This window comes from Protopterus annectens, chromosome 2.part1 (assembly GCF_019279795.1).
Source record: "Protopterus annectens isolate FY-2018-M chromosome 2.part1, PAN1.0, whole genome shotgun sequence".
NCBI lineage: Eukaryota > Metazoa > Chordata > Ceratodontiformes > Protopteridae > Protopterus > Protopterus annectens.
The window spans coordinates 1,265,910,241-1,265,982,329 of NC_056729.1; positions in this window are offsets into that span (position 1 = coordinate 1,265,910,241).

Sequence of the window (72,089 nt, forward strand, 5' to 3'; positions counted from 1 at the left end):
GAGAGGATTAGTGGCTAGAGGGGGAAATTAAGTTGGGGAGTGGGTGTGCATATCCATTTGCAAGTAAGATAAGAGAACAAGAGAGTTTTGAATTTATTGTGGTCTTGGGTATTGCAAAGAGTGGGAGGCAGAGAGTTCCATAGATTAGAAATGGAGTAGGACAGCAGGAGGTGGGCTGGGGGTCATGATGGTTTGTGGATCTGCAGGAGGTTTTGGTTTTCTGATCTGAGTGAGCAGTTAGGGATGTAGGGGGTCAGTGCGGTAGAGAGAGAGGAGGAGTTAGCAGGTTTATGGATGAGCTTGTGGGAATCAGTGAGTTTAAGCAAGTTCAGGTAATTGGGAAGTTCAAGTCACGGAAGGGTGTGGAGAGAGTGGGAGGAGTTTTTGAGCTGGTAGCAAATCTGCTTATTTCACTGCAGCATGATTCAAGCTTGGATTGTAGACCAAGTTGGAGATTATTTAATAGTGGGGTACCATACATAAGAGAGGAGAGAAGTAGGAAGATGCTAGGGTCTTTCTGGTGGAGTGGGAGAGGTAACTGTTGTGCCTGTAAAGAAGTCCTATTTTTTGGTGTTTTTTAATAGTGGATTAGATATGGATGTCAAATTTCAGATGCTCATCAATGATGATACCAAGGAGTTTGACATTGGATACAATTTCGATTAGGATGTTATCGCTACTGAGTACTGAGAAAGAATTTTTGTCTAGTAGGGAGTTTTTAGTGGGGGAAAAGGTCATCAGTTTTGTTTTGTTAGTATTTAGGGCAGTAAGGTTATTTTTCATCCAGGATTCTATTTTAGTGAAAGCTAACTGAGTTTTTAGGAGTTGGTCTGAGGGGGTGTAAGCAGTGCAGATGATAGTTGAGTAATCTGTGAATTGGATTATTGAGGAGTCAGGGATAGCAAGGTGAAGGTTGTTAATAAATATATTGAAGAGTAGTGGTCCTAGAACAGAACCTTGTGAGACCCTGGTGGGGTGTGTTGAAAGGTGGAGGTTGATGATTTCCACTGAACGCCTTGTTGATATTCAGAGATATAGCTTGAGAAACAGGCTAAGGTGGAGGAGGAGAGGTTGAGAGATGAGAGCTGAGTTAAGAGTAGAGAGTGGCAGACGGAGTCAAAAGCCTTGAATAGCTCTAGGAATAGGGAAGATACAAGTTTACCAGAGTCGTGAGCTTGATTTATGGTTTCAAGAAAGGATAGGAGGGCAGTCATGGTAATGTGGCCAGGGCAGAAGCCGTGTTGAGTGTGGGTAAGAAGATTGTTTTTGGTAAGATATGACATGAGCTGGGTTTGGACACATTTCTCCAGCAGTTTTGAAAAGATAGCTATAGGTCTAAAGTTGGAGGTGTCAATGTTTTTGCCTTCTTCATGTAGTGGGATGATATATGCTTGGCGCCAGATGGATGGGACATATGCTTCTTGGATGGATCTGTTGATTAATATGGAAATGGGAAGGGTTATAATGTCAGCAGATAGTTTAGGAAGATTGCTGTGGGATTGCCAGGTGCATTTTGGCTAGGTTTTAGTTGGAGTAGTAGTTTTTTTATAGTACCTGTGGGGATGGGTTTAAGGTTAAAGGGGGGGGGGTGAGTGGTTGGTGGGAACAGTGGAGTTGGAGGGGGTAAATGAGTTGATGTTTTGGGGTGAGGAAAAGAGGAGTATAGTTTGGCTATGCAATCTATGAATAAGGAGTTAAACTGAGTGGCAATTTCCAGGTCAGTAAGATTTGGGTTTGGGCAGGGGCTCTCTTTGTTACCAGGGTGAAGGAGGGAGGAGATAGAGGCCCATAACTTTCTAGGGTTGGTAGAGTTGTTGGTTTGTAGTTTGAAGTAGTATAATTTATGATATCTGGTTATAAGTTTTTTTACAGAGTTACAAAGTTGTTTGAATTCGAGAAAGTAGCTTGGTAATTTGTTTTTTTTTTTGCTATACTTTCCAAGTTTTATCTTTTTGAAGCATGCAAAGTTTAGTTTCTTTGTATAGCCAGGGGGAAGCATTTGGTTTTATTGGAGCATGATTGTTGATAGTGTTTGTGAATATATCATTGAAGTAGGTGGTGGCACTGTTGAGGAGCAGGGTTCTTAGGGTGGACCAGTCAGTAAGTCTTAGATATTGGGAGAAAGTTTGAGGGTTGAAGTGGGAGAGATTGCGTGTATGTATTAATGGTGTTGTTGCTGAAGAGGGTAGGGATGATGGTCAGCAAAGGTGGGAAGGTGTTCACTAAGGAGGTCTGGAAGGATTCCTGAGTTAGAGATAAGGTTGGGATGGGATGTAAGGATTCAGTCGATGATGGTGCCAGAGAACTCATCTTTGCTTGGCCTGGTAGGGGAGTTTTCAAGTTGGGAGAAATTGAAGAGAGTGAGTGATTGAGATGGGGCTAGTGTATTTAGTGAAGCCCAATTTATGTTAGTGTCACCTAGGATGTAGGCTTCATTTTTTATGTTGGAAAAAAAACAGGAGAGGATGTGCTCAAGTATTGGGATATTGTTACCAGGGGGTATATATAGGGCAGCTATACATATGGATTTGTGATTGTTCAGTTTTAGCAGAGCAATTTTTATTTCAGCTTGGCTAAAATTAGGGATTGGATTGGTTTACGGAGTTAAGGTATGGGTGGATGAGAAGATTATAGCAACACCTTCTCCTTTTTTGTTTGGTCTATCATTACTTATTATTTGGTAGTCAGGTGGGAGAATTTTGCTGTCTTTCATGGAGGGTTTAAACCAGGTTGATGAGATGGTGGCAATGTCTGGATGGTTATGGTGAAGCCATGCATGGAGATTATGGATTGTATTATTTCGGCATTGGGCATTGAGTGTGGCCAGACGTATTGATTTATGGGTGTGAGTGTATGTGAGGTGGGAGCTGGGGGAGGGAGTTGGTGGTGTGGGCCCAGGGTTGGGGTGAATGTCACTGGAGAGTTATAGGGTGATCTAAAGGTGGATGAGTGTGAGGTGGTTTAATGTGATTGCGGAGTATGAGTAAGAGTGAAGGAATGGGAGAGATTTGGTGGAGTGTGGGTTTTGGGGTGTGTATTGTTTATGAAGGATAGGTAGTATCCTATGGCTGAATAGCAAGGTTGGGTTGAAAGGGTAAAGTTCAGGTGCTATGGAAGTGAAGAGTGGTGTGCAGGCAGGTTGTATGGTGGATATGGAGTGTGTAGGGGTGTATGGTTGGGGTTAGGTAGGTATATGAGGTAAGTAAGATATTTAAGTGAGGTAATAGTTATTAGGAGTAGGACAAGGTGTAAGGCAGTGGTCATAGTGTAGTGTTGGGTGCAGTGCTTGATGAGAAATAGTGTGTCAAGGGGAGTGGTTAAGGCTGATAGGTGGATTGGAGTAATAGGTATGGTGGTGGTTGAGATAAATGTATGTGTAGTGGGGCGGGTGGGAATTGGGGGCAGGGTAGGAGAGCAGAGTGAGCCCACAGGGCAAACGGAACAGGTTAGAGCCCTAGCAGAGGTGAGCGGGAGTCTGTCAGGGAACACTGATTTTGACTGGGAATGGTGATTGGTCAATGGGAAAGAGGGAACAGGTTCTGTGGGAGTAATTGTTATTTCTTACATTAACTAGAGTTAGTGGAGTCTAAAAGTAGGAGAGAGGGTAGATTCTACAAAGTTTAAGAGTATAGGTTAAAAATAGGGTGATTACATGATCTGTAGCAGCTGTGCAAGTGTTGCTAGGCTACTGCAGTTGTATGAGGAGAGGTGCTATCTTGTTCTGCTGGAGCAACTGGGGGCCGGGGTTTAGTAGGGTACACGTGGGTTGAGAAGGGTGACTGGAGCCATGGGGAGGAGTGGATGTTTGCTGCCACCTAGTGATAAAATACAGGTGGTACAGTTCGGGAGCAGTCGTAGATAGGGTCTCTGTGAGTGTGCAAGCTATCGGGACTGCTTTAGCATATGGCAGATTGAAATGCAATTTACACAGGTAAGGAACAGATGAAGGAAAACACTAGCTTACATATGTACTAAGTAACACAGCAGAGGTTTGGTTATTCAATAGATTCTTTCTTTGTCCAGGCTGGAGGGAGATAGATTTAGGGTGTTGTTCCTGGGTGACTGGGCTTGCGAGTTGAATTCTAGAGAGATGTGTAGTAAGTAACATAGCAGAGGTTTGATTATTCAATAGATTCTTCCTTTGAACAGGCTGGAGGGAGATAGTTTTTGGGTGTTGTTTCTGGCTGACTGAGCTTGTGAGCTGGATTCTAGAGAGAGATGTGTCCTAAGTAACACATGCAGAAAACTGTACAGAAACTCATACCGGATGGGTCGAGGCCCGGGTTAACAACGACCACCACCAGTACTGTTGGCCAACAGGGTGCTGGCAAAAATTGGGCTACTGTTGGCCGAAGGAGGAGAAGAGGTGGAAGACATACCCAAAGGCAGGTAAGGGCTAGGACTGTAATAGTGAGGGTCGGAACTTTGAATGTTGGCAGTATGACTGGTGTAGGGAGGGAGCTAGCTGATATGATGAACCAAAGGACGGTTGGTATATTGTGTGTGCAAGAGACCAGATGGAAGGGGAGCAAGGCTAGGTGTATTGGAGGCGGTTTCAAATTGTTTTATCATGGTGTGGATAGGAGGAGAAATGACGTAGGCATTATCCTGAAGGAAGAGTATGCTAAGAGTGTTTTGGAGGTGAAAAGAGTGTCGGATAGAGTGATGTTTATGAAGCTGGAAATTGATGGTGTAATGATGAATGTTGTTAGTGCATATGCCCCACAAGTTGGGTGTGCGATGGATGAGAAAGAAAAATTTTGGAGTGAGTTGGATGAAGTCGTGATGACTGTACCAAGGGTGAGAGACTGGTGATTGGAGCAGATTTCAATGGGCATGTTGGTGAAGGGAACAGAGGGGACGAGGAAGTGATGGGTAGGTATGGTGTTAAGCAAAGGAATGCAGAAGGTCAGATGGTAGTGGATTTTGTGAAAAGGATGGACATGGCTGTGATGAATACGTATTTTAATAAGAGAGAGGAGCATAGGGTGACATACAAGAGTGGAGAAAGATGCACACAGGTGGATTATAACTTATGTATAAGGGCCAATCTGAAGGACATTGGAGACTATAAAGTGGTGGCGGGGAAAGTGTAGTTAGGCAGCATAGGATGGTGGTTTGTAAGATGACATTGGTGATCAAGAAGAGGAGGATGAGTGTGAGGGCAGCACCAAGGATTCAAATGGTGGAAATTGAAAAAGGGTAATTGTGAGGTGATGTTCAGGGAAAAGTTAACACAGTCACTGGGTGGCAGTGAAGAGTTACCAAATAGCTGGGTAACTACAGCAGAGCTAGTAAGAGAGATGGCTAGAAGGGTGCTTGGTGTGAAATCCGGAAAGAGGAAGGAGGACAAGGAGACCTGGTGGTGGAATGAAGAAGTACAGGAGATTATACAGAGAAAAAGGTTGGCAAAGAAGTGGGATTGTCAAAGAGATGAAGAAAGTAGACAAGAGTATAAGAAGATGAGGTGCATGGCAAATAGAGAGGTGGTGAATGCTAAGGAGAAGGCATATGAAGACTTGTATAAAAGGTTGGACACTAAGGAGGGAGAAAAGGACCTGTACCGATTGGTTAGACAGAGGGACCGAGCTAGTAAAGATGTGCAGCAGGTAAGGGTGATAAAGGATAATGATGGAAACGTACTCACAAGTGATGAGAGTGTGTTGAGCAGATGGAAATAGTACTTTGAGGGGTTGATGAATGAAGAAAATGAGAGGGAGAGAAGGTTGGATGATGTGCGGATAGTGAATCATGAAGTGCAGTGGAATAGCAAGGAGGAAGTAAGGATAGCTAAGAAGAAGATGAAGAACGGAAAGGCTGTTGGTCCAGATGACATACCTGTGGAAGCATGGAGGTGTTTAGGTAAAATGGCAGTGTAGTTTTTAACTAGATTGTTTAATGAAATCTTGGAAAATGAGAGGATGCCTGAGGAATGGAGAAAAAGTGTTTTGGTACCGATTTTTAAGAATAAGGGTGATGTGCAGAGCTGTAGTAACTACAGAGGGATTAAACTGATCAGTCACAGCATGAAGTTATGGGAAAGAGTAGTGGAAGCTAGGTTAAGAAGGGAGGTGATGATTAGTGATCAGCAGTATGGTTTCATGCCAGGAAAGAGCACTACAGATGTGATGTTTGCTATGAGAGTGTTGATGGAGAAGTACAGAGAAGGTCAGAAGGAGTTGCATTATGTCTTTGTGGATTTAGAGAAAGCATATGACAGGGTGCCTAGAGAGGAGTTGTGGTATTGTATGAGGAAGTCGGGAGAGTCAGAGAAGTATGTAAGTGTGGTACAAGATATGTCCAAAGGTAGTGTGACAGCGGTGAGGTCTGCGGTGGGAGTGATGGGTGCATTTAAGGTGGAAGTGGGATTACATCAAGGATCAACTCTGAGCCCTTTCTTATTTGCAATGGTGATGGACAGGTTGACAGACGAGATCAGACAGAAGTCCCTGTGGACTATGATGTTTGCAGATGACATCGTGATCTGTCGTGAGAGTAGGGAACAGGTGGAGGAGACCCTGGAGAGGTGGAGATATGCTCTAGAGAGAAGAGGAATGAAGGTCAGCAGGACTAAAACAGAATATATGTGTGTGAATGAGAGGAATGATAGAGGAATGGTGAGGATGCAGGGAGTAGAGGTGGCAAAGTTAAATGAGTTTAAGTACTTGGGATCAACAGTTCAGAGTAATGGTGAGTGTGGAAGAGAGGTGAAGAAGAGAGTACAGGCAGGATGGAGTGGGTGGAGTAGAGTGTCAGGATTAATTTGTGACAGACAAGTACCAGTAAGAGTGAAAGGGAAGGTCTACAAGAGGGTAGTGAGACCAGCTATGTTATACGGGTTGGAGACAGTGGCATTGACAAAAAGGCAGGAGTCAGAGCTTGATGTGGCAGAGTTGAAGATGTTAAGATTTGCAATGGGTGTGATAAGGATGGACAGGATTAGGAATAAGTATATTAGAGGGTCAGCCCAGGTTGGAAGGTTTGGAGACAAAGCCAGAGAGGCAAGATTACGTTGGTTTGGACATGTGCTGAGGAGGGATGCAGAGTATATTGGGAAAAAGATGCTAAGGATGAAACTGCCAGGTAACAGGAAAAGATGAAGGCCTAAGATAAGGTTTATGGATGTGGTGAGAGAGGACATGCAGGTGGTTGGTGTGACAGAGCAATATGCAGAGGACAGGAGGAAATGGAAACAGTTGATCTGCTGTGGTGACCCCTAACGGGAGTAGCTGAAAGAAGAAGAAGTTCCTGGCTGACTGGGCTTGCGAGTTGGATTCTAGAGAGATGTGTAATAAGTAACACAGCACAGGTTTGATTATTCAATAGATTCTGTCTTTGAACAGGCTGGAGGGAGATAGTTTTAGGGTGATGTTCCTGGCTGACTGGGCTTGTGAGCTGGATTCTAGAGAGATGTGCACTAAGTAACACAGCAGAGGTTTGGTAATTCAATATATTCTTTGTCCAGGCTGGAGGAAGATAGTATTAGGGTGTTATTCCTGGCTGACTGGGCTTGTGAGCTGGATTCTAGAGAGATGTGTACTAAGTAACACATCAGAGGTTTGGTAATTCAATAGATTCTTTCTTTGTCCAGGCTGGAGGGAGATAGATTTAGGGTGTTGTTCCTGGCTGACTGGGCTTGCGAGATGGATTCTAGAGAGATGTGTACTAAGTAACACAACAGAGGTTTGAATATTCAATAGATTCATTTCTTTGAACAGGCTGGAGGGAGATAGTTTTAGGGTGTTGTTCCTGGCTGACTGGGCTTGTGATCCAGATTCTAGAGAGATGTGTACTAAGTAACACAGCAGAGGTTTGGTAATTCAACAGATTCTTTCTTTGTCCAGGCTGGAGGGAGATAGATTTAGGGTGTTGTTCCTGACTGACTGGGCTTGCGAGTTGGATTCTAGAGAGATTTGTACCAAGTAACACAGCAGAGACACCTTAATACAGTAGATACCTTTATTTCCATCACATTATTAATGCAGTTGAAACTTTATTCTTTTACCATTAGTAATGCAGTAGAAGCTTTATTACCTTAACATTTCAATGCAGTAGAAACTTTATTTCCTTATCATTATTACTGTACAAGAAACTTTTTATTTTCTTAACATTATCAGGTTTCATCCTTTCATCTTTATTGAACTGTACCTGGCATTACTCACATATTTCAGTTCAGTTCTATGAACACATTAATTGCAGTACAATCAAAACTGAATATACTTAGTGGCAGTTACTAATTTACTCCTTCTTATTTATATGACTATAGATTGCAAGTTACATCTGTACTCACCACACTCATGATGCAACCTGGCCAGGCACCCTGCATGGGCATCTAGGTTGCAAGCTCCCTCCTCATCAGTTGTGGGAAGGGAAACACACCATTATGCATATCTATCACACATTCAGAGTAGGTTTTGGTAAACCAATGATAATACTTACAAACTCATGGGACATTCCTGTCTCAAGCATCTTGGGCTCAGGTGGCCAAGTAATCCCCCTTCTGATGCTTTAGCTTATCATAATGTTGATGCACCTGCTCACCTTTGCAGAGAATACCAGTTACACTGGTGAGATTGTGTGCCAGTCAGTCTCATGTCCCCACCTTATACTCTGATTCCTGGAACTGGCCCTGCAGCAGCCGGATGTCATGGTCTTTAACAAGTTGTCCAACCATGACCCTGAAATCCAGAATGCCCCAATGCTGGGCCTGGAAGTGCACACCCTCTCCTACTCCTGCCATAGTTTCTGCCAAGATCATACACCAACAAATTATTGCTGCATTCCTGCCTGTTGCACTTAAATAAGGCTGTTTTCCCACCCTTTACCGCTATTGGGCCATTTTTAAAAATGCAGCACTTTGCTTAACACCACGCAAATCTGCTGAGCTTAGCTGTGCAGTGATTAAACTGGCAATGTTGAGGAATGCTTTATGCCAATTAGCAATGTGCAAACCAACCAAGCACTGCTAAAACATTCTTGGTTTAAGCAGTGCTTGGCAAGGCTTAACTGTGATTAGCAGAGCTTAGCTGGCTGTAGCAAACCAGGCATTAAATATGATTTTAATATTGTATATTGGCAAAATAAATGCCTAACGTCTGTCCCTACATAGAATAGTCAATCAAGGGTTATATAATACTTGTGTATTCTATAACTCTATGTGTATTTGCAACAAAAATGCTTAATAATCTGTCTGTGTCTTCATACAAAATTCAATTGGGGTGTGACATCCGTGCACTGGCCCAGCAATCAACGAGTCTCGATCCTCACCACTAACACCAGTGAGAGGCATCCACATAGGGGAGGATAACAAATACATGCACAGTAAAGTACAATTTTTCTTAAGAGCACACAGAGATCACAGTCAGTCTGGGGCTGGTTTCTCATTTCTCTCCAGAGCCCCAAAAAGACTCCCCAGTGGCACAGCTGTAAGGTCCAGATCTCAGCCTAGTTAGAAAGCTAAAACCTCCACCAGCCTCTCTGTCCAACCAGTGTTTTGTGTCCCTGCTCAAGTAGTTCACACACACACACACACACACACACACACACACACACACACACACACACACACACACACACACACACACACACACACTTTGAGATATGAGTTATATACAATCACACAGACACTCCTGGGGAAGGGTGACACAGCTTCTCCAGCTGTGCCCCTTTTACCCAGACTCTATGGTAGAAATTACTGCCACCACCCACTAATATTTATCAGGTACCAAAAAGGCCCTTATCAAAGGTTGTCCAATTCTACTGTGCAATATTATTATCTAACTGGCAAGTGCAACTAAGCAGTCAAGGCTTATTTGGAATGGCTTTGTAGAGTATCAATATATATATATATATATATATATATATATATATATATATATATATATATATATATATATATATATACACAATGTACTCTAGAGCTTACAATATCTGTACACAAAACAGCCACAGCTGAAAGGTTTAAAAATATTTAATAAATAATAAAAACACAAGACAATACCTCTTACTACACAGTGCTAGTCAGGTGTTCAGAGATAACAGAGAAATGCTTAAAATAATACAATAGAAAAGTTCTGTCATCAATACAGAAAAACACTTAGTCTAATCTTCCTATTTCCTAGCTATATCTAAGAGAAAACACAGTTCTAAAATAAACTTACATATAGAGCAAAGCAGTGCTGGTGATGTTGGATTTTCTGAAGACAAATATAAAATGCTTTCTGATTCTCTCTCTCTTTAAATTGATAACACAGTGCTGCTTCACAATACATCATTCTTAACAATTTTCTGTTTTTCCAGACTAACAGAAACTCAGAGTTTAATATCCCTTTTGATCTTGCAGCTGGTCAGGAAGCCAAAGGAATATAATAAATTATACATGTAATTTCTAGCCATTAACTCTGGCCTCAAAACAACAGGAAGAATTCCTTCATTTAGACATCTCGGCTCTGAGTTTTGACAACAAACAATTACGCAAACATTACACAATACTTGAATTATCATCTTTCCTCAAGCAGAGTGCAATGTGGTTACATTTTTTTAAGGTCAGCGTTTAACAACATTTTCTTCCATTTAAGAGAACAAGCCTGTGGCTTATATTAATATTTACAAAAGACAGAATTATCTACAAATTCTATGTAGACGAAAAACTAGTAAAAAGTAAAAGCAAGACGCCAACTGGATCCACGGAACAATTCCTTTTATTGGTAAAACACTACTGAGCGCAAAAACGCTTTCACCCACTACCTCCGTGGGTTTCATCAGAGTTAATAAAAAACTGGAGCAGTTACTTTTTATACATTTCTAATAAAGACAAGAACCAATCACATCTTTGTACAACTTCCAAAATATGCATTTGTCAATTTACTCAATTGGAAATGATTGAGTAATCAAATAATCCAACCAACCTTTGTATACAACACCAAACTTTTTATGAAAACCTATGCTTTCCATACCATAAAATTCATATAATATTATTAAGTAAATGGATATGCAAAAAATATATATGTATAACCATATATGTGCACAATGTGCAAATATGCATAAAAATATAATGTGCAAATAAAATTTAATGTGCAAAAACCTGTTATACATATATATATTAAAAAGTTTTTTTAAAAAATTTTTAAAAAATTTTTAAAAAATAATAAATTTATAAAAAATAATAATAATGATGTGCAAAAAGCAATTTATCTGTTTGTTTCAAAATGTCACAGAATATTATACAAAAGAAAACATAAAAATTCATTAAAAACATATATTCTGACAAATAAAAAAATAAATATAAAACATACATAGATGAAAAATCCTTAGCAATTTCATACATATACAGTACAATATATCTACAAATATATTAATATATTAAAAAAATCAATTGATAACAAAACACCTAAAAAAACCTTATATAATGTATGATTTCATTTTTAAATAACTTGCAATGGATATGTATTCATTTAGTCCTGGTTGTGTACAAGCATTTAGCCTCAGCTGCCATAAGCATTCTTTTGTCTCCAGCAATGTATTCAAATCCCCTTCGTTGTTACAATTAATGTCTGGTACTCTATCTATAACAAAAAATAAAAACCTCTTAAAACATTTACATTTTGTACTATGTACATATAGGGAACTGGTAACCTTCTTATTTTTAATATCTCTATTGTGCTCTACAATTCTTTCTCTGAGCTTCCTTTTAGTTTTCCCTATATAAAATGAGGGACATGACAGGCATGTGGCTAAATATACAACTAATTTGGTGTTACAGTTTACATTTCCTGGACATCTTAGTGTCCTATTGTAACCATGCAGTATGACATATGGCCTGTCATTAATAAATCGACAACTTTTACAAAAACCACACTTTCTCATTATGGAATTCTTAAATAGACTTTGACTTTCAAAATAGTTTTTCAAGTTCCTTCCTCTACTGAAAACTATAGTTGGCACATTCCCTATATACTGTAAGATATCTGCTTGGTTCACGAACACCTTTTCATAACATTCTTTAATAGTATTCGTAAAGTGATTAATGTTGTTACTATAGGGGACTAAAAAAGCCCCTACCTTCCCATCTTTGTTATATTTATTATCGTTTTTGTTGAGGGTACCATGTATCAGTAATGGCTTAAACGTATCTTTCCTTTTATTACTAACCTCATACCTAATACTTTCAACTAATTTTTTTGGGTACCCTCTTTCCAAAAACATATTTTCCAGTTTTAGTAACTCGTTGGTAAATTCTAAGTCATCACTTATTATTCTCGATAACCTCACCATTTGCCCTTTTACTAAATTTCTTTTCTAAAAATAGGGGTGACAGCTATCGAAATGTAAATACGAGTTTGAAAAAGTTTTTTTACGATGTATTGTAGAATTTGACTTATCATCACCCTTATAAATTTTCAAATCCAGATATTCACAACTCTCTTCTCCCATTTTGTATGTGAATTTTAGAAATGTAGTACTGCCTTCTAAGTAATCAACAAAGTTGTTGAATTCCTCTCTATTTCCTTTCCAAAATATTAATATATCATCAAGGAACCTTAAATATAAAACTATTTTTGACCAGTACATACTTTCAAATATTTTCTCTTTCTCCCACATGGCTAAAACCAAATTTGCATATATGGGGGCACATCTAGCCCCCATTGCCACTCCTGCACATTGTTGGTAATATTCTCCTTCGTGCTGGAAAAAATTATTTTTTAATACCAATTCCATAAGATCAACAAGAAGTTTTCGTTTTACTGTATGAAAATTACCAAACACCTCCAAACTGTTCTCAAAAAATTCTAAACCTTCAGTCAAAGGGATTACCGAAAATAAATTAACAATGTCTATTGTCACTAAATATACTTCCTTCAAATTTTCATTTCTAAAACCGTGAAGCAATTCTAGGCAATGCCATGAATCCTTTAGAATGTACTTAATACTAGCTGCTACTTCCTTACAATTTATATCCACATAATGAGCTATAGCCTCCATTTTTGACTGCTTTGCAGAAACTATGGGCCTAAAAGGGGGGTTAGAAACATTTTAATGTATTTTAGGTATTCCAAAAATTGATGGCGTCAAAGGGTGTTCAACCGAAAGGTACTCATATTCTGTCTTAGTAATAAATCCTTCCAACAGTAAATCATATAGCTGCCAGTCAACTTTTGTGTATGCCTTTGTTAAATCATACCTAGCTACTCTCTTATAGGTGGTCTCATCACTTAACATAATGCTCATCTTATTGTTGTAATCCAATTTAGTCCTCAGGACCACCCCTCCCCCTTTGTCTGGTTTCATGATTCTCATTTTGTCCGACATACTCAGCTCATTTAGACAAAACCTTTCTGCTTCAGTTAAATTGTCCTTATAAAAATTCCTTTCCTTCCAAGTTTTTCTTAACTGCATTTCACAAAACATTTCAAATAAGTGAATAATAGGGTTGTTAGGTGGAATAAATGTACTTGACCTTCTTAAGGTAAAATTTTTTGTATCCATATCAATCGTGCTATCAAATTTGTTCTTAAAATAAATTCTGAGATTTAAACTTCTAGTATACATCTTTAAGTTAACTAGTAATTTACCAATATCCACCTGATAATTAGGAACAAACTTAAAGCCTTTCATAAAAAGTGAAAAATAACTGTTGTTTAAAGTTTTGTCTGTAAAATTGTACACAGAAAAACTACCTCCTGTGATAATTTCACATTTACCATTTTCAGACACATAACCTGGATTTTGCTCACTATCATCAATATCTTGTCCATTCATCATTGCATATGTGTAATGTCCATTATTAATATCACAATCCTGAACTTGCAGTTCATGTGCACTCGCATTACTTCCATTATTAATATAACTCTCATTATTATCGTTTGTTGTGAATAGGTCATTAAAGGCATTCTCTTTGTTCGCTGCTTCACCATACTCTTGAATTGAAACATCATAGCTACTACTAATAACTGGATCTATAGTTGTTACATCTTGGGACGTACCCAAGCAATAAAGCTTCTGCTGTTCATCTAATAATGGCGTGCTTGGTACTTGTACCTCCCCCCTCCATTGTACTGCTGATTGTAGTACTGGTTCTGTCCTTGATACCGCTCTCTTAAACGTTCTGATCTGCGGAGCACAGGCTCTTCTAAAAAAAAACTTCTCTATTACCATCTAAATTCGTATTCCTATTCGTGCTATCCTGCCCCACTACCTCTTTGTTCTGTACTACTAATGCATTTTCATTGGTAAAAGGGCCATTGGAGCGAACCCTGAAAAAACGCTTAAAATCCCGAAAATGTGTGTATGCAGTGTTACATAAATAATCCTTAGTATCACGCTGGAGCTTTTCATTTTTAATGTCCAGCCCTTTACTCACATATCTTTTCATATCATTAAGTATGCTGTCAAATTTACTTTTGTTAAATTCAAACAACAAATCTTTTTTAATGTTATTATCAAGCACAGTTAAAGATTCTTTTAACTTATTTAATCTATCATTGTTGTTTTTAATAATTAATTTGATTAATTGCATACCAGTGTTATCAAAAATGTCCGTGAGTTCTTGCAATAAACTGTCATTATTTTCAAAGCCAAAAGGTACCTTGAAAACTCTGAGCCCCTTTGGAATTTGCTTAAGCTCCAGCGATCTCTCTAAAAACACATTGTCCATCTGGATAGTCTTGAACTTTTTTAACGCTCTTTCAAAAGCTTCCATCTGTTTATTCAAACTTTGGATACCCTGTTCGTTTCGTTGCAATGGAAAATTTGGCGCCAAAAGCACAGACTTTAAATCTGCAACTCTACAATCCACATTTCTTTCCCCGTGCAGTCCATTCCTAGCGTTTGGTGACGAATCCGGTAGCGGAACAGCGTGGCCATCACTTCCTGGTCCCGTACGCGTTGTCCGACTGCCAGTAGGATCTCCCAAACCATTACTAGCACCTGGATTGCTACACGATGTACCCAGGGTAGAGTGGAGCATGAAAATCTGCTCATCGACATCAGAAAAAACAGCGTTTTCATTTTGTACCTCTTCTAGGTTAATTTGCACATCACTACAGGCCGCTTCATCCCTTTTAAAACATATCTCCCCCACTGGAGAACTCAAGCTAGTTTTTCAAGTGACCCTTGAGAAACATTGCTCGAAAGGGTTAGGTCTAAGTATACCTTACCCCATTCCCTGTCTTGAGAGCCCATCTGCATTGGCATTGCTAATCCGACTGCACTGCTGCACTGACATATCATATGCTTGCAACCCTAGGCTCCATCTTAGAAACTTGGCATTTTGCTGGCTGGCTCTGTGTAACCATGTTAGGGGATTGTGGTCTGTAACTACAGTGAATTTTCTTCCATACAGATAAGGCTGAAGTTTCTGCAGTGCCCATACTATGGCTAGACATTCCTTTTCTACAGCTGCATAGCATTCTTTCTTGAGTTGGAGCCTACAATTGAGATAAACCACTGGGTGTTCTTCTCTCTCTGAAGAAATCTGGCTAAGTACAGCCCCCATCTCATGGTTCGAAGCATCCACCTGCACAACAAATTATTTGCTGTAATTTGGACTGGCTAACACAGGGTGTCCTCCCAAAGCTTCCTTAAGTTCCCAGAATGCCTGCTCACATGCTAGGGTCCACACTACCTTATCTGGCCTGTTCTTCCTTGTCAGGTCTGTGAGGGAAGCAGCTGTGGTACTATAACTGGGGATGAACTTTGGATTGCTGCTATACTTTTATATATAATCCTCCACTACATTTAAGCACCACGGTGCACTGAGCAAATATGCTCAGCTATGCTTAAACTTGAGCTTTCCATTTATAATTAAATATATCTGTTTTCTATTTTTAGATGTCTAGCACGTGTCCACTGCTGCATGCCACATGCCCCATGCAAACACACAAAAAAAAGTTTTAATTATTTAATTTCGCTGCTTTGACAGTGCAGAGTTACTCATCTCAAGACACACTAACACACTTCCTACACTGATTCCATAACTGTGAGACTTGGCTCTCCCTCAGTAATGCCCCCTCATTATTATGCAAGGCGTGCTGCTGAGGAGGTTCCATATACATGGGCATGGTACCTTCTATGTAGGCCTTATACTATGCTTACACAGATATCATTAAATCTCCTAGGTTAGTTTACTATGATTCATAAGGAATTGTTCAGGTTTTCCATGATTCTCTAAAGGAAACTACGTGATCAACCCCATAGATTTGTTTTTAATGTATTTATTTATTTTGCTGGAATTATCCTAAATTTACTTTCATAAAGAAAGCCTCACTTTGTAGCACTCTTGTATATGTCTTTTTTCTTAGTGTGACATTTGCAAAAAAGTTCTCTAAAAGTATGTTTTCTATTTAGATCATTGCTTTTTAATGGCATGTTGCAGTTACAGTTTCCCTTTCAATTTTATGTTTTAATTAAATAAAACTGTATTATTTTTTAGCATTTGCTATCAAATGGAGTTCAAAGTATGACCTGGAAGATTTGATTAAACCATTAGTTTTAGTAATGTTTCAATCTAGACTTTTTATGATTAGAATAATTTTTGAAAACTAATTACTGTTTATTTTTCTGTCATAGGCTTTGTTTTGTAATTCCACCATTTTTTGCTGACTTTGCCTTTATATTTATATCTCTTACCAGTATGTGTTGTTGTTGAATAGAGAAGCTATCACTATAATCACTGGCAGCCTGGGTCAGCTGCTTGAAGTATATCAGTCAGTGTGTCATTGTTTGTAATGCTGAATTATGTATAACTGAGCTTGATTTTACTCTTAGGTTAAAGATGATGGCAACATGAATTGTTTTAATAGATGCTACATTCATGGGTGAGGAGCAGAAAACACCCAAGTTTGTGATTAGAATAGCTAAGATACTGATACGCCAGTTAGATTTTGGGCTACTGTTCCAAAATTATCTGATTTAACATTCTCAACTAGTATTTGGTGACATTTAATTAATGTCAATACTTTGAGTAGTTAATACCCCCATATGGATTGTGTTTTCAGTTACTGCAGTTGGTCATTTGTAAGCATATGACCTACTGTCAGTTCAGAGAATACAGAAAATGAAATGTATAGATTATGACTGCTTAGATTATGCACAAATATTATAGCTATAAAACTTTTAAATTGGTGGCTTATTCTAAAAGGTCCTGTATCTGTAATTTAGAACACAGCTTAAAAAGGGCTTGTTCTGTATCTTGTAACTTTTCCTCCTAGTATGGTTAGTTTCACAGCCCTGTGGAGATGTATGAGAAATAATAAATGTTCTTTTCATTTACATACAGATTCATGTATGTTATTTAGCTTACAATAGATGACTGCCTTACCATGACTCCTGTCTCTTGGATGTTGTGTGCTGAAGGAAGGTTAATGCGTATTTATTCTCATAACAAAATCTAGATTTGAAAACAGACATTCTTAAAAAGTATAATACATATTTAAACAGTATTAGGTGTAAAGCCAAAAGTGCATCTTCCCAGATACCTGCAGCTTCAAATGTGTACTAGTTGTGAGCTTTTCTATAAAATATAAAAAAATGCAAAGCAGCACAAGTGAGGAGCTAACTTGCATCTCATACAGCAAGCAGAACAGATACAGGTAGTCAGTCTTCATTAAGTAAAAGTCATATTTGACAGAAATTTCACTAAACATATCAAATATTCCAAAATTTGACTTTACATGCAGAACATAAAATGCAAGAGTAGAGCGAAAGAGATAGCTGGACAGATTTAACAACTATGTCATTACACTGAGCATAATTTAAGATACAAGCCCTGCTATTACTCATTGCGGGAGACAGATTTACAAGATATACTAGGCCATGCATGATCCCAGTAGCACATTTGTTGATGTACAAGAACTGATGCATAAACATTTTCAAGTTAAGAAAATGTACAGATTGAAATGTTTATGTTGAGGAGAACTGTGCAGGATGAACATAAAGATACACATTATTGTACAAGCTTAAAGGCATTTGCAATGAATAATTGTGATTCTTCTGACACAGGGAAGTAAACAAAGAAAGCCAATTCAAACTTACAGAGATGGGCATTGCCAGAGCTAGATTTAAAATTAGGAGCAGTTTTGGCTTTGCTTGATCACTGGAAATATCAATATTGTTGATAAATAGACTAGACAAGAAAAATGGCGTTATGTAATGGCAAGTAAAAAAATGTCACAGATGCAGAGTACAATGCAAAAATGTGAACCGAATCTTATGTGTGAATGCAAGCAACCAACAACAGATCAAGTAACACTATAAAGATACTACTGGGTATAAAAGCACAAAATGGATGGCGCCAAGCCGAGGGAAAGACAAATTGAATGTTGAAAAATGAATAATTAAATAGAAAGAAACATGATAGAGAGAGCTATATATATATATATATATATATATATATATATATATATATATATATATATATACATATACAGTTTAGAAGGTCACGTGTAAAATGTGAGAGAGTCAGAGCATGACAGAAGACATTAACAGTCTATAAGATGAATACATGCCTGCACCTTATACATAAGAGCAAAAGCAGCACAAAAGTATAAATAGCATTAAAGATGATGAATAATGAAGTAAGAATGTTGACGATCTGGTGCTGCAATAAATTTAGTACAGTGGTAGATCCAGAACAGATGCAGATGTTGAGCTACTGCTAACTAAACATGAATGCCCGTAATCATTCAATACTATGTTGTCCCACTTTTGGTGTAATTACCTCTCATTTTATTTTCATTGTCTGCATATTTAGAATACACATATGAAGCTATGAACTCTGAATTGTAGAAAACAAGTAAATTACATGCAAACATGAAACAACATAAGAAGACTCTATAATACTAGGTATTGCATTTAGCCCAAGAAGCAACTATTCTTGCTTGCCCCCCCCCCCAAATGACGTCACATCCATCCAAAATCCCTTTTACCCATTTTTTGCACATGGGGTCAGGGTGTCACTTGAACAATGACTATCAGCTAGAGCCAAGGTTCACACTGTCAGGTAGATACCACACCACATAACCTGTATAATTTGTTTTTCTTCTGTTAAAATGCATTGCCTTAAGCTGAACAGTAGGACTGATCAATAGTGCACTGAAATAACTGAATTAGGCCAGGGGTTTGGGGTTTGATAAGCCCCTAGAAACCATGTGGCTTTAGATAATCTGATATATTCTAGATAATCTGAAGTATATCTTAGAGCATTTTCCAAGGTTTTGATCCAATGATGGCTTGAAACAGTTCATTAAGGAAAGAAATTCAGTCTTATTTTTTTCAAGGAAGAAATAAATTCTCTCTCTCCAAAGTTTAATGTTAAAAACTTAAAAAAATAGTATTTCCCAATAAAATATGTGCCAATTGATTTTTCTTATTTTAATTGATTTAGTTATGTGTGTGTGTAATTGTATTTTTTGCTTTTCTCACTGTATTTTCACTGCAATCATGGATTTTTTGTCATGTTGTGTAATACCATCATTCTTCAATAGTGTTACATAAATGTAAATGCATTGTCTTCATATTATATTCTTGTTTGTGGAGCTTTCCTCCTTGGGACTCCATTGAAAACGGGCTTGTCATGGCTCAATGGACTATACCAGTAAAGAAACTGTAAAATAAATAAATAAAAATAAAAATAAAATGAGAAGATGAATGCTTACAATGATACAAAGTTTCTGCATTCCTAAACCCAAAACTAACATTGAATTCCTATGTACATCTGGTGTTAGATTGAGATTAAGGTGAAAGAACAAATAGCCACATTTATATATTTCACATTGTATATATATATATATATATATATATATATATAAAGAGAGAGAGAGAGAGTGTGTGTTTGTGTGTGTGTGTGTGTGTGTGTGTGTGTGTGTGTGTGTGTGTGTGTCTTCTCACTTCTAACTCTACCCCCAAAAGAAAGCCATCTTCTGTGCACCTCTTTGATGTCTATCTGGGATGAAAGTAAAGAAACAAATTGCTACAGTAACATACTTCATCTTAGTGCTATCAGATATAAATTCACAACATGCCTCCTCTCCTGTAGCCACAAAACAGACCCACCAATATACATGTTATTTTAAAGTAAAAAAAAAAAAAAACTGATTACATAAATGCAGTCCATTTTTGTTATAGAAAGTACACTGCTTTTAGACAAGTTCTTATGAAGTTCTTGTGAATGTCTGTAGAGACCACTGAGATCTGAGTGTGTTGGAAGTTAAAGAAATAATGACAGCTCTTTACTCGGCTCCCACATAAACTATAGCAACTTTCTACACACAACTCTGAATATGGTCAGCTTTACCCTTGATGAGGTCTAGAGTTCAGGTATAAATATTTTCCCTCATACTAAGCCTGTGCCAAAATGCCCCTGTACAGGTGGGGGTGTGAAAATTGCCAGATCCCCTGAAGATCTGGTATTAGCATTGCTAACATATGCCACACAACATGACATCATGCCAGTGGGACAGCTTGACAACTAAAATCCAAAACAAATGGGCAAGGACATGTTCTTCTGTTGCACATACATGGCATGGCAATACACATATCATAACCATATCACTGTGGTAGTGTTGGACTGTGGCCAACATTTTGTTTGAGAAATTGTTGCATCAGTAGCTGCATGTTAACTGCCACAATGCATGGACAGTTCAATGTGGAAGGAAGTTGTTAATGTTAATGTGGAAAGTGTTAATGTGTGTCATGCACATGTTGAAACATAAATGTCACACAATATCTGCATTGTATGTTTGGCCCTGTAACACATAAGCATGACAGCTAAATGATATGCATGCACAAGAGTGCATATAATGTCCTTTCACTGATATGGCAAACAGCAAAGTGGCAGCATTACACAGACAATACATACGAACCTGAGGGACAGCTGTGATTGGGATAGATATCACAAATGGTCTCTGGGGATATCTCCCAGAATGAGTAATTTATTGCCCATGCCATATCTTGACAAAAATTCCCGATCATGTCCCTCATCTGTGTATGAAGCACATTGGTCACCACCTCCTGGGCCTGTAACAAATAATTGTCTAACTGCTGTTAATGGCATCATCTCCTCCAAGGTGCATCAGGGATGATGTCATGTGAAGGTCCAATTTCCTCATCATCATCATCCTCACCATCGACATGGTCATCATTATTGGGGGACTCCTGGCATTTGCTGGTTACCTATGTAAATCCAAATAAACGTTGCAGGCTTGAAGTTAATCCACCAGGACAACAATTTATTGGAGTTAGAGTCTACAAGTAGCCAAGTACACCACACTCTTAGACAAACAGTTAAACCTTTGGTTAATGGAATATTTATTGCCCCTAATGGTGAAAGTTGGTCCCGTTCTCATGTATTTACAATATGGACAACTCTCACATTTAAACATACCTACCGTCCTAGTAAAACTTGTTTTTACTCTCTCCAACAGGTTCTTGTGATTAGCTTCCCTTCTATACATGATTGGGGGAGTTGGATCCACGATGGAGGCTGAGTCCCAGTCCAACATTAGTAAGTTCCAATTCTTAAAAATAATTCTCCTTATATTGGGGGCATCAAGGCTGTAAGTAGAGATAAAAGTTGTCCTGAAGGAATCTATTTTTTCAGAATGAATGGACCCAACATTGATAGTTTGTGGGTCTGTCAAGTGGGGCTTTGTTACCAACATTAGATGGAAGTAACCATTAATTCTTTTATGTCTGACTTCAGAAACCAAATCATCCAACAATTGTGGGGGATACCCTCGATTCATGAACATGTTATACAACACTTGGCATTCCAAACCAAATTCCAGCTCATCTGACACCATCCCAGCCACCCTCACCAGCTGTCCTTTCACCACTGATTGTTTCTGCTGGTAAGGGTGGCATTTCGAGAAGTGGAGGAATGAGTTGGAATTGGTTGGTTTCCTGTGTGTCCTAGCTTTATAGGATCCCATGTTTTTATCCTTGTAAAGATCCACATCCAGGTAACTAATGCGCTCATCAACCAAGTCATGCGTAAATCACAAAAACTGGGTGGACTCATTTAGATACGACATTAATCCCTGGATTTCATCGACCATACCATTAAACAAGATAAAAATATCATCTAAATATCTTGTAAAGTAAACTATTGCATTTCTGTATGGGTTGCTATAGTTAAATACACGGTGTTGTTCCCAGTGGGCCATAACTAAATTTGCAAAACTTGCTCCACAAGGGGAACCCATCACGACCCCTGATTTCTGCAAATAGTAATTACCATTAAACATGAAATAATTTTGCCTGGTTTATTTGCTGGTTACCTATGTCTGATCGGTGATCATCCACAGGTCTCATGCTCTGTCAAGATGAATAACAACACAGGGCAGAAATTACATATACACACCAGATAATATCACAATATGAGAATGAAGGTGTATTAGCATACATTGAAGGTCTCATTTAAAACACAGTTCAAGGTGAAATGGCACAAGCATTTCCAAGTAGTACAATTATAATCAACAGATTTGCTGCTAGTGGATGGTTCCTCATGTGCACAGCACCTTCCCTATGTCACATTATCTATAGTTATGGACATGTCCAGTACTGGAACATGTCAGGGAGAATGTGTCCACCACCAATTTGAGCAGCTTCGTAAAGGCCATTGAATGGCATGCATAACATAACTTACCAGTGGAAATCATGACATGACCTGAACAGTTGTTTATCAGCCAGCATTAAGCATGGTAAGCATTCGCAAAACAAGTACATATAACATATACTGACATTTGAAGTGAAGCATGCCCTGACACTGCCTCATGTAATAATCACATCACTGTAATTTGACAAAAAAACTTGGAAAATGACAACATTACATTAGTGCTGGGGCCTGCACTTTCTAATAATGATGTGTATCTCAGTCAGCTGTCCAGCTAAGTGTCTGACAGGATATCAGTATTTCCATTATTTTTCTCTTGCATCTGTTCCCTGAGCAGTTATGTCTGTGTGTGAATGTCAAATGTATTTCATTTGTCTGTGTATGTAATGACTCATATGGACAGCGACCAATTGAAAGGGAGGGTGGCCTAATGGTTAAAGTGTTTGCCTTACAAACACAAGGTGCAGGGTTTGAGTCTCACAAGGGATAATTGGCTAGGCTTAAAATGGCTCACAAGGGCAGCTAGCTTAGTACTAATCTATGAACCTATGAACCTATAATGAAGACAAAGTAAGATGCCAATACAGTGGAAAATATAAAAGCCATATGACAAACAGCTGAGCCAGGCAGCCTGGCCATTGGTTACCCCACATCACTTTAAGGAATACAATACTACCAAATAGTAGTAATGTTCAATCATAAACACAGTGATAGCCTGTGATACAAGAGAATCTAGTAAATGTTGTACAAATATTATTGTTTACATGACCTACCCACATTTATTAGCAATCATGACCCTGCAAAATGCAAACATCCTGGTGCTTTTTGCTGATTGTGAAATGGAGTAAAGAAATGCCTATATGTACAAGTATCCCCAAAAACAGTATACAAGTTTGTTTTACCAAAACTATCCAAGGTGTTGTAGGCAGATGCCATACCCATGTTGAACTGAATGGCATGCCACACCATCTGCTAACAACAGTGTGAACATTGACACAGCAGACACTCATTCAGTATGTAAATAGGCAGACTCTGCACAAAAGATCAGTCAATGAGAACAACACCATCACGTACAAGTATGACAACATATACATTATAAACAGAAGACAAAGCATATAGACTCATATGTAAAACCAAACACCTCCAAATCAGTGAGACAGTTACAAACAACTATCATTTAGGCTGTAGCCTGAGTTTCAAGAAATATCTTCAGAAAACATGGGTTGCTGCTAAATGATATTTAAATATATTTGCATTTCAATCAGACTTGCAAGCACAGGAATAGTGTGAGTATTACACTTACCTTAATGATGCATCATAAGCAATACACATGGTAATGTCAAAAATATAGGCTTGTAACAAAGATCAGATACATTTTACTTAAAAAAAGACAAAATAAGCAACATACTTCTGTCCATCTGCTGCTCCTCCAGCCTGTGCATTCAGTCAATGCTCAGGGCATGGTTACAGGTCCTGTCTTTATCAAATGCAATACGTGATATGGTGCATGGTTTAGGCTTTAGACAAAGGACAATGTTCTGGACATTTAGGAAAGTAACTTGCAATAATGGCAGCATGTCAGCACAGTGGTCACAACCCATAGCAGCAAATAAAAGCTTTCATCCCTCAGAGAGTAGACACTGTCATGTATCACATAGCTGTTGTTAACAGCCAGCTACAAGCTGCTGTACATCAGGGACATAGTAATGTTTGTGGTAGGACTACATGTAAAGGTATTCATTGGCAAAGTACACATCACAAATCAAATACAAACATCAGTGTATTTCACTGTTCTGCATTCCAGCTGTATGTCTGACCATCTGACTTCCTCCAAGTATAATGAGAAGGATGTTGATGTGAATTTAATAATGAATGATACGATTACACATGAAAATAATTTTGCAAGTGTTAGTTTATTACAGAAAATGTTTTTGCAGAAATATAACAGTCTGTTCCAAGCTTTATACATAACACTGTAATTAAAGAGGTGTTGTTGACGGAATATTGCAGATTACAGAGATATTTGTAGAAATCCGGCAAAGAACTGAGTTATCCATAAGCATGACAAAACAAATGTTAATATCAATAAGCAGGTATGCAGATCAGCATTTTCGACAATGTGTGAAAGACACAACAATAAGAATATAATGGCATGTTTTCCATCTGCAGAGTTGAACTCACAGCATGCCAACATATATGCATGCTGGCTTGTTTCTTTATAGGCTGAGCTAACAGCCAGCACATGCTTCTTCTAAACAAATAGTTAATGCAGGTGTGTGTATCAATATTTCTGTGGATAATAATGGATGAAAATGGTAATATCAGATGCATAACTACTATAGGCCATCGTGATCTACACAAATAACAGCTATCAACATATATTACAAATAAAAACATATGTGTAGCCAGTTGGACAGGCATTCCTCTTTGGTTAAACAGAAAGGACTATAATAAGAATGTTCACTTTATTAAGAGGAATGGGGCAAAGAAGTTATTTATGACTTATTATTCGCACATACATACATAGGCAGACCAGGTGATGCTGTCAAAGTCTTACTGATAAATACAAAATGCATAATCATCAGTGCCCTTGGTGCTATAGGTGTCAGTGATGCGTGACTGTAACAGATGTGTGAAATGATATGTTGGAAAACAGATGTACATCTACAATGTGCCATATGTGCATTATAAACATTAGTAACCAAACAAGTGTGCAGCACAAACTACACAAATAATAAACTATTAATCCCAAAAGTGTCGTAGTCAGCAAATCAGGCAATAAAACCAGTGGAAAAAACTTTATTAAAACACAAGAGTAGTTAAGCACTTTTGTCCGTCCCTGGACTTCATCACAACTAACAGCTCTTACTCAAATCCAGTTTAAATAAATCTTCAATATGGTAACAAGGACAATTCCAGTTAAATTAAGATAATTGAGTTAGTTATACCTGGCCTCAATGAATTTGTTTCCTTACACCCTGTTCTTAGATTTAGAGCTGCCAAATTGTAAAACATGTTATTTTTACTGTTTTACTATTATTTATAATTGAGATTTGACTTGAAAGAAAGCAATTTTAGTTGCTTCACTTGTTTGCATTTTACTTTTTCTGTGTATGAGTTGTTTTATGTGTGCTTGCACTTTTAAAATCTGAGTTTGGTTATTTATAGAAAGAATTGCTACTCGTAGAGTTTGGTTAATTAATTAGCTGTAACTAATTAACTCAATTATCTTAATTTAACTGGAATTGTCCTTGTTACCATATAGAAGGCTTATTTAAACTGGATTTGAGTAAGAGCTGTTAGTTCTGATGAAGTCCAGGGATGGATGAAAGCACTTAACTACTCCTCTGTTCTATTTTAATAAAGTTTTTTCCACTGGTTTTATTGACTTCTTTGCTAACTATGACACTTTTGGGATTAACATTATAAATATTACTGAATAAAGAAACCTCATGGGAATAGAACACATACTTATATGGAAAACAGTCACCACATCTTCTTAATTATCCAGATGAGCTGTCAAAACATCTGCTTAGTGGTTTTAAAAGGCATGTTTCTGATATATTTGGGAAACAGCTAAATCTCTAAATTCCATAGGAATTCTCAGGAATATGTAGGATTGTCACACTTACTGTAGGCATCCACCGGCTGTCGATGCACCTCAGTGATCCTTTGATGAAGATCCTCTGAGTCCCTCTTAATACAGGTCATAATAGCAGTGGTGAGCCTTCACTCCAGTCTGGTAGAGCACTGTACATAATCAATGCTCCCTCGCAATCCAGTTACAAATGTCAAACATTGCGAAATTCTGTGGTCTAGCTCCCATGTGATGCTCCACTTCAGTGTAGATGGTCGACATCTGGGTGGTCTCTTCCTCAGCCCAACTGGGCACCCAGACATGTGGATCCTCCCAGAAGTAGGCATCTTGATAATGTTGTTAATGTCAATAATCCAATGGAGAAAAACACAGATCTGAAAATTGTTCACTGAGGTCTCACTCAATCTGCAGTTAGCAGTGGTCTGATCTGTAAATGAATCAAAATCAATATTTAAAAGTGGCTATTATGTAATGTTATCAGATCATTAGATGATAACAGGCAAGTGCTACACATGGTCTGTACCTGCACGAAGCACTTTCCCATTACGTTGAACTATTGGTTAATGCACCACATTTCAAGAACTTATACAGATCTGTGCAAATGGGATTCCAAAACTTTGAATTTTAATGAACCTCATTAATTATGTATGGCGCAAATGGTACTTAAAACCTGTATGCACATAGATACTTTTTCTTTTAGTTATACTTGAGTCACAGGAAGCTGCAAAGGTAATTTGGCACCTGCTAGAATTGCAGTTTTGGGGAATAATAGCTCAATATAGACGTATGTTAATATTACTCCTTGTCAAATGCATCCCTTAAATTGAAGCATTTATGGAAAACGTGCATTATGAAAAACGTTAGCAACTTACACGAGTAGTGTGTGATTTATCTGTATGCATACAGGTGTTGACATGCATCAAGAACATACGTTAATTTTCCATATGCAGTTGTATAGACAGTACTGAACAGTACATAAAGACAGATTTACTGATTTTCCATATATCTGCCAGGTGACTGTATAAACTCTGTGATATATGTATGGAAAACTACAGATTCTGACATTATCTGTATGTTGCTGTATAGGAAGTATTCATTTTGCTGTTATGAATATTTATTCACTGATGATTCTCAAAACAAGTATTAGAACTACTGGATTAATACAAAAAGGATCCATACTTTCTGTGGCTTGCTTAAAGTTCCTGAGGTTTTCCAATACTTTCCATAAGTTGTTCAATTGATAATTTACAGATACTCTTTGCTAATGTGGGTGTCATTCACTGCTCAGTAATGATTATGTTGATATAAGGTCATCATGTATAATGTCATATGGCAGATTGTTTTAGACTGGTTGTCTAGTTAAGCTGCAATTGCATTACAGCTACAGTCATCACACATTTCTGTTGTACACATGTTTGTGTAGTATGTTGATGTGGAATGCATGCAGACTGTGTGGCTCCTGTGGCATTATGCTGTTGTTTTTGGATCTCGTGTCACTGGGTATCCACTGTAAGGTGTTTGAATCCCAGTGACAGCCTCTACAGATATCACAAGTTATGTTGCTTTTCCAGGTGTTATGTATTCAGGCATTGTTGTAGGTTTTATATGTCACATTGCTATTTAATTTGGGATTATGTAGTATATGGTAAAAATCAAAATACTTTAGATTACCAAATACCTTATGATGGAATGGGATGTGTAAAAAAAAGCATTGGATTACATTTGTGACTTGATATTAGTTAGGGACTACACACATTTGTGGTCATAGTATTTCATAGAATTTTGCATTGCACAGGAATGTATATTGTTTATAGAGGCATAAGCTGTCCACATAATCATATCCATAAGTGGGCCTCCACATGAATCTGAACATGCGCATATCACTGTCTTTCAGATGGCATACAGACCTAGGGGTGACAATTTCTCCCCACAGGCAAACAAAATTGTGATAGATGTTCTGTGACAACATGGATGGAGACTCCTCAGATGGGCAAGAAATACAGTATGAAGAAATGAAATCTGAGACGACCTCACCAACATGGTTCAGGCTGTGGGAGGTCACGATACATCTTGTGAGGCCTGCTGCTGATGCTGCTCTGACATTATCCTCTGTGCAGCCAAGAGGGTATAATGATATGACAGACTGAGGGATGCCATCAGTGGTGGCCCACTACTGACACCCCCTTATGAAATTACATTTTCTTCCATCCCTGCGTATTGCGAGTGGGGAGAGATGCAAACCTTGAGGTGGGATAGAAACAGGTGTTCCGGGCCGCACATGTATGTGCCACTTTGCATAACATTAAATAGATGAAAAAAATGAACAAGCACAGGAATATGTCTAGTTCCAACCTCATCACCACTAGTGTTGAGGAAAAAATAAAAAATAAAAAACAGAAACTAGTGATCTTAAATCTTTGTTGATGAACTCAGTCACAATAATTTCCAAAAATCATGAAACGCAGGTAGTGTTCCAAAGCAACAAGCCTTTTTTCATCACAGACAAGCAATCCTCAGTAACAAAAAAATCAGAAATATTTTAACAATGTTAAACATATCACCTGTTATATACTTGGAAGTAGGTGTGGAAAATACATGTATTGTTTAATTTTAAACCAGCCTATTCATGGGAAACAATATAAAAGGGGCTGCAAAAGTGCAAGTTAGAACAGCAAGTGCCCACCCTTTAAGATCACTAGTTTCTCTGTTTTTTTATTTTATTTTGTTTTACTTTGCATAACATTGATGCCTATAGAGTAAATCATCACATATTGCTGTTGCATGTATATTCATGTATTGTCATTTTTGTTTTTTTCAGCAGCAGAATTGCATCATGCTCATGGGGCCATTCCATGCAGGGTGATGATGATAAGTGTAATGACATGTAACCAACAAAAACTGTAAATCCTCATGGCTAAAGGTTGGTTAAAATATACTAATAAAATGTCCAAAAAAGAACAAACCAACCAACAAGGCAGTAAAAACACAGCTGCTTTAATAAATGATGATAACCTCTTTCGTGGATCATAGGTTCATAGGAGTGTACTAGGCTAATGACCCTGGAGCCTTTACAAGCCTAGTCCAAAAGATTCCCTGGCAACATGCCGCCCGATGTTATTTCCCCGTGCCTTTGTCCAGCAGGGCCACTGAAATGATCCCCGGGGTGAATTTTCTATTTCACATCCACTCGTCAAGATTTCTCTTGAAGAGGGCCAGTGAGGTGCTCTGCTTGACATGTAAGGGAAGTCTATTCCAGAGAATGGGCAGTCTCTGGGTTAGGAACCTGTCCCTCCAACAATTTCTGTTGATTGTGGTAATGAGGTTGAGGTCTCTGGTGTGTGTGGTATGGAGGGATTAGGATTTCTTTATATGTAGCTTGTCTAGTAATGCTGGGTCTGACATGGCTTTGTAGGTCAAACAGAGATCATCTCTTAATAGGTGATATGATACCGAGAAAAGTTGGAGTTTTTTTATCTGTCCACATAAGGCAAGTGTTTAAAGCCTAGGATCCTCTTAGTGAGGCATTTTTGTGGTCTTTCTAGATGTTGCATATGTCTAGTGAGGTACATGCCGAATAGGGCATTGTACTCGATAACTGGTCTAATGAGGGAAGAGTAGAGAGAGACAATGACCTCTTTCTTCCTAGAGGCAAAACCCTTTGTAATGAGATGTGCCAAAAAGAAGGATTTTCTAAACACAGTGGCAATGTGATTGCCAAAGGATAGGTTGCTATCTACTTGTGTTCCCAGATCTTTTATGAAACCTTCAGTGTTCAGAGGACTACCATCGATGTGGTAGTTCATGGGTACTGTGTTCTTCCCAAAGGGAATGACAATGCATTTTTTGGCATTGAGCTTGAGGCCATGGTTCTGACACCACTCATTGCTCTCTGTGAGGCCTTTCTACAGAATGTCAATATCATTTGGGGAGCTAATAATGGCTCTCAGTTTGCAGTTGCCAGTGAACTTGGTCAGCCAGAGTCACTTAGTTTTGGCCTGGACTTCAGAAAAGTAGATGCCAAACAGGACAGGACTAACAGCCGAACCATGTGGGACTCCACTCATGACTGGTCAGTAGTCTGACCTGGAGTTTGCTACTTTCACTGTGTGAGTTCTATCCATCTGCCAGTTTGCAACCCACCTTGTGACATAGGGGTTGATGCCTAATTTAGTGAGTTTATCTATTATTCCTGAGTGAGGAATTGTATTGAAGACCTTGGCCAGATCAGGGTAGGCTGTGTGAACTGCTTTGCCTTTGTCCACAGCTGTGGTGACAGACTCGAAGAAGTCTACCAGGTTGAGCAGACAAGATCTACCCTTTAACAAATCTGAACTGATGACAGACTCGAAGAAGTCTACCAGGTTGAGCAGACAAGATCTACCCTTTAACAAATCTGAACTGATGACAGACTTGAAGAAGTCTACCAGGTTGAGCAGACAAGATCTACCCTTAACAAATCCAAACTGCATGGGGTCTAGAGTCTGGAGATTTCCTATGTCCTTATTCATTAGGTCCATGATGATTCACTCCATAGCCTTACATACCAGACTCATCAGGCTAATGGGGCAGTAGTTCCCAGGGTCCATAGTGACACCCCCTTTGTGGAGTGTGATTACTGTAGCAGTGTGCCATTTGGCGGGGACAAGGCCTGAAATGAGGCTGTGATTGAAAAGGGCACTCAGGTATGGTGCCAGTTCATTTGGCAATTTATGAAGAACACAGCCCGGGATGTTGTCAGGTCCCATGGAAGCTGTATTCTTGGCCTTGGCCAGTGCAATTTTAACCTGTGCAGCTGTAATATTGGGTATTTGGCATTCCTCAGGTATTGTGATTGGCCCTTTAGGGGGTGAGAGGGGGGTAAAGTTGGCACTGAATCTGTCACCCAGTATATTGGCAATGTCTGTTGGCTCATTATAGGAGTTACCATTGTGTAGGAGCTCCGAGCAAATCTGAGCATTGCCTTGTAGATTTCTGACATAACTATAGAAAGCCTTGTGGTTGTCTTTAGTATCTGTTGCTATTTTGTTTTCGTAGCTAGCTTTGGAGGATTTGATAAGGGATCTCAGCTTTTTGTTAAGGCTGACAAGGAAATTTTTCCAGTCTTGGGACTTTGTCTTGCTCTGAAACAGTTTCTTCCTTCTGTTGTAGAGTTTGTTTATGGCAGAGGACCACCAGATTGGCTTCCTTTTTTTGGAGGACAGTGTCTTGGTTCTACTAGGAATGGCCCATGCCATGCATTTGTGTACATGTTCGTACAGTGCATTGGAGTATGAGTCTGCCATCTTGCATTTATTCTCCATTTGCATGGGCTATGAAAAGTTAGCCACCTTAGTTTTTAGAAGCCCAAAGTTGGCTTTGGAAATTTTTTTATGGTGGTTTCCTTTGTGGGGGGTGTGGGTGTGAGTGGAATGTGGATATTCATGGTGACTAGCTTGTGGTCAGATCTGACCAGGGAAGAGTTGACAATTGGTGTAGAGCAATGGTCACCCAAATTAGTAATAACCAGGTCGAGGATGTTACTACCCCTTGTAGGGGTAAGAATGAGCTGGTCCAGGGCATTGGAATTGATGAATTCCAGGAAAGGTTGATCAAGTGTGTTGGTACTTGAGTTATTTTCTGAGTTAACGGAGGGTAGTTAAAGCCACCCAGTATGAGGGCGTTGTTGGGATGGAGCTTTATATTTTCCAGGGTGTTTAGGAATGTGGAGTGGGATTCTTGGGATATGGTAGGAGATCTATAGCAGGCAATAACTTGGATTGCAGTTTTGCCCAGTGTTGGTTGTATCTGGAGTACCTCTTATGCATTATGTTGGGCAACTAACCTGGAGGTGTACATATCCTTTATGAATATGGAGACACCGCTACCTTTGGGGCTTTGATCCACATTTTGGGGCTGAAAGGTGTGGTATGAGTTATAGCCTGGTAGCGCAGGAGCGCTTTCAGGTGCCTTGAACCAGGTATCCGTTACTGCACAAATGTCAATGTTCTCCATTCTGAGGAGTGCTCCGAATGAGTGCATTTTGAGGTTGAGACTTCTAGCATTGAGTAGCATACCCCTCAGATTACATTTGCTTGGAGCTGTTATGATAGTAATTTGGTTGTCTGTTCATTGCCTAAAAAAGGCACTACAGGGGTGGCAAGGGGCTTAGCCAGTATATGGAGTCCCAGGGGTGAAAGTTGCAGGCCATCTCTGGCAAAGATCGAGGTCTGTTGATCATGTCATCCCAGGCAGACAGATACTGGATCCCCTTGGAATGACACCAGAAACTTAGCCAATAATTGAAGTCAATCATTTTTTTTTGTACTGTGGTATCATTCTTGGTGACGGTAAGATGCTACTCAGAGCTAGGGTCATGCCCTCCTGGGCTACATGATCTGAGAGCTCCTCCATGTCTCTTTTCATGTAGTCCAGGGAGGTGTGTCTCAGGTCATTCAACACCACCATGGACAATGACAGAGTCATATCTGTACCTGTTGTGGAGTGACCTGAATGTGTGCATTATGTGGCGTATCCTGGATCCCTACAGGCAGCTGACCATTACGTTTTCCTTATTCAATCTTGTGAGTGGGACATCAGTATGCCTTACTATTGATTCACCTATAATAAGTGTATTAGGTAAGCAGTTTTACCTTAGGGGCTTTGGTTGTGTGGCACACTGTTTGTGTGAGCTATGTGTCTCATGGTCTTTGCTGTGGTACAGAGATTGCATGCGTTTCTGCCTTGGAGGTCTCTGTTGTTTGGGTAGATTTTTATTGAGATCTTCTGTGAAGGTGAGTGTGTGTTTTGTGTTATTATGTGATAGCTGTGAGGGTATGTAGCTATGTGTTCCTTGTGGTGTGGTGCTAGTGTTGACCTTCTCCTCTTGACTGGCTATTCCAGTCTTGGCTGGAGAGTGCATGGCTTCCAGTCTGGATAAATGAGTGCATCTCTCGCAAGTCTGAGTGTAGTGGGGTAAGAGGAGAGGGTTGTCAGTGTACATGAGGCAGTTTCTACATTGCCTCAGGATGGTTAATAGGAGAAAGCATGGAAAACTGACCTTTGGACATGCCTGGAGAGGTGCGTAATTTATTAAGGACTGAGGCTGTTTCCTTTATAGAAAGTTTAGTGCTGATAGTCTGTGTGCTACAGTAATCACTATGGGAACTTTGGACAAGTGTTATACTTTATAAGCTTGTTTAAGTGCAGAAAAGAAGAGAAGTCGCAAGATCTAAGGGAAAATTTGAAGTGTAGACTTTCTGGCACTGGGAATAGTTTTAGCCTAGTTTAGCGGTGCTGCACATCATGCAAACCCACATAAACACGGGTTTTTAAGGCAGAAAGCTAAGAGGGATAGAATGCAGCCCAAATCGGCCAATACGGTACAATGTAAGAGCTGGAAACCGCTCCTCTAGCGGTAGATAGGCTGCTCAGTGCTTACCACTCCCACTGATAAGCAGAAAGGCTTCCCTCTATCACAGAAAGGTCTGGGCAACTCAGAAACTCCAATACATCCCTGAATTCAGCAGATCTGAATCCAGACTATTCTAGTAACAGAAAATGGTGGGAAAATGAGCAAACAGATATAATTTTTTTTTTGTTTTTATGTTTTTTAGGGGTTACCACTTCTTCAGACCATATAAAACTGAACATAACCTAGTTTAAATAATACAAAGAAACATAATTAAAAGTATGAGATGTTTTACTTGATGTTTTAATTACTTTTAATTATGCTTGACTGTCACGTTCATCATCATTTATTAAAGTAGCTGTGTTTTTACTGCCTTACAGGTTTGTTTTATTTCTTTTTTAGACATGTAATGACATGTAGCCATACAACTGCAGTACAGATATAACAGTGCAACCAACATATGTAATGCTGTCTGCATTAATATTCACAGGTCCACCTACTTCTACGCAGCAGCAGAAAACAGCAGGGAAGTGTATCCATACAATGTTACTGTGACCACTACTTGTAATTACCTCAGCCTCATGTTGTGCCACTGCTGTTTACTGTCATAGTGATACTTTCATAACATGGTTAACTACAGGTACATATTCTCAGGGTACAAGTCATGCAGGTGCAACTACAGACAGACCAGGTATGTTACCACAACATGTTCATAGGTTACAACAATGTATAGCAGACGGATGTTGCATAACATTAATTCCTCTGTTTTGCTACACGGGGACATCTGGCTAACAGGTACACCATATATCATGTGGGTATCAGCAGCCCCTGCTGACAGACTACATCAGCATTTAGTGCACTAAGAAATGATATGTCTATGTAATACCTGCTACATGTTCCAACACTGTTAGAATGGTCCATGCTGGCAGTGATTTGATTAAGAATGCTATGTTTATAACTTTGTTTCCCTACAACAGCTGCATTTCATTTCTCACCTCCAGTACTGGCTTTCCAGAAAGTCTTGCCAGGTGTGTATTATGGCTGTATTTATTTATTCATTTGACATTTGTTGACCAGGTTAGTCCAACTGAGCTGAAGGTCTTTTTCAGCGGAGGCACAGGGAGAAAAGTTCCACAATTACAAAGATTAAGTACAAAAACATGTATAAATGTAAGTATAAAAACAAATATAAAAACAAGCACAGATACATCAAAAGTTAAAAGTAAGTTAACATAATATGTAGTAAATGATTAACAGCCCCATAGAGTATATACATTTCAAAATCATTCAAAACAAGCTGTATTAGTCACATATGTCAGGTATGTTAGATATGAAACATAATTGTAAATTTCCTGTTGTATAGATTCTGTGGCCCTTACACAGACAAGACCTCATGGTAAGTAAGTATTATCTGTAACATTGCAGTGAGATATATGTGTCAAATATTATTCAGGATATACAGCATGCGATGTAACCATGCACTTCTGGTCTGTGTCATCTGTCTCTTCTTTCAACATATCAGCTGCCTTTATCCTCCATTAGCCCATCAACTGATTCCAATGTGGGATCAGATGTGTCCCAGAATGGTAGCATGGCCTTTGGTTCACAGGGCACTGACATGGTGATACAGTATGGCCCAAATTGTGACAGTCATGTGAATGCAGCTGTAGCCTCAGATGTGGAAGAAAATGTGTCCTGCCATTCTGACAATGTGGGGACATTAGATGGTATAGACAGGATGAAGCCTGTTGACAACAGACCCATGTTGAGACTGCTGCTGATGTTGACAGTTCCCCACAATACATTTATAATGCTCATCACAGTAGATGTAGACATGCAGCTGCTGTGCATGTGCAGGTGTCAGAGGGTGTCTAACTATTCGTATAGGCAAAAAAGAATTCCCAGCAACATCGTCAATCTAACATGCATGCACTTTCCCATCCCACAGACCATGCTGCATGAATGATAGGAGTGCAGACACGGTGAGGTCAGAGCATCACTTGCTGCACAGAATGAAAGTTTGTTACCTGTGGCTTGGTCACTCGAAACCATGACCATGACAGTAGTACAGCAGTACCACACTGCCATAGTACAAGGTTCTGCATGCCCTGATTGTGCTAAGCCAATTACAAAATGGGAGAGACAGGCCCCCTTTCAGCAGACCAAACCATGTCTGTCGGGCATCAGTGTCTATGCTGGAATATGTGCACATTTCCACTGCTGGCCCATCTGATGTGGGCCCAGCAGTAATGAGCAGAAAATCAAGTCGCAGTCATGCTCCTTCCCACAGTGTAACTCCACATGGCAGTGACATCCTATCAGTCTCCTCTGTGGAGAAACCTGTGCCAAGTGTTTCCATATGTGGTAGGGGAAGACTGGACTGCAGTGTGAACCATCAGGGTGGACACCCTAGACTGTGTTAGAATAACACTGTCAGTTTATCCACTCTGTGAAGTGGTGTCAGTCTCACTCCATGGAGATGACGATTTCTGTGCGGAACACTGACAATGTCATCTGTCTGAGTTCGTTGATAAGTTTGATACCACAAAAATCCAATAGTTTTATTAACCATAGGTGACTCCATTTATTACATTAGTTTATCAATACTTTACATTGATCTATTTTGCTTGTGATATTGACAACAGTTCTGCATTATGTCCTGAGTTGTTTTCATGTTTGCATCTTTTTAAAGACAGATTGTAATGTGTTGCACAGATGTGTGCCCCTTATTGTCTGCCATACACAGATATATCAATCTGAGCTTGTATGGATGCCTGTGTCAGTTGTGCCCTGAGTTAATGATCCCTGTTGTGATACATTTATATATGTTCCTACTGTTATATGTTATGATTAGGTTGTTATATCCAATGCTCAATGTGCACATCTACTGAAGAATTGCCATTAAATGCAATTTGTGCTGCTGTAGTGGGGCAATACCTGAACATTAGTGTTCAATCTGTGGTACTCCTGTATGTGTGGCTGGTCATGACTCAAAGTTGTGTGTTAGATGCTGCCATGTTGCCTGGGTCTGGACTTGTGGTCACACCCTCTATCTCCCATGCCTGTGTCATCTGCCCCCTGTGACCTCCTGATCTTCCTCTGATACCTGTGGGATGTCAGCTTCAGACATCAGGGGTTCTTGGGGTAGTTTACCCATAGCTGCAGCAGGAAGACAGCCATGTGCTGTTGTTACCATACTGCATAGCATGGTGCACACAGTTATCATTTGTGCTGTCTTCTCACATATGTATTGCAGTGTACCCCTGGATCTGTCCAGACATCCGAACCTAGTTTTCAGTACACCAAACACATGCTCAGTGGTGTTTCATGTTGCTATATATGTTCTATTGTAGGCCTCCTCTGCAGGGTTTGATGTTTCTTTGTACAGGGTCATTAGCCACAGCTCAAGTGGATAACCACAGTCACCTGTTGTTGGAAGTAGCCACAAATTTTGTCAGCATGGATATTTTTGGGAGGGATGTCCTTAGCTTACATCCTTGCTGTGTTGTTGTACTTACCCAGTAGTAGTCCCTCAGGTATTTCACCTTGCTGGAATGCAGCCCTCAGACCAATTTCCTCTGTATGACAACATTATGGATACTTTCAAGTTGTGTTGCCATGATGTTTGTCATGCTGCCATCTTCTGTACACATGAACCTGCAGTTCAGTGATATCCACCCCTTTCTGTTATGTATCTGTGTGCTTCTGGATGCACTGGGATCTTGATATGAATGTGGGTGCAGTCTTTTGCACCAAGTACTACATGTGGGAGGTTTGCAAGATTATAGAACTGGTGCATAACCGTTCTCCTCTCCATGGGGTTAGATGAAAAGTGTATGTAGTAATCTACCTTATTGCACATTGCTACCAGGATTTTTGACAGGATAAGACTGACAGCTGTTTGTGACACTCCTACAGCATCACCGGTATATCTTTGGAATGCCCCAGATGCAAGTACACCCAGGCTGAGGCACCTTTGTTTCAAGAGGGATGGGATTGCCTGACAATGTCCACACAGACATGTGGGGCAGACATGTTGGACAAAGCCTTCACCAGCTGTCTGTCTAGGCAGTAACTGTCAGAGATTTATTGATCTGACAGTTGGCTTAGTTGTGGCCTTGCACTCACTTTAGCTGGCTGCCTTCTGGGGCACACAGCCACATCCTCCTCCATGGCTTGCACAACTACATCATGTTGCAGTTCTTTCACTGCAAGTTTATATGTATTTTTTTTGATGGTATTATGGATACCATTCCTTGTGATGCGATATGGCATAAGCTGAGGATTTCATGCAATTTATCACATTTAAGTTATGTTGGGTATGCACAGTGTGTTTTGGAATCAGATGGATATGTGTGGAATCTGTAATTATCCTACGCTGAATAGTTAAGTACTTGGACTGTTTGCAGTGTATCTTCTGAGATTACATATGCATCTGGTACTCTGAAGACTTCCTTCGGGGGTCTGCAGTGTGTGCAAATTGCTTTTGGAATTTGATCTACTGATTTAAATGTCATGGGATTCTTTTTGATAATTCAACATCTATGGAAACTCACTTTTTGATCTCAAAAATAAAATTAGCTACTGTCTTTTTAGTTGCCTTAGGCTTTCTAGTTCTTTTGCCAGATACATAAGCAGTCATTATAAAGGATTTAATATATTCTGAATTTAGTCACTGTTTCCTTGTATTGACCATTGCTTCCATCAAAAATATCTGTATGACCTCATTCTATGATGTATCAAAATGAAAGCCTAATTATAACCCAGATGACCTGGATTCAGTTAATGGCCCAGCACTAGAGGAGCTTGTGTGGGAGAGGTAGAGAGAGAGAGAGAGAGAGAGAGAGAGGAGAAGAATGGAGTGGGAATGCCTTCTCACCTCTTTTAAGGGAGGAGGGTTGGGTTTGCATATCCAGGGTGGATATTCCATGTTAGAAGCATCAATGGAAATGAGAAAACACACAGAAAAGTTTATTGCAAGTAAGGCAGGGCCTCCAAAGGATTATATCCCATTACATATCCTGTGATAGACATATATGGACGTACATAGGGGGGGGGGGGATATAAGGACTTAAAGTGAGACTTCCAATCCATCATAAATGTTGGCACCACTCCCGGTACAGTTGGCCTTCCCACTGAGACGAGACAGGAAATTACCCATAATGCTCTAACATCTAGGGGACTTAATTGATCATCAAATGAAATAGGGTAATCATAATGGTGTGAGGGGAAACCAAAACAACAAAATGTACATGACCACTTTATCTTTTATAATAGAATTTGCATATTTATTTTTCGTTCTGTCTCCCCAGACTGAACATTGCCAAAAGCAGAGCCAGATAACAAGCAGCCAAAGAATACTAATAGCCTTTTTTCTGCTATTAGCCTTGATTTCTATGCTCCAGAAATCAGATCATTCCGCAAAGCTAAGATGTAAGCTCCTTCAAAAGCAATCTGAGGTTGAGGCTCTGAGGTCCCATCCCAATGGTGCTGTGGTCCTACATAGACACTGAACACTTCTATATCCATGGGTCATGCCTTCTTAATCATTGGTTCAAAGCAGCTGGGTGTTAAAAAAAAAAGTGTGTTTGATATAATGGTTAAGGTTTTACTTTGTAGACACAAAGTGCAAGATTTGATTCTTACCTCAGGTTACTGGCTTAGCTCAAAATAATCCTTCGGGGCAGTTAGCTGAGCATTCTCCTATAAACATATTGTCACTAGGACCTGGGAATATGCTAAAATAGTTCTAAGATTATTTTACACTAAACAGAAAGCACTACTTGCACAGACTTCACATCATCTAAAGCTATTTCTTTTCTTTCTTTATTACAGTTTATGGTAAGGAATGTCAATGGTATTAATCCAGTAATGCATGTATATACTTCTTAATATCATTTTCTATGGGCTTGTTCAGTTACACAGCATCTTATAAACCTTTATTCTAACTGTCTGGATTTACATTACAGAAGTGTATTGACTGAATTTACAGATCTATAAGGTTCATCCTCTATATGTGCATGACTAAGACCAACAGTTATTTGGTTCACATGGCAAAGTTTCCAGGCTGCCAACACTGCCCCTTCCATCCTACAATACAACATATTGGCTAGCATCTTCAGAGCGTCATGACTCTGTTTTGTTGGTTCTTGTAAATTTCAACTAAATATCATGAGAAAACACTTTGAGGTTGTTCTGTTTTTTCTCATATCCCATTTTGTCTTGTTTTAGAAAGAAGTGTAGAAATAAAGATGTCTTGTATCTCCACAAATCAAACAATATCACTAGCACTAGACCAGAGATCTAAACCTGTTTCAGCAGATAACCAAACAAAGTGGAGAGACATATTTATCAGATGACACTTACCCCTTCTCTAGAACAAACTTCCTCTTCAAACTGCAATGCAACCCATTTTTTTCCTTCAAAAAATAGTTAAACAAGTGGATGAGTATCCACAAATTCATCCTTGGCAGGATATCCCTGTTCATCTTTGATAAAAGAAGGTAAGATCTGAGGGGATGTATTCAAGGCACATATTTCTAGATGGCCCATTCTCCTTACATCTTCTATTCTATGATTCTATAAAAATTGTAATAGGTTAGAAATGGAGGCCCTTAACTTAAAATACATTCTTAAATAACACATCTAAAACATTAGTCAAAGAGAAGTTAAAAAAATGAACACTGTGGCAGTGCAAAACAGAATGAGATGTGGGTTTAAACAATTAAAAATATCAATACATGTCAGTTCTCTTAAAATTCCATGTTTTGACATGAAACACAGAGAATGTGCTGTGTGTGTGTGTGTGTGTGTGTGTGTGTGTGTGTGTGTGTGTGTGTGTGAGTGTGTGCACGCATGTGCGCGTATATAAGTCATCAGGAAATTAATCAGTTTTGCCTAATGTTGCTTTGGTATGCTACTGCACTAATAATCATTTGAAGGACGGCAGTAAAGAAGGAAATTACTCTTGAATGAGCCTGTGTAGACTGAGGTCAAAGCTCAAGGGATCATATACTTTAGGCCAAGCTGGAATAAGCTCTTTAATAACACCTATCCTCCAAAGGTATCATCATTTTTTGTATAACAAGTTAGATTGTAAGTTTTCATTCCTGTTTCTTCCCCTTCTTCCAGTCAGGAGAGTTCTCACCGTGTAATGAATAATTTGGCTCCTTAAGTGACTTTCGGTACTTGAGTTAAATGGTGATTTATTTTAAAGGAATGTAAAGTAGGTTCAGTCTGCAGTCATAAAACAGGTGCCAATAAAAGTCATTTGTTTAAATGAAACATTAGGATGAGTGGTTTGTATTTTTCTTGTCTTCACTATATATTTCTTTTTTGTCTGCTTTTCTTTGCCCCTTTAACATCCTTCATCTTTCATAACAGTAATAAACCAAGGCCACCTTTATAGCTAAAATTATTTTTGTTTTGTCATGATATTTATAACTTATGGTTATATTTCAGCTGTGTTGCACTTGATGGGCAATGAATGCAGACCTGCTGGTCTGTGAATCTTTTAGTGCAAGAATTCTGGACAGTGTCAAATATAATAGGAGGATGAAGGCCCAAATCAGGGACAGATTTTAAATATTGTTGTAATAAACGCAGAAAGATGCTAGAATATGTTTTGCAATAGCATACATTTTCTGAAAGATATGAAGTGTGAAACTCAAATGTCTGTCATTATGTAGTGACTGGGATCCACAACAATTTGCTTAGAAACCACTAATTGTATAAGGACTAGATTAAAATGTAAAGCAAAAAATCTGGATGTTCTGCAAAATTCTGGTTATAGTGGCAATAATGCACATTTTACCGTATAGTGGTTAAATCATGGACATAGGATAAAGTTAGAGAAATTGGCATGATCTGTGATAAAATAATCAGTAAAACACAAAGTGTACATGTTCTCACACACAAAGTACATACCCACACCTACACACACACACACACACACACACACACACACACACACACACACACACACACACGCACACACGCACACACACACACACACACACACACACACACACACACACACACACACACACACACTCTCTGGAGCGGTCCAGAATTAAGGCTCTAGATAAACACTTTTCATCATTTAAAAATAATGTGAAAGGGCTCAACAGATTAATATATCTGTCAGTGGGTAAAATGACAACTGCTGCATAATGATAGCAGTAATTGAGGTTCCATTAACACATGAAACATGACATTTATTATCTTTTGCTTTTAAGAAATGATTAGGCTTACTGATTCATAGATTCAGATTAAGTTTAGCATTACAAGTCCACAGAGAGGCTTAGCCATTCCTCTCCAAGTTTGGCATAAGCTTGCTATTAATCTCTGGTTAAAAGCTCACTGCCATGTATTCTGGGAATACAATTACAATCTCCCATCTAATTTTCTAGACTGGTTTTAAAGTTAGATATAGATCTGTTTTGTCTAATGTTGCTCCGGGGGGGGGGGGGGTGGATTAAAAACCTGTCGTACCAGTAGGTGTTGTTAAACTCTAATGAAGGTTAAGGTCTTTTAAATCTTAATTTTAGAGTATTTGTAGAATTGATGACAGAATTAGATTTGTGCATAAGATAAATTTGAACAAGGTTCAGTCCACTGAGAGTTTGCAAGGGGCAAAAAGGTACACAGTGTATTTTTTTAATGTTGCAGTGCCGACTACATTTAGGCAGCCAATGTTCTGTGTTACATCATTGTTGCAAAAAAGATTCTTTTTCCAAAGAGATTGAGTTCATAGGTTCATAAGTAGGTACTAGGCTATTGGCCCTAAGGCCTATATAAGCCTAGCCAAAAAGGTACCCTAGCTTTCGCCACCCAAGAAAATTATTTTCCTGTGCCCCTGTCGAGCAGAGCCACAGAAGTGATCCCAGGGGTGAATTTCCTATCTCCCATCCTTGGTCAAAGCTGAATAGTTACATTGCTGACAGAGGTTAAGTAAAGTGAAGGAGCTAGTACACAGCTTGTGTAACAATGATAACACTTAGAATGAACATGCTGAGTTTTTTTTTTTTCGCACCTATTCTGAATAGAGACATGATAATGAAGTGAAGGCCTTTAATCTTTTTTTAAGAATTTTGCAGCTTAACAAAAAAATGTCATCTGAAAACAACAAAAAAAATGGGTTCATTACTTTACATGCTGCACCCCAAAGTGAAGTCTCCCAAATAAATTTAGAAGGGCAGCAGTCAACTCAATCATCCAGGAAAGGCACTAACCCATTTCTCTTTCCAGACACACTGGGTCATACTTAGCAGAAATGAATGGTTTATGATGCTGAAACTTTGACAAGGTCCATGAATAATGCAGCAGTTAAGGTTATTGTCATTTAGGGTTAGCAGCAGCGCAAAGCAAATCCTTTGGTCTGACTGGAAGTCACGTTCTGAGATCAGAAATTGTTTGCAATAAAACAAGTATGACATGAAATACTTTGATTATCTTCAACAATTTGGAGAGATGGCAGAAGAGAGTAGTAGGTCACTAGCAATTTAGTACTAGTAATTTGCCATCCATTATGAATGGTAGCCCTCATGAGTGGAGGAAGTGCCTTCTTCCATAGTATAGGCAATTAAATTCTGTATTATAGCTGGTAAACATGACATCAGTTTTAAAAATGAGAAGAGAGCATCATATTTTGCAAATGAGCAGAACTTAGGTTGGAAAGAACATAATCCACTACAGCACAACTGATTTCTGTTGTTATTATTATGATATTGCTAGGGGAACTTAATTTTAAAATATAAACTAGTGATGGTAGTCTATAATAATATAGAAGAATGAAAAAGATCAAGACAGCAGGAGTGTATGACCCAGTGTGTCTGGAAAGAGAAATGGGTTAGTGCCTTTCCTGGATGATTGAGTTGACTGCTGCCCTTCTAAATTTATTTGGGAGACTTCACTTTGGGGTGCAGCATGTAAAGTAATGAACCCATTTTTTTTGTTGTTTTCAGATGACATTTTTTTGTTAAGCTGCAAAATTCTTAAAAAAAGATTAAAGGCCTTCATGTAAGCAGGATATGTGATAAGCCTTATACATCTGATCCTACATCAAAATACATTTACAAGTATGTATTTATAGGTTCATAGGTTGGTACTAGGCTATCGGCCCTAGGGCCTATACAAGCCTAGCCATAACAATTCCCTGGCTATTTCTTCCCACAATATTTACTTCCCTGGACCCCTGTCTAGCAGGGCGACTGATGTGATCCCCGGGTAAATTTCCTATCTCCCATCCAGTCGTCAAGGTTCATTTTGAAGAGGCTAAGGAGGTGCTCGGTTTGACATGTATGGGCAGTCTATTCCAGAATATGGGGAGTCTCTGGGTCAGGAACCTATCCCTCCAGCATGTTTTGTTCATTGTGATGACAAGCTTTAGGTCCCTGAAGCATGTGGCTCTGACGGATTGGGATTTCTTTAAGTGTAGCTTGTCCAATAGCTCTGCTTTTGACATGGCCTTGTATGTTAAGCAGAGATCACCTCTGAGTAGACAATATGCGACAGAGTACAGCTGGAGTTTTTTTAGTCGGTCAGCATAGGGCGTCTACTTTAGGCCTGTGACAATTGGAGCCGACTTTCAGAAAAACAGTTTAATGCAAATAAAACACGCCATGCAAAGGCCAGTAAGCGCTTTCACGTTTCACTGAAAGCTTCTTCAGACTTAAAAAATCACATCTCTTCAGCAGTTAATAAACATACAGGCACAATTAAAATGCACAAGTGGGAATTCTTTCTGTTACATCAGTGATTAATTCAAAAAAATCAATCACATCTTTGTATAACGTATATAAAGAAGCATCTACAGAGAATATTTGTGTTAAAAGCCTATTAATGCCTTAAAAATATATAAAAATATATGTATACATACATAAAATCTTGTACATTTACTTAATAAAAAAAATATAAAAAAAATATATATATATATATATATATATATATATATATATATATATATATATATATATATATATACTGCTTAAAATGTGCATATATAGCTAAAAACTATATCATAAAAGTATATATTCTGGTTAAAGCTAATCATATCCATTTAGCTTCCTGCTTCTCAGTGTCATTCCTAGCATCTCCTGCTCTTTAACCAATAGACTAGGAGATGCTAGGAACCACATTGAGAAGCAGGAAGCTAAATGGATATTAGGATTACAAGCAGATAGGTTGCGTGGTCTGAATGATAGGGTACCACTCAAACCCTTTCTGAAAGATAGACCTCTTACCCACTAGTTTTATTGAATAGGTAGATCTCTGTTCTTAATACATGCAAGTTTTCAAATCTGTGTTTCGAATATATACTGTTTTAGTTTATGAACGAACAGTTATAGGTTAATTAAAATTCACTTATGATACAGATGCATAATGTTTCACTGAATGTTTGTGATGAGATGGACACAGCTTAAGAACCATCTGATTAGTTTTAACCAGAATATATACTTTTATGATAAAGTAAATAGTGTGGGAAGAAATAGTCAGGAAATTGTTATGGCTAGGCTTGTATAGGCTCTAGGGCTGATAGCCTAGTACCAACCTATGAACCTATGAACCTATATAGTTTTTAGCTATATATGCACATTTTAAGCCGTTTATATATATTTTATACATATTTTTTTTATATATTTTTTGTATTAAGTAAATGTAGATGATTTTATGTATGTGTATATATATATATATATATATATATATATATATATATTATATATTTTTAAGGCATTAATAGGCTTTTAACATGAATATTCTGTGTAAATGCTTTTTTATATACGTTATAGGAAAATGTGATTGATTTTTTGAATTAATCACTGATGTAACAGAAAGCCTTCCCATTGATGCATTTTAATTATGCCTGTATATTTATTAACTGCTGAAGAGATGTGATTTTTTAAGTCTGAAGAAGCGTTCAATGAAACGTGAAAACACTTACTGGCCTTTGCATGGTGTGTTTTATTTGCATTAAACTGTTTTTCTGAAGGTCGGCTCCGATTGTTGGGGTGTGCCTCTGGAGTTACATTTTGTTGAAAATCCCTTAGGGTTGAGGTGTGCCACATAAAAGGATTTCCTGACTGTTGTGGCGATGTGGTTATCGAAGGTGAGACCACTGTCCACCTGTGTGCTTGAGTCTCTGATCACAGTTTCAGTGTTTAGTGTACTGCCACCTATGTGATAATTCATGGGTACATGTTTTTTTCCCAAAGGGGATAACGATACACTTCTTGGAATTGAGTTTAAGCCCATGGCTCTGGCACCAAGCATCTGTTTCTGTAAGGCTCTTTTGTAGAATATCCACATCATTTGGGGATTCAATAATGGCTCCCAGTTTGTAGTCATCTGCAAACTTTCTTAGCCATAGTCCCTCAGTGTTGGCCTGTACTTCAAAGAAGTAGATGCCAAACAAGAGTGGTCCCAGGACTGAACCCTGAGGTACTCCACTTGTCACTTGTCTGGTGCTGGATTTGGAGTTGGATGCTTTTACAGTGTGGGTTCTGTCAGTAAGCCAGCTGGCAACCCATCGAGTGATATAGGGATTTATGCCCAGCTTAGTAAGTTTATCTATGATTCCAGAGTGGGGGATGGTGTTGAAGGCCTTGGCGAGGTCTAGATAGGCTGTGTGGACTGCCTTACCCTCGTTCACGGCTCTGATGACTGATTTGAAGAAGTCAATCAGGTTCAAGAGACCTGATCTGCCCTTCATGAACCCAAACTGGGTGGGGTCCAGTGTTTGAAGGTTGCCAATGTCTTTGTTTATAATTTCCATGATAATATGTTCCATGACCTTGCAGATCAGGTTCGTCAGACTGATGGGACGGTAGTTCCCAGGATCCACGGTGGATCCGCCCTTGTAGAGTGGGATAACTGTAGCCATGCACCACTCAGTGGGCACGAAGCCAGAGGTGAGGCTATGATTAAACATGACACTTAGATGAGGTGCCAGTATATTTTATAGTTCATGTAGTACACAGCCCGGGATGTCGTTTGGTCCCATGGATGCTGTATTCATAGCTTTGGAGAGTGCGGTTTTTATCTGTGTGGTCATGATTACCGGAATTTGATAATCCTTCTGCATTGAGATGGGCCCTTTAGGGTTGAGAGGGAGGTGAAGTTGGCACTGAATCCATCTGCCGGGATATTGGCAACGTCCTTGGGATCAGTATATTTAATGCCATTCTGTTGTAGCTCAGAGCAAATCTGAGCATTGCCATTTAGATTCTTGACATAGCTATAGAATGCCTTGTGGTTGTCTTTGGAATCTTTGGCAATTTTATTTTTGTAACTAGCTTTGGAGGATTTTGTGAGGGATCTCAGCTTCTTACTGAGGCTGTTAAGGGAGTTTTTTGCATTCTGGGATTTCCTCTTTTCTGCAACAGTTTCTTCCTTCTGTTGTATGGATTGGCTTCCTTTTTTGGAGGAGAGTGTCTTGGTTCTATTTGGGATTTTGGCGGAGTGTGTCTTGGTTCTATTTGGGATGGCGCGATTTACGCACGAGTGGAAGTGCTCGTACAGTGCTTTAGTGTAGGATTAGGCAGTCGAACTTTCAGTTCCCATCTGCATGGGTGTTATGAAGTTTGTAACTTCTGACTTGAGTAGCATGAAGTTGGCCTTGGAGAAGTTTTTTTATGGATGTTTCCTTCCTGGGGGGGTGGGGGCAGGATGTGGATGTCAAAGGTGATTAGCTTATGATCAGACCTAACCAAGAGGAGGTGACCACTGGTGTGGAGCATTGATTTTCCATGTTGGTAATGACCAGGTCCAGGATACTGGAGCCCTGGTGGGACTATGGATTAGTTGAACCAGGTCATTGGAATTTATGAATTGCAAGATCTGTTGGGCAAATGTGTTGGTACACAACTAGTTTTCCCAGTTAATGGCAGGGTAGTTGAAATCACCCAGTATTAGGGTGTTTGGTTGTATCTTAATATTGTCCAGTATATTTAGAAAGGTGTAGTGAGAATCTAGGGGCATGGTGGGGGATCTGTAGCAAGCTACAGTTTGGATTGCAGTCTTACCTAGTGTTAGTTGCACCTGGAGAATTTCAGATGCATTGTGTTGGGCAACTAGCCTGGAGGTGTGAATACCCTTGGTGAATATAGACACTCCTCCACCTTTAGTGTTTCGGTCCTGGTTTGGTAGCCAAAACGTGTGGTAAGAGTTGTAGCTTGGTATTGCAGGGGTGCTCTCTGGATCCTTAAACCAGGTCTCAGTTACTGCAGAGATATCGATGTTCTCCATTTTTAGGAGTGCCTCGAGAGAGTGCATTTTGAGGTTTAGACTTCTAGCACTGAGTAGCATTACCTTGAGATTTTGCATACTTGTACCTGTTACAATGGTGGTTTTGTCCTTTGAGTCTTGCCTAAAAAGGCACTATAGGGGTGGCAAGAGCCTTAGCCAGTAACCTGAATCCCAGGGGCAACAGGTGCAGACCATCTCTGGCAAAGCATCGTGGTTTGTCGATCATGTTGTCCCAGGCAGACAGATACTGGATCCCCTTTGAATGACACCAGAAGCTTAGCCAATAGTTGAAGTCAATAATTTTGTCCTTATACTGTGGTATCATTCTGGGCAAAGGCAGGATGCTACTCAGGGCTAGGGTCATACCTGCCTGGGCCACATGATCCGAGAGCTCTTCCATGTCTCTTTTCAAATAGTCCAGGGAGGTACGTCTCAAGTCATTCACTCCAACATGGACAATGACAGAGTCGTATTTGTCCTTGCTGTAGAGTGACTTGAGTGCATGCATTATGTGGTGAATTTTGGCACCCGACAGGCAGCTGACTGTAATTTTTTCCTTGTTCAGCCTGGTGACTGGGACATCAGTGTGCCTGACTATAGATTCACCTATGACTAAAGTGTTGGGTTCGTTGTCTTCCCTTAGGAGCTGTTGTTGGGTGGCAAACTGGTGTTATGAGCTATGCGATACTTTGGTTGTGATTGGTGTTTGTTTGCATTTCAGCTTCAGAGGTCCTTGTTGCTTGGGCAGGTTAATGCTAAGGGTCTCTGCATATGTGGGTTTAGTGATGCTATGTAAGGATGTTGGTAGTGAGGGTTTTGAAGGGCTATGTGTTGGTTGAGGTGTAGTGCAGGTGTTAACCTTCTCCTCTTGATTGTCTAGCACAATCTTGGCTGGAGGGAGCTTTGCTTCCAGCTTGGCTATGTAAGTGTATCTCTCGCAGGTTGTAGTGTTGGGTGGTAGGAGGAGAGGGTTGCCTGTGTACATGAGGCAATTGCTGCATTGCCCCAGTATGCACAGATTCACCAGGTGGACAGGATAAATCACCAAAAGCTGGTACTTTGCAATTATAGGCTTAGTGCCTATGATTAATTTCTCCTTATTAACAAGGATAATTGAGTGCTTGTATCAGTTTAAGACTTCCTAGTGCTTTCCAGCAGGTTTTAGAGCAAGTGCTAGTCACAGGGACTCCAACCAGAAAGAGTCAGGAATCAATGCACTATGCTCCTACTCTCACTAGAATCATAATATAAGCAAAGATTCCAAGCTGTCACCTATAAAGCTATTTTTAAGCTTTCTGGTGATCAGCAGTCTCCAGGAAATAATGTAACTGCACTCCTCTCACCAGGAGAAAACAGAAGCACTAATCTCAAGATGACTATTGAGAGGCAGAATGTGGATTCTCCAATAACTGGTGGTCTTGCAATAGATGCTTAAAGGTAAGATAAAAAAAATGGTTTATCCTAAACACTGCAGTGTGCACTAGAGGAATTAGATGTGAAAGTAGGTAACTTATGTTTTACCTGTCTAAAAAGTTAAGTTTTAGTGGTGAGTAACTATTTTTGAAACATCAAGATAGACTGAAAGGGGGTGGTCACTTTTGTATTCTGGTGCTATGGAATACAGTAGGATGCCCAATAAATTTAAATAGTTGAAGGGGAGTGATTTCACAAAATGATAAACTATGAAACTAGCTGAACCCTAGAAGTCATCACCCTGTCTTTGTGCGTAGAGGCAAGTTCATTTTGAAACTTTACAAATGTATTGTTAAGGTTTTTATAGTGTTCTTCACATCAGAGTAGTATTATAGATGAGACCAATGTTACCTTAAACTGGGTCTGGAAGCAGTGAGATGTTTATGTGACTAAGGAAGATAATACCAATCATGAATCTTGTTATGTGCCTTGTTAAGACCATAGAAACACGATCCCTGATCGAGTCTGAGGAAAAACTAGCATTCACTAGATGCTGTGTACATAAACAGAGAACCTCAAAAAGAGCACCAGTGAGCTAGTCCAACCTTAAGGTGTAACAGGCAATCTAACAAGTCTTTATTCAAATCAACTAAATCATGCCATATAATTAACTCTGCTTTGATGTTGTTTGTGCTACACTACAGTGCATGACCGGTAGTATCCTCTGATGAATCGCATGAAAATGTAATCATCCAGCAGCAGCAGTATATTAATGACTGTTGATAGTAATATCCACAATAATGCAATGCATTCGAGGGTTATTGGGATTTTGATTTGGTTATGATAACACTTTAAATAATCAAGACAGAGAATTTCCACCCCTTTCCCATCTCTGTATAAGACTACATGAGAGGGATATTCTTTAGCCAAAGGTATGACTGTGCAATGTGTAGCAAAATGTGGAATTAATACTCCAGTGTCTTAGACTATAATCCTCAGAATTGAAGACAATTTCTTGCATTGATTTGAGCTAATTTTAAGAAATTTAGATTAATTCAAGCATTATCAGTGAGGGAGGCAAGAACTGTATTAATTTTTGGTAATAAAGTGTATGAGCTGAGACATGAGTGGGTATTAACCAGAAAATAATAATGTAAACAAACTAAAATTTCTAAAACGCAGCACCCATGAAAGTATCTTTTACAATCATAGGATGACTTAACTTAAACATGTGGCATATACCAGGGATTGCTGAATTCCAAAAGATCCGCTTACGCACACAGCAACCAGGGATTATTTGAAAGGAGTAGCTGTGTATACTGTAGATACACACTTGGGAAACAGGATGAAATGTCTTACCAGCAGCAGAGCAAGGAAAATATGCAGGAAGTGGAGACGATAAATTTTTAACTATCAATTGCAGTAAAAAGGGAAGAAGCAGAACATGATAAACAGAATTAGTGGCATTACAGAATGAGCTTATGCAGAATAAGCATAATAAAATGGACAATTTAAAACTAGACAAATCTGAAGAAGAAAGAGAGAAGTAAGACAGCAGTAAGAACTTTTGAGACCTCAAGTTATGTGTTAAGGAAAAGAGAATAGAAAATGCTTGCCAATTCATTGTTAGAGGTGTAAATACACTTTAACTCTGGATGCAAAACTTTCGTATGACCAAAACTATTCCTACAGATATTGTCAGTGACATCTGCACCGTACCTATTGCACAGGATAAAGACCATACATATAAAACTACTTATGCTCATAGGTTCATAGGTTCATACTAGGCTATCTGCCCGAGGGCATTTATAAGCCTAGCCCATAGTTTTGTGGCTTACGCCACCCCTTTAGTTTGGAGAAACTATGCCCATTATTTTGCTGTGCCTCTGTCGAGCAGTGACACTGAGGTAACCCCTGGGGTGTATCTGCGATCTCCCATCCATTGGTCAAGATTCCTCTTGAACAAGGCCAGCGAGGTGCTCTGCCTCACATAAAACGGGATTTTGTTCCACAGCATAGGGAGTCTTTGGGTGATGAATCTATCCCTCCAGCACGTCCTATTAATAACCGTGTCGAGGTTTAAGTCTCCCACCCTTGTGGCTCTGAGGGATCTAGATTCTTTGAGATGAAGCATGTTCATCAAATCTGGGTTTGACATGGCCTTGTATGTCAGGCATAGGTCACCTCTGAGCAAGCGGTAAGCAACTGAATATAACTGGAGTCTTTCAGTCGGGCAGCATAAGACAGATTTTTGAGACCCTTTATCCTTTTGGTGAGGAACTTTTGTGGCCTCTCCAGCTGCTGCAAGTGTCGGGTCAGATACATTCCGAATGGGGCATTGTACTCGATCATTGGTCTGATGAGTGATGAGTATAGGGAGACTATGACTTCCCTTGATCTAGATGTGAATCCCTTCATGATAAGGTGGGCAATGTAGAAGGTCTTCCTAACTACTTTAGCAATATGAGTGTCGAATGAAAGGCTACTGTCAACCTGGGTTCCCAGGTCCCTAATAACTTCTTCTGTGTTCAGCGCATTGCCACCTATATGGTAGCTAGGGGTAACCTTATTTTTCCCGAAGGGTATGACTATGCATTTCTTGGCATTTAACTTTAGGCCATGGCTCTGGCACCAGTTATCCGTTTCTGTGAGACCCTTCTGAAGGATATCTGTGTTGGATGTGTTTTCAACTACCGCCCCAAGTTTGCAGTCATCTGCAAACTTTGTCAGCCATAACCTTCCTGTGTTTGCTTGTACTTCAGAAAAGTAGATGCCAAACAAGAGTGGGCCCAGGACTGAGCCCTGTGGGACACCACTTGTGACAGGCTTTGAGTCTGACATGGCGCCAGCAACTCTGACCCTGTGGGTTCTGTCACTCAGCCAGTTTGCAACCCATCTTGTAATGTATGGGTTTACATTTAAGTTGATGAGTTTTTCAATGATACCCGAGTGAGGTATTGTATCAAAAGCATTCGCCAGGTCTAGGTAGGCTGTATGGACTGCCTTTCCCTTGTCAATGGCCTTGGTGACTGTTTCGAAAAAGTCAACCAAGTTTAAAAGGCATGATTTGCCTTTGACAAAGCCAAACTGGGTTGGATCCAAAGTCTGCAAGTTCCCTATGTCTTTATTTATGAGATCCATTATGATCCTCTCCATGGCTTTGCAGATAAGGCTTGTCAAGCTAATGGGACGGTAATTTCCAGGGTCGGTGGAGGCACCGCCTTTGTGGAGTGAGACCACAGCCGCTGTGCCACTCCTGGTGCGTATCCGGAGGTGAGACTAAGATTAAACAGCTGTCCTAACTGTGGGTTTAATTCCTCGTTGAGTTCATGGAGCACACAGCCGGGGACACCATCAGGTCCCATGGATGCTGTGTTGTTTGCCTTGGAGAGAGCAGTTCTCACCTGGGCGTTAGAGATGTTTGGGGGGCTACAATCATTTGGTATAGATATCTCTCCTTTACGGGGGGGAGAAGTTTGCACTGAACCTGTCAGCCAGTATGTTGGCAATGTCTGTAGGATCAGTAATCTTCACATCATTTTGAACTAATTCTGAGCATATCTGGGAGTTTCCTCCTAGGTTTCTGACATAGCTAAAGAATGCCTTATGGTTGCCTTTAGAGTCCTTAGCTATTTTTTTCTCAAAATTAGCTTTGGATGATTTTATGAGAGCTCTTAGCTTTTTACTTATAGTGATCAGCGGTGTCTTACCTTTTAAGGATTTTGCTCTATCTTGTAGTAGCTTTCTCCTTTTGTTGTAGAGTTTGTTTATGGCTGGGGTCCACCAGACTGGACGCTTGCCTTTGGTACAAAGAGTCTTTGTTTTGCTTGGGATTGCCTGACCCATGCAGCCCTGCAGGTGCTGGTAGAAGGCATTTGTAAGTGATTCAGCGGTTTGAGTAATGTTAACCGCGGCTCAGGGGCCTTAAAGGAGACCACACTAGTCTTTAGAAGTGTGAAGTTGGCTTTCGAGAAGTTCTTTACTGTGGTCTTTTTCATTTCGGGTGGGGGCGGGATGAGGACCTCCAGCGAGATTAGTTTGTGATCAGATCTCACCAGTGAGGGGTATACTTCCGGCGTTGAACATTGTGCTCCCATGTTCGTGATGATGAGATCAAGTATGTTTTCTCCTCTTGTGGGGATGGTGACTAGTTGTTCCATGGCATTTGAGTTTATGAATTCCAGGAACTTTTGGGCTAGAGTGTTTGGGCTTGAGTAGTGTTCCCAGTCTATATTAGGGTAGTTGAAGTCACCTAGTATGATGGTGTTCGGAGATACATTTATCCCCTCCAGTGTTTTCAGGAAGGCCATATGAGGTTCCTGAGTTTGCGAGGGTGGCCTGTAACATGCTACAAATTGCAGAGCAATCTTGCCTATGGTTAATTGCACCTGGATGGTTTCCGATGCATCGTGTGATGCCACCAATCTTGAGGTGTGGGTGTCCTTGATGAATATGGATACCCCTCCTCCTTTCTTGGTATTGTCCGGGTTTTGGGGCCGGAGCATGATATGAGGTAAAACCTGATAGTGCTGGGGTGCTCTCAGGAGCCTTGAACCAGGTTTCTGTCACAGCACAGACATCAATGTTCTCCATACTGAGAAGGGCCTCGAGTGCGTGCATCTTGAGGTTGAGACTTCTGGCATTGAGCAGCATTACCCTTAGTTTTTTCTTTGTTTTGTTCTAGGGTGGTAGGTTTAGAATTTGAGCCTTGCCTAAAAAAGGCACTATGGGGGTGGCAAGAGCCTTTGCCAAAATCCGGAATGCCAGGGGTGACAAGTGCAAGCCGTCCCTTGCGAAGCAGCGTGGCTTGTCCAGCATGTCATCCCAGGCAGACAGACATTGGATCCCCTTTGAATGACACCAGAGTTTAAGCCAATTGTTAAAGCTGATCATCTTATCTCTGTATTGTGGCATCATTCTTGGTGAAGGTAGGATACTGCTCAAGGTCAGGGTCATACCTGCTTGGGCTACATAATCAGAGAGCTCCTCTATGTCTCTTTTCATGTAGTCCAAGGAGGTACGTCTCAGGTCGTTAACACCAGCGTGGACAATGATTGAGTCGTACTTGTACCTGCTGTTGAGAGACCTGAGTGCATGCGTTATGTGGCGGATTCTAGCACCCGACAGGCAGCTTACTGTGACCTTCTCCTTACTCAGTCTGGTGGCGGGACGTCAGTGTGTCTGACTATGGAGTCACCAATGACTAGTGTGTCTGGCATTGTGTTTGGCTTTAAGGGCTGTGACTGCTTGACACTCTGACTGTGTGGTCTATGTGTTGCAGGTGTTGTGTTCTGAGGTGGTAGTTGTTTGGGTGTCTGCTTTGGTGGCCTCTGCTGTTTTGGTAGATTTTTGATCAGAGCCTCCGAGTATGTCTTTGTGTGTTTATGTGTATGATTTGAGGTTGTGATGGTATTATGTGAGACTGGGTCTATAGTGTGTGTGGTTTCCTTCTCCTCCTGTCTGGTCATGCCAGTCCTATGTTGAGAGAGCTCAGCCTCCAGTTTGGCTGTATAGTTGCATCTCTCGCATGTATTTGTGTTTTGTGGGAGGTGGAGAGGGTTGTCTGTGTACATGAGGCAATTGTAACATTGCCTCAATATTCCCAGGTTCACCAGCTGAGCAGGAGAGGACATTAGCAACTGATCCCTCGACATGCTAGAAGAAATAGACAGAAAAACTTAAGAAAAGGTTCTGGGGGATGTGGGTGACCGAGAAATGGGGTTTGCTTTTTTGAGGTACTTTCTATAACAAGAGTGCTGTATCGAGGTGATAAGTACTGCAGGAGCTAGTGCTTCGCTATACAGATAGAGAATAGTCTACTTGGGAGTCAAGTAGAGATAATTTATAGTTGTAGGATACACTAAATAGAACAGTAGTATACTTTGAGGAAGGTAGTTTTAAGGGAAAATTTGAAGAGTGGACCTTAGGTAGCCCTAATAGTTTAAATCTGATTAACCGGCACTGCCCTAGTGTGCAACGGTAGCAGCTCCGCGCTAACGCGTGCTTTATAGCAGGGGGCTGGAAAAAACAGGAAATGACCCAAAATGGCCGACAAATTACTAGTTGCTGCTTCTAACCACTCCTCTGAGGACAAACAAGCAGCTCAGTACTCCCCACTCCCACTGGTGAGTAAAGAAACTACCTCTGGCCACACAAGAAAATGGAGGAACACAGAAACCAAATACAAAGCCCAGGGATCAGCAAAATCTGATCACTGGAACAACTAGCTAGGAAAGTTTAGGAAAGGAGAAATATTTTTTTGTTTTTTTTTTGTTTTTTTTTGCAAACAGACAGAAAAAAATGCAGTAAATGCTGAGACACTTACAGGTAACCTTCCTAAAACACTAAGACCTCCTGCACAGCACAATCAAAAAAAGGGTCCTCATCCATCACATAAACACTTTGTTAACACACCACCCACAGTTACACATATTAACACTGTTTCCAGTGCCTGTACATCTAAGCCCTTATGGCAAACCAGAGCACAACCAAATATCCTGGTGCTAGATTATTCAGTAGTGTGGCACACCAATGTTCCCCTCACCTGACTGAATAAGAAGAGTCATAGCTGGCTGCCTTTCTGGTGCTAGAATCTGTCAAGTCACACAGGCACTCAGATCATTGAACCAAAAGTGCCGGTATGACTGTTATAGTCCATGTGGGTGTTAATGACTGGTGACGTACCTGTTTTGATTATGAAGTGAGACATGATCAAGCTCACTGATTAAGTGTCTCAAGCAGGTATGAGCCTAGCACTGAGCAGCATACTACCTTCTCCAAGGATGATGTCATGTTACCAACAGAGAATGATTGATTTTAATAATTGGCTTAGCTTCTGGTGTCAGTTCTAGGGGGTACAATATTTGATGGCCTGGGAGGACACGGTTGACAGACCATGTTGCTTTGATAGAGATAGTCTGCACTTATCCCCTCTAGCCTTTTGCACATTGGCAAAAACCTTTTCCACCCCCATAGTGCTTTCTTTAGGAAATGACACACTAATAGACTGACGTAACTGGACATGCAAAAGAATATATGAAGGCAGCACAGCTCAATGGTAGAAGTCTTCACAAGAAACTCCACTTCCTACAAGGCTTCCTCTCCAGAGCATAGACATCTGTGTAGTAATGGACACATGGTTTAAAGTCATGGAAAGTACCTCAGGAGTGTAAGGTTATAAGGATTTTCACAACTTTAGATTAGCTACTCCACAGGAAGGAACTAAAGGTGGAGGAGTGTCAGTCTATATTAAAAACAACCTTGCATCTAGACTAGTTAAAGTGCATGACCTCCTGGAACTCATACATTTGCAATTCACCATAAACAGGGATCTTTGCAACCTATAGGTCCTCCTCCATGTATCAGGAAACCAATACAACCTATCTCAATATACTAGAGTCACTAACCATTCAATCCAATATGATGTTCATGAGGGATCTAAACTACCTCTCTATAGATTGGGAATCTTATACCACTTCTACTGAACAAGCCCAGGGATTATTAAACTTCATTAATAACAACATGCTGGAACAGTTGGTCCATTCTCTAACAGAGGTGCAAACATTCTTGACACTGTACTCACGAATATCGGGAGAGATGTTCCTCACCTATTGTAATGTCCTTGCTCATCAGATCTGATCATAAGATGGTATTGCTTGAAATAAAAATGAAATCTGGGAACCCATCATAACCAAAAACTTTTAGGAACTGTTCCAAAGCTAACCTCTCTCTACAAAGTGATGCATTGGTTAAATTCCAAGCACCCTCAAACCCAGTAAACACCATAGTATATGCTGAGCTATTTATAAAATTCATGTACAGCCATACTAATAGCTGTATATAGAGATCTTTGCCAACTCTTGTAAGATAAACTCAAAATAAAAGCCACCCTGGTGGAATCACAATATAAACTGGTTATACAACAAAAGAAAAAAATTCTTGGCCAAGCATAGAAGGACCAAAGCCCAGCATACTAAAAAAAAAAAAAAAACACTGACATATCTAAACCAGCAGCTAAAAATGTTAATTAATGCTTTAAAGGCTTAATATGAAAAGAAAATAGCTTCAAAGGCAAAAGGCAAACACAAAGCTTTCTATAGCTATATCCACAACCTCAAGGGAAATATGGAACAGTGCATAGTACTTCCACACTGAACCAGAGGCCATTGCCAACCTTTGGCTGACAGATTCAGCTCATAATTCTCCCCCACTGTCCCCTGGTAGTCCAAAGAAAATACTGCATACCACAATCCCCCCCAGTCATTATTAGGAACAGGTCTTCAATGCACATTCCAAGGCCAAAAGCACTGTAACGAAAGGCTCCAATAACATACGGGGATGCTTACTAAATAGCATGAAACATGACTACTCTGGTCCAGTTGAATCACTTTTCAACTGTGTTAGAAAAATATGTATTAGTAATATGCATTAAGCATTTGCGGTTTAAAAGGGTTAATACATTTATTCCCTTCACACTGCATGAATCTGCACAGCTATTAGAAATTTAACAAGAAGCATTCTATTTTCTGCTAATGTCAGCAAATAACAAGAAGTGCTTCATTTCTACTAGTGTCATGAGACTTAACAAAGAATTACTGATTTTCTGCTTATGCCATGAGAAAGTACACAGCTGTTAGAAGCTTTGATAAGGAGCACAATGGATGCTTGAAAGTATAAACTGTAGTCAGCATTACTTGTACCTAAGCTAGAAATGTACCTTGAATCTAGGCAAAATGTAACACATATATTAGAACTACACAATTGAAGAATTGAAAGTTTGTGATGGGCTAAAATAAGCCCCAAGGCCAGGTTGTTTTTCTCAAATGTTTTGCAAATCAGCAGTTATTCTCAACTAGTCAGCAATTAGTCTAGTAACATTTTCTGTAGAACAATACAGAAAGCTGTGTCTAACTACATCAGCAATACTTGTAACATTTCTGTGTAACATGGAAAGAACTGTATAAAAATGCCACACTAATTATTAATGTCCAGACAAACCATTCTGCCAGCATGCTTTGTCTCCTTGCTGCAAGTTAATAAAGGGTGCCTTACTTGAACCTTACGTGAATTGGTCTTTGAAGGTTTTTCCTTTGACAAACTGGAACCTACATTCTGGTTTTGTGTCCAAGAAATGGGAGATGGCTTCAGTTATTTCTCTGCACAAAGGAGGTTCAACCAATACTCTGGGTAACTAAAGGCCTATAAGTCTGACCAGCCTCATATGTAAGGCCATGGAAAGAATTATCATGGACATGATAAATGAGGACATAGGCCACTTGCAAGTACTGGACCCATCACAGCTCAGCTTTGCCTGTTATACATGGTGGAGTTCTTTGAGGAGGTCACCAAAGTAATGCATAAGGGCAAGACTATACACACAGCTTATGTCGGTCTGGCTAAGGCTTTTGATGCAACATGCAAGTCAGGCATTATAGGCAAGCTAACTACATTAGGTATAAACCCTTTTATCACCTGCTGGATAGCCAAATGGCTCACTGATAGGACCCAGGAGGTCAAAATATGTGAGGTAACCTCCATAAGAAGGCCAGTCGCTATTGGAGTACCCCAGAAATTGGTACTGGGCCCAGTCCTTTTCGGCATCTATTTCTCTGAAGTGGAAGCAAACTTTGAAGGTCTATGGCTGGCTAAGTTTTCAGATGATTGCAAGCTGGTGGTTATCATCAACTCCCCCACAGACACTTGCATTCTTTAAGAAGGGTTATCTATGACTAACAAATGGTGCCAAAGCCATGGTGTTAAACTCAGTGCTAAGAAATGCATAATTGTACTTCCCTTTGGGAAGTCAACCTTTCTGGTTAATCTAGGTATGCACATAGGCAGTAGTCTTACCTTCGACCACCATGCGGCTACAGTGGTGAGGAAATCCTTACCTAGGTTCAGAGAGGTCATTATCCCACTGTAGTCCATCCTTATCAGACCAATCAATGAGAACAATACTCCCTTAAGTCTGTATCTGATCAGGCATATTCAACAATAAGAGCAACCTCAGAGGTTTCTTACAAAAAGAATACAAGGTGTAGCAAACTCGGTTTCCTATAGATTGCTGCAAACCCCACACTTATGAATCTCCTACACATACGTAAGTCAAACAGTACCAGAAATGCAAGGTCTAAGGACCTGAATTTTGTTTGTGACTTAAACAGAACATGCTGGAGAGACACTTATGTGTCCCAGAGACTGCCCCTCCTATGGAACATACTTCCCATCCATGTGAAGCTGAGTTCATCTATTACCCAGTTTAACCATAACCTAGACCAGGGGATGAGGAATAGGAAATTTGCACTAGGCCTGGCACCCATGTCCTTATGGGCAGAGGTAGGTCATAAATTCCTGGCACTTAATGTCTTATTTGGATACAGGATGTCATTATTCTTTTAGTAAAACTTAGTTTAGAAAGCCCCACCCCCCTCCCCGGGTCATTAGCCTAGTAAAAATGTATGAATCTATGAATAAATAACAAGATACCAAGAGCAAGGAGTGGAGGAGACAAATTATGTAAACAAGAAGAAATGAAATAGTCGGTTGTGAAAGACTGGGTAATGGCCAAGGAAAGGGGAGCAACGTGAGACAAAAAAAAATGCAAATTAGTGGAGAATGATGATCTATTTAGGTGAGTAGCTATATGGACTGCATAAAATGTGCCTACAATGAATAAAAGGTGACCCACTTCTAGATGGCATGGTGGTTGGTCAGGGAAAGTTGGACAAACCAGATATTGCAGCATGCTGCATGGTATGTGCTGATGTCCAGTTAAGGGGCCATGGACAAGCGACTTTATTTAAATGACCCCATGTGACTGAGTCTGTGAGTTCTAGCTGGCTGTTATGGGACAGCTGACCAAACAGATTAATAGTGATTCAGGAATTTGAAGCAAAAGACCCATTTTAAATGCTGTGGCATCAACTGCCTGAGTGTATACCACATGGATGTCATTTGTTGTACATTTAGTTTCATGTGCTCTTTACTGTCAGAAAACTTTGAAATTGCTTACCTAAGGTATGTACTCATGGGCAAACTGGCAATGAAATATTTTGCATCAGCTGCCTACCCAAGTAGTTATCTACACATTTGCAATGATAGAAGGAGGCAGAAGAATGAATGAATTGCAGTTTTGTGCAGGAGAAAATGAAAAGTAATAGAAAAAGGTTACTATACATGTTGTTGCAGTTCTGAGCAATGTCAACACCATAAACTGCAGGAAAGGAACAGAAAAGATGTAGTACATCACAAAAAGCGCAAAATTTGAGTAGAAAAAGTTGTGGCATTAAATGCTTAATCTATTACTATATCATAGTGGGTCATGCTTAATCAGATTTACTTCTGAAGTATTGCAAGCCACATTTAAGGTATGGAGGAAAATAAAGTAAAAGAAAGAATTAGGAACTAGCAGGAGGAAAGGAAAGGAATTATGGCACTGGATGTTCTGATGCTTGAGGCAGGAAAGAGTAATATACAGGTAAGGAATAGAATACCATGGAGCAAAGACAGTAGCAAAATATATTAGGGAAAATAGAAGTTAATACCACATTTATGAATTCAAACTACCTTAACTATCCCAAATACATATTTGTTAGAAGCTAATACATTTTGTGACCGACACATTGAACGTGATTTCTTTCGGGAGATATAATGCGTCCAGTTCATAATGCACTTCATTAGTTAATTCACTATTATAGCAAAGAATAATTACAGTGGGACAGCAATTCATCAAAACTGTAACATTTCATTACTTCTCATGCTGCAGGAGGGAGATACAGAGCCTATTGCTTTAACACTGAGGGAACGGTATTACATGATAATCAGGAAATGCAAAGCTCAGGAGCCCAGTACAATCAAAAGCTACAAAACAGATAGGCTGACAATGTGAAACTTAACATCTAGTTAAACTTGTATGCAGAGAACAATGTGTATCTGAATGCACTATAAATATACAACGTGTCTCCATGGGCTCCTGCTATTTTCAGTTAAATCTGTGCTGAGAGCTTAACTTCAGTTATGATCTAAGCACTTTAAATTGCAGTTTCAGATGACAGATTTATTCCTTATTCTATGTCTCAACTTGCAATAAGAACTTAATTCATTAACACCACATGTGTAATTTCCATTTGTAATTCTTCAAGCAATTGCAGAGGGGAATGACCAATGCATAGTTGGTAAGTTCATGAGAGTATTAATTATCGTCAAAATACCCAAACATTGACCGTCAAAATGTTGATCACAAAACATTAAAAATGTTAATGTTGACACTTCACTATGCATGTGTTGTTCAACAATCTTTGCTCATGAAAAACCTAGAATTAAAAATCAAAATTAAAACACCCCCCATGTGGGGGGGATGTGCCACCCACATCGCCTGCTAGTTAGATATACAATGTCTGAGACCACACAATCCCTGGGAAAAAGGTCAAATTTTCCAACTCCAGGGATTGTCTGTTCTCACACACCTGTCACCCATCTGCTTAGCCGACCAAATTTTGTTGACTAAATAGATATTGACGAAACAAAGATTTAACAATATTCAGTACTTTCAAGCTCATATATTATCAAGGCCAAAATGAATATCCCCATAGTTCAAGATATTCAAACCTCTGGACTAGACACTGCCTCTTTGCCAGTGCCACAGTTTATTGTGACCTCCTCATCCTCATGTGGGGTTCGAGTGTAGTTAATTTCTCCAAAGACTTTTCCACTGTTACCTCTTTCACTGGTGACTGTGGTCTGTGTGGAGAGGTGTGTCTGTGCTGTAGATTTTTATGTAGAACCATGGTGTGCAGCATGGCACAAATCACAAATATATTACTTCCAGTCTCTAAAGTGTACTGCTGTGCACTGCCAGTGGTATCTAGGCAACAGAAGCAGGCCTTCAGCAATTCAAACAACTACTCAGAGATGTGACAAGTGTGTGAGAGTGCAGTGCTGTATGCCATCCCCACCATGGTCTTAGGGCTGCATGTAGGTGTTATGTGCCATAACTTTAAGGCATATTGTACATTATCTTCAACACACAAAGGTGAACAGTTATAACTGGACAACTGCAGCCTACATCACTGTAGGGATGTTTTCTCAGCCTGGGATGGAGGGGGCATATATGACCCTATGGAAAATCACCTTGCACAAATCTCTGGTATAGGATCCATGTGTGTTAGACATGGCAATCATGGGACCTGCCTTTGACTGCACTTGGACTTATTGTAAATGCCCTGTGAATTGCAGACCATGTGGCAACTGATGAAGTGGAATGCCTTCCAGCTATTATAGTGGATACATTGTGGCGTAATCATTATTTTGGTAACAATCTGGGTAGAGTGAAAAGCCCCCTCATATCAAGAAAATGGTTATGTCATAGAATGCCCTCAAAATGCTGTTCCAATTCTCTGCCATTCAAAAGAAACATTATCTTCCACATGCTGCTGCATCATGTCAAGGAACATGTGTAGGATTCATGAGGCCAAATCCTGCATAACTTGAACTGCATCCCCCTGTTAGACACTGGAAATTCCAAGAAGGGAGGTTATTTAATTCTACAACGCCATTAGTGTCCACCAACATCAGCATTCCATGCATCCTGCATCACTCTGTGTGATGGCATCACATCTACAAGCTCCTGTATTGTACCTCTGTCCACATGGTGGTCATAAACCATGTCACTGTCATGTAACTGATGGTAGATCAGTTGCTCAGGACAGTGGTGCACAACTCTTGTCATCAATCGTTGTGAAAACAGGCACTAACAGGTTTTGTTCAGCTAGTACAGATGGTAGTCTTAGCATATTAGAGTGCACAGTAATAATATTCACCTGCAAACCAGAGTGATCAAAATAGCTGATCATTGCTGTTTGTCATGCTGTTTTATCTATTTGTGAACATTCAACCATGTTTGATGTCATCATTTGCATGTGCTATGGCACTCATTTCTATAATGTCACTTTTTTCACATGTCATTATACACTTATTTACAAACAATTTTTACCTTGCTGTTTTTGGCAGAGTGGTCATGAAAAGTGTCTCTGAGTTTCCTCCTCCCTGCATGTCACCACTTGCCACACATAATGCAAATTGCTACTTTTTACCGAATACTGCCCACATTATTTAGGGCAGAATCTTTGAGTGCAGTAACATTACACCGATTTTCCTTTTCTGAACATCATACTTTATGCATACAAAGTAGTTATTACTTGCACCCACAAATCAAATCAACATCTTTGAGCCTCACTGCAAAAGGACTTCTCACTGACCTGGAATCAGATTGCTACATATAAACTCACAGTCAGTGCAACTATAATTGTTGGAATAGCTATTCCATCCATCCTCAACCCCTTTTTCCTATTTTGCACATGGGGTTGGGGTGCCACTTCAACAGTGGCAATCATCTCAAGCCAAGGTTTACACCACCAGGTGGCTTGCCCTGCTGCAGTAGTTCATCTGTACCACTCACTTGCAAATACAGCCAATTTAGAGTGTCCAATCCACCTACTGCATGTCTTTGGTAGGTGTGAAGGGGAAACCAGACCACCAAGAGGGAACTCATACAACTGCAGGGAGGACATGTAGACTCTGCACAGAAGGCATTCCAGCCAAGAATCAAACCATGAAACCTCTTGCTGTGAGGTGACAATGCCAACTGCTGTACCAAAGTGGCCGCTAGCATGACTTATAAACTTCAAAATCCTATTTCATATCCATCAGGGTGCATCCTCTTCTTCAACACTTAGCAAAGATATATAGGGGTCTTACTAGATGGAACTCTGTCCTTTCATGCTCACAACAACTTAATTTTCTCAAAGGTTTGTACACAACATAAAGTGGCATATATATTCTCCAAATTACTCATACCCAAAGCATGCCAAGGCATTGCTATTAATGTACTTTTCACCAGGCTTTAGTATATTCTGCATGTAACTGCTCCCTTGTCAGGACAGAACAACTCAAGTAGCTGAAAATAAGATTCTCAGGTTCAGTCATCTTGCCAGCCATACTTAACCAGGATTCACAATCTCCTTAACCCCCCTTACCTAGAAACTTCTATACAATCAAATAAATTCCATTAGGAAGTAATACTACTGTCAAACTAGTTAGATGAAAATATTCCATGGTTTATATGCAAAAGGTCATTTTTCAAGCTATCACCTGCTTCATGGATCTCTTTTCTTGACCACACTACAAAACTGCAAGACCTCTCACTTAAAAAAAAATAAATTATATCTATAGATTTAAAACAAACACATGCCCATGCTGGGTAAGTCTGAATTGTTACATTTCTGCTTCACTACATTTCTCCGATTGCAACATTGTATTAATATTGCATATGATTCTTTTTTGTTTGCTCTCCCTCCTGCACATCATGACAACTGTCCTGGTCCTCGTGCCCCTTCCACACCAGGTCTGCCAGCTACCCCTTGCCCCAGCAATTACATAAATGTAACATTTGTTAACCAGGAAAGCCCAACGTAGAACAAAGCCAATTTTCAGTAGAGGTCCAGGGAGAAACTCTCCAGATGCATGTCTTTGTAACATGAGAGGAAACCCACATGAACACAGGGAAGACATTTAAACTCCGCCCAAAAGGCACTCCAGCCAAGAATCGAACTGGAAAACCTCTTTCTGTGAGGCAATAATGTTACCGCTGCACCACTGCACCATCTATAATTCTTATTCTGTTTACTTCAGCTCTTTACTCAGAACTGCATATGTTTACTTTCTTGTGATACTTTATGCTATTCATTTCTTTCTGGAATGATTGCTATATAAATAACTGCAGTCCACCTATTGTATATGTGTTGTTTGTCAGGTGGGCCAGGAGGTGGCATAAATGGGTCCTGCATCAGTCTACTTGTCCAGTAAACAAGCTTAAATAAAATGAAGGCAATAAAATAAAGCATTACACAAATGCCAATGAGTAAAAATGTTCTGTAAGAGGACTATCCAGGTTTACTTTTTAAGGTTCTAGCATTGTTAATGCTTTCATTATTGCACATATATTTACAAGAATGTATGGATATAATAATATGTACAAAGACTCTAAATTATGCATATAAGTATTATTTACTTGAGAATTTGTATTATTGATAGCAATAAGCCTAGCTGTATGACATAAAGCAGAGGAATGACCACATATAATTATTTCTTTTATTGTCACATTTATATCAGTATTTGCGTTAGTGCTAGCAAAGTAGATATGACCAAAATGATCTTTTATACTTTAACCTCCTATGAAAGTGACCACAGGTTTATCACAGAGAATTTCTGAAAAATAGTTCACTCTTTTTCTTTTGTCCTGAAATATTAATAGTACAATTTGCTATTCTGAAATCACATTGCATTCATTCCCTATGCAGCAAGAAGCATGATATTAAAGAATACATGAACTAGCTTAAGAAGCCTGATTACAGTAGAGAGAGAAAAACACTATTCAACATACAGTGATACAATCTTAACACAAGTCAGTTTGCTTATGAAAGGCACAATACAGGCTGACCAGATTCAATGCACCTTTTGTATTGTGGAACAGATGCAATACAGAAGACATCTCAGCCTCATTCCTGACAAAGGTGTGATTTATAATCTTAACTACACATCTGTCATCAGTGCAGCTCACTGGAATGATACTGCAATAAACATAGTTCAGTATAAATCTCCTTTCAATAGTGCACTGGACACTGCAGATTATATTTGGCACTTAGTAGGGATGCAAGGTGGGGTGTCAGTGGGTTAAGGTATGGCACACAGAACTGTGACATTTTGCATCCTAAATTTCAAAATGAAATTGAAGATTAAAATACCTGCAGAAAGACATAGCAGAGTAGACTATCCATCTTTGAGGCAAGTGTCATTAGTAGCAGTGATGTGAAGATGCCATATTGAATAAAAGGTGAACAGAATAGCAGGCTGTACACCGTCCTTTGAGACATCACAAGTGTTGTAGGAAAATGTATTGCCCCTTGGTTCAGGTCATACTAGGTGCTCAAAGTGCAACTCTCTTGATAGAATGAAACAGGAAAAAAACTGCATATGAATTGTGAATTATCATGTACACCACACACACATACACACACACACACACACAAAACACACACACAAAATGCACCACATGAATCTATTATTGAGATGTACTGCTGTAGTTTTAGAAATTTGCAAAAAATCTGTACATTCTATAAGTTGCATTTTGATCATTGCACACTCCTGCACATTACTTTTTATTCACATTTGGGCTTCACACTTTTTGATCAACATCACAAAATGCACAGTCCTTTTACTTTGCAGTGCCTTATTGAGCTGATTTGAGGACAGCTCAGATTTGTTTGCTGCCTGTTTCTATATACCCACCATAGCATAATATGAATGACAATATTTTATGGGTTAAGTTTGATGCATGCCTAAATACATATGCATATGAATGGTGTGTGTGTGTGTGTGTGTGTGTGTGTGTGTGTGTGTGTGTGTGTGTGTGTGTGTGTGTGTGTGTGTGTGTGTGTGTGTGTGGGTGTGTGTGGATGTGTGTGCGTGTGCATATATGTGTGTGTGTGTGTGTGTGTGTGTGTGTGTGTGTGTGTGTATATATATATATATATATATATATATATATATATATATGTATATATATATATGTGTGTGTGTGTGTGTGTGTGTGTGTGTGTGTGTGTGTGTGTGTGTGTGTGTGTGTGTGTGTGTGTGTGTGTGTGTGTGTGTGTGTGTGTGTGTGTGTGTGTACAGATGTAGGTATATAGATATAGACATAAATATATATATAGATCAATAGGGGACCACTATGTAATCCTAAAATACTGAAATCTTGAATTTCAGTATTTTGAAATTACATAGCCGAAAATATTACTAAAATATGAAATCCCAAAACCCCATAACTGCGAATTTTAAAATCCCAAACGTAGACTACACATACAGCACACAAATAACACATACACACAGCTTCCTCCCACAAGCAAATATATAATCGTGCACTATAGATAAGCAGGGGGGCAAGCCCCCCTGCACCCCTCATGTGGGGGGCTACACCCCTAACACGCGCTCTACTTAAATATTCTAACTCCGAAATCGCACAAACAGACAAAGGAAACTCACACCCACACATTTTACAGTCCCTCACACAAAAACATCACAGTCACAACATACACACACACACACACTAAAGCCCCTAGCCAACACACTTACACATACATACTCAACTAAACTAAAACCCATCCATTTACACACCGCGCCACCAGAAGCGCTAATTCAACATCTCCGAGCTTCGGGATTTTGAATTTCGCGCTTCTGCGGGTTTCGGAATTTAGTGTTTTCAGCTATTTAATTTCAAAATACTGAAATTCAGGATGTCAGTATTTCCGGATTACATAGTTGACCCATCTATATATATGGATGATCTAGAGTGCCTTTTTCTTATTTAGCAAATGCTGTCATTTATCATAGCGATTTATTCTGATCAGACCTTTTGTCAGTTATTCTTTTTGTTTTTGGGTGTAGATTATATTTAATGGTGTTGTGTTTTTTTTACGTGTGTGTCTGTTTGTGTGGGTATGTTATGTTGGTGAAGTTTTATGTTTTTAAGTGGGTGTCTCTGGAAATCTTTGCTAGTGCTGCTTTCCAATTTTCAGGAAGATTTATTCCTTTTTTATATTTGTGAGATCATAGAATTAGTATATTTAAATCTAGGGAGCACAATATTTTAGTTTTCTTTTTTTCAGGTGTTACGTATTTTTCTATTGTTTTAATTTGATATTTATAGCTTTGTTTATGTGTATTTTTCTGCCTGAAAATATATCCATCCATTAAACATGCATACACACATACGTATGTACACACATGTACACACAAGTATTTGCACTGCTATATTGTTATTCATGTTATTTTCAGTAATTTGAGAATATGATATACAGAAGCTCCCTTTAGGTATTTAGTCCCTGTATCCTACATTCGTATTTTACAAGCATTTTCCCCCATTAACCTTTTTCAGCATTTTGTACAAAATGTTTCAAATTGAAACACCAAAAATGACTTATTGGTATTTATTCATTGTATGCATTTGTTAAGTGGGTAAATCCATTAAGCTTTATTGCCTCATTTCGGAGTGACATAGGGGTATTGTCTAGTTAATTGATTTGCTCGATCACAGTTTTGTGGTGGAAATTCAAAGGATAAAGGCTGTACAAAGCCCAGCATTTATAAAACTCAGGGCGACTCAGGACATTGTAGCATATCAAACTGAATGGTGAAAGAAAAGTCTTTCAAATATTATACGCCCCGTAACACTTTAAGGAAGCAAGTACAGAGTTAATAGCTGTGAAATTATTTTTATGGTAATAGCCTCAGGATGACCAGTTTGGTACTTAATTTAATGTTTACCTGTCTGAAATTGTGAGCTGCCTTTTATCAGCTGGAATTTGATGACTGGTACAAGTAAGACATATGACTGATGAAACTGGCAAAACAAGGCTGTCTCTACTGGCATTTATTCCCCAAAAGAACTGCAAATGTGATGATACACTTAAAATGAAACGGCAGATTGTTTTCTCAGATTCATCAAGGGTGGTCTGACTTAACTTGCTTCTATGCTGTCATCTTTCACTTTCAAAATAACATCTCATCTGAGATGTAAGGGATGACACCTCACTAAAAGCTTTTTTGAATGCTGAGGTATGCAAAGTGCATGGATTTGCTTCTTCAGTGGATGGCCATATTTACAGTTGAAACAATTGCCCTTTCTTTATCATTGTCAGTTACGTGAATGCAACACTACACATGCCTTTTCCTTTCTTGCCACATACAGCAACATTTTCAGCTAGCTTTCCTACATTGTCTTGTTTTTCCTAAGAAGTTAGATGCAGCTCATGCTGGCATTTTCTTTTATAGCACTCTTGTCATCAAATAGAGCACAATCAGATCAAATATAAATAAACTTTCACATGACCAATGTTGCTGCTCAGTCCTCAACCTCTCGTCATCCTTATTTTATTATTTAAATAATTCTTATTATTCTGTACTTCAGCACCATATTCAGCTACACAATATATACTATTTCCATCTATTCTCCCTTTATTTACTTACTTACCCCACGGTATTGCCATTAGTTTCAATAGAAATACATTGCCTCATATTCAGTACCACTAAAATCTGTCACTCCTTGATATATAAAATCATTGTCCAGTTATAATCATGGTTAATTTGACTTTTCCTTTCTCATCTGTGTTCACAAGATATACTCCTCAAGGTTTGCTATCATTTTCATGGCAATTTCTATTGTTCTTTTATTGATCAGGGTTGGTGGATGCTGATTTATGTACCACCTTATTTATTATTAGTGAATAGGGACGTCACAGGAATCACTTTGCATTCACATTTGATAATAAAGTTTATACACATCATTTTTGTGATGAAATTGGTATTTCCCCTTAATTTTTTTTCCTTTCAGAGACGTGAGCAGGCAGCCTTTTCATTATCGATACAGTTTGTTTATATTGTTTCCATCATCACCTTTTCTTTCAGTCTCTTCCTACACTTTCAAAATGGTTACTGTGTTTTTTTCCTAGTAAGTTATTTTTCCTTTATACAATTCCTGAATAAATTAGACCAAGCTTGATATGTGTTTGCCAGGTGCATTTCCAATATTTGCCTCTAAGGTTATCCAGGTTAATAAGTCCTTGTCAGTCTATTTCTTGTTACTGCTATAAGAGCTGTCTTTCTCTTCTCTTAACTATGCTGTTAGCATGAAGAAATCTTTAAGTAGAAAGCAGAGGGGGAAACAGCTCTCTGTTTTCTAAAGTATTCCTTGTACCCATTGCATATACCTTCTGCTGTGTGCATCATTTGCAAAATTAAAAATGAATGAAAATGTAATATATGTCCTATTTTCATCTTAGCCTCCCTTTATAAAATGTCCACTCCCTAGTCACCATTGTAAAATCATGAACGCATGTGAGATGGATCAGCATTGGTTATATTATCAGATTTTTTTTAGCAAATTATATTTTTATATATTATATATTATATATATATATTTTATATATTGTATTTAATATTTTCAGTTATTTTCATTTCTTCATTTTTTTGTTTTGAGAAGAATAGGAATCACTGTACCATAGTTAATTAAAAGGACGTTGTATCACAGAACAATTTACATCTTGTGAATACCCAGTCTCAAGCTGCATTCCCTCTTCTCAAGAAGGGTAAAGCAAATGACTCTCAGAGTAAATACATGGCTACCTACCCATTCATCCAGGTTTAATTTAAAGGATACTAGGGTATAACTTTGTTTAACTTGGAGAAGTTTGTTTCAGAGATGGGGTAGGCACTGGGTAATACATTTGTCTCTCTGGTGCGTTTTATTTATGTGTTGGTGGAGATTTAAATTTCTAGTTCTAGTATTAGTGGAGCTGTTTGACTGGCAAAGATTCAAGAAATCAAAGGAGGATGGGGAACTCAGTGGAGTAGAATGTTAGTCATGGATAATAATGCAAGAAGTTGTAAAACTATAACTGTAAAGGGATAGTGCTTTAAGCTTCTCCTAGTTATGGACAATATTCTTCTTGATCAGGAACTTCTATGGTCTTTCTAGTTGCATATTTGTAGAAAGATCCAGAAGTGAGCATGATATTCAGCAGCCGATATAATGAAGGCTGCATAAAGAGGAATGATAAGTTCTTTTGACCAAGATGATATGCCTATTATGTGTGCTAAATAGTAGGATTTTCTGACTAGTGCAGTTATGTGATAGTTGAAGGAGAAGGAATCGTCAACCTAAGTTCCAAGATTCCTTATTTTATTTAGGCTGACATTTTTCAGTTTTCCAGGACCATATCATCTGCATCCACATTTTGAAGGCATTTATTTTATACTTCCTAAGATTGTAGTTTGTTGCTTTTATGTTGGGATTAAGGATTTGTTCCCCTGTCACGAAAGTGTTACATCTTCAAATTTGATTACAGTGCTGTTTCCATACCTAAAATTAATCCTAAAAATGCTGTTATTCCTCCCCAAAGTCCCAACACACTTCAAACAAAATTTCTTAATAACAGCATCTGATAACACCCATTAAATGTCATCCTCCATACCAAAAAATAGGCATAGCAATCAATGATAAACTGAAATTTGACTTCCATGTGCAACAAGTTATCCAAAAAAGTAATCAAAAATAGATACACTCTGTAGAACAAAAAACTTCTTAACTTATTTATCAAGGAAATTCCTGGCCTCTACATTCCTACTTCCCACTTTATTAAATGGCTCCCCAGTACTGCTCAACCTTGAAGCTTCCATCCAAAGTAAACTAAACGTGCTACAAGAAAATAACAAATGTTGCCACTAACTCAACCGACAGAACTCATCAATGCTTAGCTCTAAACCAGCTTGATTGGCTTGAATTACACAAGCAGCTGATTTGCACCTAACTATTCCTGGTCCATCAATTAATCTATAAACCAGAACACAGTAAAGCTCTGCAATAACTGTTGCACATTTACACCCCTACTAGGCCACTTTGTTCAGAAAACAAAATTCCCCTCACTGCCTATAAACCACACCTCTCAGCAGGGACCTCTCCCTAGTCTAGTTATGTAGACCACTCCTGGAACTCTATCCCCTTATCCCTTAAACAAACAATAAATATCTATCTGATACCTGGACCTGTCCTTACTTGATCCTCATAACCGATACATGACCACCTACTTACTATAACTATGCCTTTCACACTCTGATTCACTGTTGTGGTCTTTCAGCTTTTCCTGGTTACAGGTCGCCACAGTGGAACTCCAGTCCACTAATGATTGGCAGTAGATTTTCACAAACGCCAAGGTGCCAGCTCAAAGTTC